This window comes from Zea mays, chromosome 2 (genome assembly GCF_902167145.1).
Source record: "Zea mays cultivar B73 chromosome 2, Zm-B73-REFERENCE-NAM-5.0, whole genome shotgun sequence".
NCBI lineage: Eukaryota > Viridiplantae > Streptophyta > Magnoliopsida > Poales > Poaceae > Zea > Zea mays.
Genome location: NC_050097.1, coordinates 189,505,401 through 189,577,015, shown reverse-complemented (window position 1 = coordinate 189,577,015; position 71,615 = coordinate 189,505,401). Strand labels below are relative to the sequence as shown.

General features: G+C 49.1%; 1 protein-coding gene and 1 pseudogene across 3 annotated transcripts; both read left to right on the top strand.

The window, feature by feature from the left end:
• The first annotated feature begins 20,172 nt into the window (after positions 1–20,172).
• LOC103647465 (cysteine proteinase 2-like) lies at positions 20,173–25,383 on the top strand (annotated as a pseudogene). Its single transcript, XR_562861.3, has 8 exons — positions 20,173–20,416; positions 20,546–20,675; positions 20,784–20,908; positions 21,610–21,683; positions 24,133–24,397; positions 24,492–24,623; positions 24,779–24,914; positions 25,028–25,383. The product of XR_562861.3 is annotated as a cysteine proteinase 2-like (transcript).
• A 23,448-nt stretch (positions 25,384–48,831) lies between these two features.
• LOC109944053 (probable GTP diphosphokinase RSH3, chloroplastic) lies at positions 48,832–52,744 on the top strand. Of its 2 annotated transcripts, XM_020548507.3 has the most exons (7): positions 48,950–49,081; positions 49,182–50,056; positions 50,154–50,339; positions 51,047–51,507; positions 51,588–51,746; positions 51,827–52,190; positions 52,290–52,744. In XM_020548507.3, exons 2-7 carry the CDS (start codon positions 49,370–49,372, stop codon positions 52,584–52,586), a joined length of 2,154 nt encoding a protein of 717 aa, XP_020404096.1. In that variant the 5' UTR covers positions 48,950–49,081; positions 49,182–49,369; the 3' UTR covers positions 52,587–52,744. The 2 variants fall into 2 exon arrangements, with proteins under 2 accessions (XP_023157442.1, XP_020404096.1); XM_023301674.2 differs by having other exon boundaries at positions 48,832–50,056.
• The last annotated feature ends 18,871 nt before the right edge of the window (positions 52,745–71,615 follow it).

The window sequence follows — 71,615 nt, the reverse complement described above, 5'->3', positions numbered from 1 at the left end:
TTGAGTCATAACCAAGTAAAAAGCCTTCTACTGTTTTAGGAGCAAATTTAGATTTTCTACCTCTTTTGACAAGAATAAAGCATTTGCTACCAAAAACTCTAAAGTATGAAATGTTGGGCTTTTTACCGGTTAGGAGTTCATAGGATGTCTTCTTGAGGATTCGGTGAAGATATAACCGATTGATGGCGTAGCAGGCGGTGTTGACCGCTTCGGCCCAAAACCGGTCCGGTGTCTTGTACTCATCAAGCATGGTTCTTGCCATGTCCAAAAGAGTTCGATTCTTCCTCTCCACTACACCATTTTGTTGAGGCGTGTAGGGAGAGAACTCATGCTTGATGCCCTCCTCCTCAAGGAAGCCTTCAATTTGAGAGTTCTTGAACTCCGTCCCGTTGTCGCTTCTTATTTTCTTGATCCTTAATCCGAACTCATTTTGAGCCCGTCTCAAGAATCCCTTTAAGTTCTCTTGGGTTTGAGATTTTTCCTGTAAAAAGAATACCCAAGTGAAGCGAGTATAATCATCCACTATTACAAGACAATACTTACTCCCGCCGATGCTTATGTAAGCAATCGGGCCGAATAGATCCATGTGGAGTAGCTCAAGCGGCCTGTCGGTCGTCATGATGTTCTTGTGTGGATGATGGACTCCAACTTGCTTCCCTGCCTGGCAAGCACTACAAATCCTGTCTTTCTCAAAATGAACATTTGTTAATCCTAAAATGTGTTCTCCCTTTAGAAGCTTATGAAGATTCTTCATCCCAACATGGGCTAGTCGGCGGTGCCAGAGCCAACCCAAGTTAGTCTTAGCAATTAAGCATGTGTCGAGTTCAGCTCTATCAAAATCTACCAAGTATAGCTGACCCTCTAACACACCCTTAAATGCTATTGAATCATCACTTCTTCTAAAGACAGTGACACCTACATCAGTAAAAAGACAGTTGTAGCCCATTTGACATAATTGAGAAACAGAAAGCAAGTTGTAGTCTAAAGAATCTACAAGAAAAACATTGGAAATAGAATGGTCAGGAGATATAGCAATTTTACCAAGTCCTTTGACCAAACCTTGATTTCCATCCCCGAATGTGATAGCTCGTTGGGGATCTTTGTTTTTCTCATATGAGGAGAACATCCTTTTCTCCCCGGTCATGTGGTTTGTGCACCCGCTGTCGAGTATCCAACTTGAGCCCCCGGATGCATAAACCTACAAAACAAATTTAGTTCTTGACTTTAGGTACCCAAACTGTTTTGGGTCCTTTGGCATTAGAAACAAGAACTTTGGGTACCCAAACACAAGTCTTGGAGCCCTTGTGTTTGCCCCCAACAAACTTGGCAACGACCTTGCCGGATTTGTTAGTCAAAACATATGATGCATCAAAAGTCTTAAATGAAATGCTATGTTCATTTGATGCATTTGGAATCTTCTTCTTAGGCAACTTGGCACGGGTTGGTTGCCTAGAACTAGATGTCTCACCCTTATACATAAAGGCATGATTAGGGCCAGAGTGAGACTTCCTAAAATGAATTTTCCTAATTTTGTCCTCGGGATAACCGGCAGGGTATAAAATGTAACCCTCGTTATCCTGAGGCATGAGAGCTTTGCCCTTAACAAAGTTGGACAATCTCTTAGGAGGGGCACTAATTTTGACATTGTCTCCCCTTTGGAAGCCAATGCCATCCTTAATGCCCGGGCGTCTCCCATTATAAAGCATGCTACGAGCAAATTTAAATTTCTCATTTTCTAAGTTGTGCTCGGCAATTTTAGCATCTAGTTTTGCTATATGATCATTTTGTTGTTTAATTAAAGTCATATGATCATGAATAGCATTAATATCAACATCTCTACATCTAGTACAAATGGTGACATGCTCAATGGTAGATGTAGATGGTTTGCAAGAATTAAGTTCCACAATCTTAGCACGAAGTATATCATTCTTATCTCTAAGATCGGCAATTGTAACTTTGCAAACATCAAAATCTTTAGCCTTAGCAATCAAATTTTCATTCTCTAACCTAAGGCTAGCAAGAGAAATGTTCAATTCTTCAATCCTAGCAAGCAAATCATCATTATTATCTCTAGGAGTGGGAATTGAAACATTACAAACATGAGAATCAACCTTAGCACTTAAACTAGCATTTTCATGTCTAAGGTTGTCAATCATCTCACGGCAAGTGCTTAGCTCACTAGATAATTTTTCACATTTCTCTATCTCAAGAGCATAAGCCTTTTTAACCTTAACATGTTTCTTGTTTTCTTTAATTAGACAATCCTCTTGAGAGTCCAAAAGATCATCCTTTTCATGAATAGCACTGACTAATTCATTTAACTTTTCCTTTTGAGCTATGTTAAGGTTGGCAAAGAGAGTACGCAAACTATCTTCCTCATCACTAGCATTATCATCACTAGAGGTTTCATATTTAGTGGAGGATCTTGATTTTACCTTCTTTTTGCCGTCCTTTGCCATGAGGCACTTGTGGCCGACGTTGGGGAAGAGGAGTCCCTTGGTGACGGCGATGTTGGCGGCGTCCTCGTCGTCGGAGGAGTCGCTTGAGCTTTCGTCGGAGTCCCATTCCCGACAAACATGGGCATCGCCGCCTGATAGTCGCCTAGAGGGGGGGTGAATAGGGCGAAACTGAAATTTACAAAAATAATCACAACTACAAGCCGGGGTTAGCGTTAGTAATAATAAATGAGTCCGCAATAGAGGGCGCAAAACAAATCGCAAGCAAATAAGGAGAGTGACACGTGGATGTGTTTTACCGAGGTTCGGTTCTTGCAAACCTACTCCCCGTTGAGGAGGCCACAAAGGCCGGGTCTCTTTCAACCCTTCCCTCTCTCAAACGGTCCCTCGGACCGAGCGAGCTTTCCTTCTTCTCAATCAACCGGGAACAAAACTTCCCCACAAGGGCCACCACACAATCGGTGCCTCTTGCCTCGGTTACAATTGAGTGTTGATCACAAGAGCAAAAGAGAAAGAAAGAATGCGATCCAAGCGCAAGAGCTCAAAAGAACACGGCAAATCTCTCTCGCTAGTCACTAAAGGCTTGAGTGGAATTGGAGAGGATTTGATCTCTTTGTATGTGTCTAGAATTGAATGCCTAGCTCTTGTAAGTGGTTAGAAGTTGGAAAACTTGGATGGCAATGAATGTGGGGTGGTTGGGGTATTTATAGCCCCAACCACCAAATGTGGCCGTTGGCTGGAGGCGTCTGCTCGATGGCGCACCGGACAGTCCGGTGCACACCGGACAGTCCGGTGCCCCTGCCACGTCATCACTGCCGTTGGATTCTAGCCGTTGGAGCTTCTGACTTGTGGGCCTGCCTGGGTGTCCGGTGCACACCGGACATGCACTGTTTGATGTCCGGTGCACCGGTATGGGCAGCCCTGACGTCTGCGCGCGCTGCGCGCGCATTTAATGCTGCGCAGGGAGCCATTGGCGCCGCAGAGAGCCGTTGCTCCGCTGGCACACCGGACAGTCCGGTGCACACCGGACAGTCCGGTGAATTATAGCGGAGCGGCTGCCACGCGAACCCGAGGCTGGCGAGTTCAGGAGGCCGAGCTTTCTTGGAGCACCGGACATGTCCGGTGCACACCGGACAGTCCGGTGAATTATAGCGCGCCGGCTTCCGAGAAATCCCGAGGGTGAAGAGTTTGAGTCTGAGTCCCCTGGTGCACCGGACAGGTACTGTTCACTGTCCGGTGGCACACCGGACAGTCCGGTGCGCCAGACCAGGGGTGCCCTCGGTTGCCCCTTTGCTCCTTTATTGAATCCAACACTTGATCTTTTTATTGGCTAGATGTGAACCTTTTGCACCTGTATAACTTATACACTAGAGCAAACTAGTCAGTCCAATATTTGTGTTGGGCAATTCAACCACCAAAATTATTTAGGAACTAGGTGTAAGCCTAATTCCCTTTCAATCTCCCCCTTTTTGGTGATTGATGCCAACACAAACCAAAGCAAATGTAGAAGTGCATAATTGAACTAGTTTGCATAATATAAGTGCAAAGGTTGCTTGGAATTTAGCCAATATAAATACTTGCAAGATATGCATGGATTGTTTCTTTCTTATATAACATTTTGGACCACGCTTGCACCACATGTTTTGTTTTTGCAAACACTTTTGTAAATCCTTTTCAAAGTTCTTTTGCAAATAGTCAAAGGCAAATGAGAAGTATTTTCAAGATTTGAAATTTTCTCCCCCTGTTTCAAATGCTTTTCCTTTGACTAAACAAAACTCCCCCTAAATGAAATTCTCCTCTTAGTGTTCAAGAGGGTTTTGATATATCATTTTGAAACACTACTTTCTCCCCCTTTTGAACACAATAGGATACCAAATGAAAAATATTCAACACTAAGTTTTTGAAATTTGTGGTGGTGCGGTCCTTTTGCTTTGGGCTCACTTCTCCCCCTTGTTGGCATGAATCGCCAAAAACGGAATCATTAGAGCCCTCTAAGTGCTATCTTCCCCTTTGGTCATAAAATAAATGAGTTAAGATTATACCAAAAAGCGAAGTTTTTTGAGCTTTTACTCTCTTCCCCAGGGATGAAGTTCTTTTCTTTGATGCTCATTTCTCCCCCAAAGAAGAGAGAGTTGCTCGGAGTGTTGGCGAAGTATGAGTTACGGAGTGGAAGCCTTTGTCTTCGCCGAAGACTCCAATTCCCTTTCAATATACCTATGACTTGGTTTGAAATAAACTTGAAAACACATTAGTCATAGCATATAAAAGAGATATGATCAAAGGTATTCAAACGAGCTATGTGTGCAAGCTTAGCAAAAGAAATTTCTAGAATCAAGAATATTGAGCTCATGCCTAAGTCTGGTAAAAGATTGTTCATCAAGTGGCTTGGTAAAGATATCGGCTAATTGATCTTTAGTATTAATGTAAGAAATCTCGATATCCCCCTTTTGTTGGTGATCCCTAAGAAAATGATACCGAATGGCTATGTGCTTAGTGCGGCTATGCTCGACGGGATTGTCGGCCATTTTAATTGCACTCTCATTATCACATAGCAAAGGGACTTTGGTTAATTTGTAACCGTAGTCCCGCAGGGTTTGCCTCATCCAAAGCAATTGCGCGCAACAATGTCCTGCGGCAATGTACTCGGCTTCGGCGGTGGAAAGAGCGACCGAATTTTGCTTCTTTGAAGCCCAAGACACCAAGGATCTTCCCAAGAACTGGCAAGTCCCCGATGTGCTCTTCCTATTGATTTTGCACCCCGCCCAATCGGCATCCGAATAACCAAGTAAATCAAATGTGGATCCCCGAGGGTACCAAAGCCCAAACTTAGGGGTATAAGCCAAATATCTCAAGATTCGTTTTACGGCCGTAAGGTGGGATTCCTTAGGGTCGGATTGGAATCTTGCACACATGCAAACGGAAAGCATAATGTCCGGTCGAGATGCACATAAATAAAGCAATGAACCAATCATCGACCGGTATACCTTTTGATCCACGGACTTACCTCCTGTGTCGAGGTCGAGATGCCCATTAGTTCCCATGGGTGTCTTGATGGGTTTGGCATCCTTCATCCCAAACTTAGCAAGAATGTCTTGAGTGTACTTCGTTTGGCTAATGAAGGTGCCCTCTTGGAGTTGCTTGACTTGGAATCCTAGAAAATACTTCAACTCCCCCATCATCGACATCTCGAATTTCTGTGTCATGATCCTACTAAACTCTTCACATGTAGACTCGTTAGTAGACCCAAATATAATATCATCAACATAAATTTGGCATACAAACAAGTCATTTTCAAGAGTTTTAGTAAAGAGTGTAGGATCGGCCTTGCCAACTTTGAAGCCATTAGCAATAAGGAAATCTCTTAGGCATTCATACCATGCTCTTGGGGCTTGCTTGAGCCCATAAAGCGCCTTAGAGAGCCTATAGACATGGTTAGGGTACTCACTGTCTTCAAAGCCGGGAGGTTGCTCAACATAGACCTCTTCCTTGATTGGTCCATTGAGGAAGGCACTCTTCACGTCCATTTGATAAAGCTTGAAGCCATGGTAAGTAGCATAGGCCAATAATATGCGAATTGACTCAAGCCTAGCTACGGGTGCATAGGTTTCACCGAAATCCAAACCCTCGACTTGTGAATACCCTTTGGCCACGAGTCGAGCTTTGTTCCTTGTCACCACACCATGCTCATCTTGCTTGTTGCGGAAGACCCATTTGGTTCCTACAACATTTTGGTTAGGACGTGGAACTAAATGCCATACCTCGTTCCTCGTGAAATTGTTGAGCTCCTCTTGCATCGCCACCACCCAATCCGAATCTTGGAGAGCTTCCTCTACCCTGTGTGGCTCAATAGAGGAAACAAACGAGTAATGTTCACAAAAATGTGCAACCCGAGATCGAGTAGTTACCCCCTTATGAATGTCGCCGAGGATGGTGTCGACGGGGTGATCTCGTTGGATTGCTTGGTGGACTCTTGGGTGTGGCGGTCTTGGTTCTTCCTCATCCTCCTTTTCTTGATCATTTGTATCTCCCCCTTGATCATTGCTATCATCTTGAGGTGGCTCGTCTTCTTGATTTTTCTCTTCATCATTTTGAGCCTCATCCTCATTTTGAGTTGGTGGAGATGCTTGCATGGAGGAGGATGGTTGATCTTGTGTACTTGGAGGCTCTTCGGATTCCTTAGGACACACATCCCCGATGGACATGTTCCTTAGCGCGATGCATGGAGCCTCTTCTTCACCTATCTCATCAAGATCAACTTGCTCTACTTGAGAGCCGTTAGTTTCATCAAACACAACGTCACATGAGACTTCAACTAGTCCAGTGGATTTGTTAAAGACCCTATATGCCCTTGTGTTTGAGTCATAACCAAGTAAAAAGCCTTCTACAGTTTTAGGAGCAAATTTAGATTTTCTACCTCTTTTAACAAGAATAAAGCATTTGCTACCAAAAACTCTAAAATATGAAATGTTGGGCTTTTTACCGGTTAGGAGTTCATATGATGTCTTCTTGAGGATTCGGTGAAGATATAACCGGTTGATGGCGTAGCAAGCGGTGTTGACCGCCTCCGCCCAAAACCGATCCGAAGTCTTGTATTCATCAAGCATGGTTCTTGCCATGTCCAATAGAGTTCGATTCTTCCTCTCTACTACACCATTTTGTTGTGGCGTGTAGGGAGAAGAGAACTCATGCTTGATGCCCTCCTCCTCAAGGAAGCCTTCAATTTGAGAGTTCTTGAACTCCGTTCCGTTGTCGCTTCTAATTTTCTTGATCCTTAAGCCGAATTCATTTTGAGCCCATCTCAAGAATCCCTTTAAGATTTCTTGGGTTTGAGATTTTTCCTGTAAAAAGAATACCCAAGTGAAGCGAGAATAATCATCCACAATAACTAGACAGTACTTACTCCCGCCGATGCTTATGTAAGCGATCGGGCCGAATAGATCCATGTGTAGGAGCTCCAGTGGCCTGTCGGTCGTCATTATGTTCTTATGCGGATGATGAGTGCCAACTTGCTTTCCTGCTTGGCATGCGCTACAAATCCTGTCTTTCTCAAAATGAACATTTGTTAGTCCTAAAATGTGTTCTCCCTTTAGAAGCTTATGAAGATTCTTCATCCCAACATGTGCTAGTCGGCGATGCCAGAGCCAACCCATGTTGGTCTTAGCAATTAAGCAAGTATCGAGTTCAGCTCTATCAAAATCTACCAAGTATAGCTGACCCTCTAATACTCCCTTAAATGCTATTGAATCATCACTTCTTCTAAAGACAGTAACACCAATATCAGTAAAAAGACAGTTGTAGCCCATTTGACATAATTGAGAAACAGAAAGCAAGTTGTAATCTAAAGAATCTACAAGAAAAACATTTGAAATGGAGTGGTCAGGAGATATAGCTATTTTACCCAAACCTTTGACCAAACCTTGATTTCCATCCCCGAATGTGATCGCTCTTTGGGGATCTTGGTTTTTCTCGTAGGAGGAGAACATTTTCTTCTCCCCTGTCATGTGGTTTGTGCACCCGCTGTCGAGTATCCAACTTGAGCCCCCGGATGCATAAACCTACAAAACAAGTTTAGTTCTTGACTTTAGGTACCCAAACGGTTTTGGGTCCTTTGGCATTAGAAACAAGAACTTTGGGTACCCAAACACAAGTCTTGGAACCCTTGTGCTTGCCCCCAACAAACTTGGCAACAACCTTGCCGGATTTGTTAGTCAAAACATAGGAAGCATCAAAAGTCTTAAATGAAATGCTATGTTCATTTGATGCATTAGAAATTTTCTTTCTAGGCAACTTGGCACGGGTTGGTTGCCTAGAGCTAGATGTCTCACCCTTATACATAAAAGCATGATTGGGGCCAGAGTGAGACTTCCTAGAATGAATTTTCCTAATTTTGCTCTCGGGATAACCGGCAGGATACAAAATGTAACCCTCGTTATCCTGAGGCATGGGAGCTTTGCCCTTAACAAAGTTAGACAAATTTTTAGGAGGGGCATTAAGTTTGACATTGTCTCCCCTTTGGAAGCCAATGCCATCCTTAATGCCAGGGCGTCTCCCATTATAAAGCATGCTACGAGCAAATTTAAATTTCTCATTCTCTAGGTTGTGCTCGGTAATTTTAGCATCAAGTTTAGCTATATGATCATTTTGTTGCTTAATTAAGATCATGTGATCATGAATAGCATTAACATCAATATCTCTACATCTAGCACAAATAGTGACATGCTCAACACTAGATGTAGAGGGTTTGCAAGATTTAAGTTCTACAACCTTAGCATGCAACATTTCATTCTTAGTTCTAAGGTCGGAAATGGTAGTATTGCAAACATCAAAATCTTTAGCCTTAGCAATTAAATTTTTATTCTCTAATCTAAGGCTAGCAAGAGATGCATTCAATTCATCAATTTTAGCAAGCAAGTCAATGTTATCATCTCTAAGATTGGGAATTGAAACATTACAAACATGTGAATCAACCTTAGCATTTAAAATAGCATTTTCATTTCTAAGGTTGTCAATCATCTCACGGCATGTGCTTAGCTCACTAGACAATTTTTCACATTTTTCTACTTCTAGAGCATAAGCCTTTTTAACCTTAACATGTTTCTTGTTTTCTTTAATTAGACAATCCTCTTGGGAGTCCAAAAGATCATCCTTTTCATGAATAGCACTAATCAATTCATTTAGTTTTTCTTTTTGCTCCATGTTAAGATTGGCAAAAAGAATGCGCAAGTTATCCTCCTCATTTTTATCATCCTCATCACTAGATGTTTCATATTTAGTGGAGGATCTTGATTTTACCTTCTTTTTGCCATCCTTGGCCATGAGACACTTGTGGCCGACGTTGGGGAAGAGAAGGCCCTTGGTGACGGCGATGTTGGCGGCGTCCTCGTCGTCGGAGGAGTCGCTTGAGCTTTCGTCGGAGTCCCACTCCCGACAAACATGGGCATCGCCGCCCTTCTTCTTGTAGTATTTCTTCTTCTCCTTTCTTCTTCCCTTCTTGTCGTCGCCCCTGTCACTGTCACTAGACATAGGACATTTTGCAATGAAGTGACCGGGCTTACCACACTTGTAGCAAACCTTCTTGGAACGAGGTTTGTAGTCCTTCCCCTTCCGTTGCTTGAGGATTTGCCTAAAGCTTTTGATGATTAGGGCCATCTCCTCATTGTCGAGCTTGGAGGCGTCAATTGGTTGTCTACTTGGTGTAGACTCCTCCTTCTTTTCCTCCGTTGCCTTGAAGGCCACCGGTTGCGCCTCGGAGGTGGAAGGCTCGTCAAGCTCGTTGATCTTCTTGGAGCCCTTAATCATGCATTCAAAACTCACAAAATTCCCGATAACTTCCTCGGGGGTCATTAGTGGATATCTAGGATTCCCACGAATTAATTGTACTTGAGTGGGGTTAAGGAAAATAAGAGCTCTTAGAATAACCTTAACCACTTCGTGGTCATCCCATTTTGTGCTCCCGAGGTTGCGCACTTGGTTCACCAAGGTCTTGAGCCGGTTGTACATGTCTTGTGGCTCCTCCCCTTGGCGAAGACGGAAGCGACCGAGCTCCCCCTCGATCGTTTCCCGCTTGGTGATCTTGGTGAGTTCATCACCCTCGTGCGCCGTCTTGAGTAGGTCCCAAATCTCCTTGGCGTTCTTCAATCCTTGTACTTTGTTGTATTCCTCCTTGCTTAGGGAGGCAAGGAGGATGGTTGCGGCTTGGGAGTTGAAGTGCTCGATTTGGGCCACTTCGTCCGTGTCATAGTCCTCATCCCCTATTGATGGTACCTGTACACCATACTCAACAACATCCCATATTCTTTTGTGGAGAGAGGTTAGATGAAATCGCATCAAATTACTCCACATAGCATAATCTTCACCATTAAAAGTTGGTGGTTTGCCTAATGGGACGGAAAGTAAAGGTGTATGTTTAGGAATGCGAGGGTAGCGTAGGGGGATCTTACTATACTTCTTGCGCTCTTGGCGCTTAGAAGTGACGGAGGGCGCATCGGAGTCAGAGGTCGATGTTGATGAAGTGTCGGTCTCGTAGTAGACCACCTTCCTCATCCTCTTGTGCTTGTCGCCTTTCCGATGCGGCTTGTGGGAAGAAGATTTTTCCTTCTTCTCTTTGTGATGAGAAGAAGATTTCTTCTCCTTCCCTTTGTTGGAGGAGCTCTTCTTCTTCTCCCTCCTTTTGGTGCGGGACTCTTCCGATGAAGTGCTCCCGTAGCTTGTAGTGGGCTTTTCGCCGGTCTCCATCTCCTTCTTGGCGTGATCTCCCGACATCACTTCGAGCGGTTAGGCTCTAATGAAGCACCGGGCTCTGATACCAATTGATAGTCGCCTAGAGGGGGGGTGAATAGGGCGAAACTGAAATTTACAAAAATAATCACAACTACAAGCCGGGGTTAGCGTTAGTAATAATAAATGAGTCCGCAATAGAGGGCGCAAAACAAATCGCAAGCAAATAAGGAGAGTGACACGTGGATGTGTTTTACCGAGGTTCGGTTCTTGCAAACCTACTCCCCGTTGAGGAGGCCACAAAGGCCGGGTCTCTTTCAACCCTTCCCTCTCTCAAACGGTCCCTCGGACCGAGCGAGCTTTCCTTCTTCTCAATCAACCGGGAACAAAACTTCCCCACAAGGGCCACCACACAATCGGTGCCTCTTGCCTCGGTTACAATTGAGTGTTGATCACAAGAGCAAAAGAGAAAGAAAGAATGCGATCCAAGCGCAAGAGCTCAAAAGAACACGGCAAATCTCTCTCGCTAGTCACTAAAGGCTTGAGTGGAATTGGAGAGGATTTGATCTCTTTGTATGTGTCTAGAATTGAATGCCTAGCTCTTGTAAGTGGTTAGAAGTTGGAAAACTTGGATGGCAATGAATGTGGGGTGGTTGGGGTATTTATAGCCCCAACCACCAAATGTGGCCGTTGGCTGGAGGCGTCTGCTCGATGGCGCACCGGACAGTCCGGTGCACACCGGACAGTCCGGTGCCCCTGCCACGTCATCACTGCCGTTGGATTCTAGCCGTTGGAGCTTCTGACTTGTGGGCCTGCCTGGGTGTCCGGTGCACACCGGACATGCACTGTTTGATGTCCGGTGCACCGGTATGGGCAGCCCTGACGTCTGCGCGCGCTGCGCGCGCATTTAATGCTGCGCAGGGAGCCGTTGGCGCCGCAGAGAGCCGTTGCTCCGCTGGCACACCGGACAGTCCGGTGCACACCGGACAGTCCGGTGAATTATAGCGGAGCGGCTGCCACGCGAACCCGAGGCTGGCGAGTTCAGGAGGCCGAGCTTTCTTGGAGCACCGGACATGTCCGGTGCACACCGGACAGTCCGGTGAATTATAGCGCGCCGGCTTCCGAGAAATCCCGAGGGTGAAGAGTTTGAGTCTGAGTCCCCTGGTGCACCGGACAGGTACTGTTCACTGTCCGGTGGCACACCGGACAGTCCGGTGCGCCAGACCAGGGGTGCCCTCGGTTGCCCCTTTGCTCCTTTATTGAATCCAACACTTGATCTTTTTATTGGCTAGATGTGAACCTTTTGCACCTGTATAACTTATACACTAGAGCAAACTAGTCAGTCCAATATTTGTGTTGGGCAATTCAACCACCAAAATTATTTAGGAACTAGGTGTAAGCCTAATTCCCTTTCACCGCCCTTCTTTTTGTGGTACCTCTTCTTTTCTCTCCTCTTGCCCTTCTTGTCGTTATCCCTGTCACTGTCACTTGATAATGGACATTTTACAATAAAGTGACCGGGCTTACCACACTTGTAGCAAACCTTCTTGGAGCGGGACTTGTAGTCTTTCCCTCTCCTTTGCTTGAGGATTTGGCGGAAGCTCTTGATGACGAGCGCCATTTCCTCATTGTCAAGCTTGGAGGCGTCTATTGGTTGTCGACTTGGGGTAGACTCCTCCTTCTTTTCTTCCGTCGCCTTGAATGCGACGGGTTGAGCCTCGGATGTAGATGGATCATCAAGCTCGTTGATCTTCCTCGAGCCTTCGATCATGCACTCAAAACTTACAAAATTCCCGATGACTTCCTCGGGGGTCATTTTAGTATATCTAGGATTACCACGAATTAATTGAACTTGAGTGGGGTTAAGGAAAATGAGAGATCTTAGAATAACCTTAACCATTTCGTGGTCGTCCCACTTTACGCTCCCGAGGTTGCGCACTTGGTTCACCAAGGTCTTGAGCCGGTTGTACATGTGTTGCGGCTCTTCCCCTTTGCGAAGCCGGAACCGACCGAGCTCCCCCTCGATCGTTTCCCGCTTGGTGATCTTGGTGAGCTCATCTCCTTCGTGCGCGGTTTTGAGCACATCCCAAACTTCCTTGGCGCTCTTCAACCCTTGCACTTTGTTATACTCCTCTCTACTTAAGGAGGCGAGGAGTATTGTTGTTGCTTGAGAGTTGAAGTGCTCGATTTGGGCCACCTCATCCTCATCATAGTTCTCATCCCCTACCGACGGTACCTGTGCACCAAACTCAACAACATCCCATATACTTTTGTGGAGCGAGGTTAGATGAAATCGCATTAAATCGCTCCACCTAGCGTAGTCTTCACCATCAAAAGTTGGTGGTTTGCCTAATGGGACGGAAAGTAAAGGTGTATGTTTGGAAATGCGAGGGTATCGTAGGGGGATCTTACTATACTTCTTGCGCTCTTGGCGCTTAGAAGTGACGGAGGGCGCATCGGAGTCGGAGGTTGATGTTGATGAAGTGTCGGTCTCGTAGTAGACCACCTTCCTCATCCTCTTGTGCTTGTCCCCACTCCGACGCGGCTTGTGGGAAGAAGATTTTTCCTTCTTCTCTTTGTGGTGAGAAGAAGATTTCTTCTCCTTTCCTTTGTTGGAGGAGCTCTTCTTCTTCTCCCTCCTTTTGGTGCGGGACTCTTCCGATGAAGTGCTCCCGTGGCTTGTAGTGGGCTTTTCGCCGGTCTCCATCTCCTTCTTGGCGTGATCTCCCGACATCACTTCGAGCGGTTAGGCTCTAATGAAGCACCGGGTTCTGATACCAATTGATAGTCGCCTAGAGGGGGGGTGAATAGGGCGAAACTGAAATTTACAAATATAAACACAACTACAAGCCGAGGTTAGCGTTAGTAATAAAGAAACGAGTCCGCGAGAGAGGACGGAAAACAAATCCCAAGCGAATAAGCAAGTGAGACATGGAGATTTGTTTTACCGAGGTTCGGTTCTTGCAAACCTACTCCCCGTTGAGGAGGCCACAAAGGCCGGGTCTCTTTCAACCCTTCCCTCTCTCAAACGATCCCTCGGACCGAGTGAGCTTTCTCTTCTCAATTACTTGGAACACAAAGTTCCCACAAGGACCACCACAAGTTTGGTGTCTCTTGCCTCAATTACAAGTGAGTTTGATTGCGATGAAAGAATCAAGAAAGCACAATTGCAAAAGCCAAGCGACAAGAGCGACAAATAACACACGGATCACTTTCTCTCTCAAGCCACTAATCACTAATGATCTCTTTTCTCAATTGTGAAACTTGGAGAGATGGAGGCTTTGAATGTGTCTTGGAATGGATTGCTAGCTCTTGTATTGAATGTTGAAGGTTGGAATGCTTGGATGATAGTGAATGGAGGTGGTTGGGGTTGTATTTATAGCCACCAACCACTTCCTAGCCGTTGGGCCATTCTGCTGAGCGCGGACGGTCCGCCCTCCTGGTGCGGACGGTCCGCCCCTGTAGATCAACGGCTGAAAATGCAACGGTCAGCAGTAACGGCTATATCAACGGCTATATTGCATTTAATGCGACGTCAGATGTCAGACAGAGCCAGTCGCGGACGGTCCGGTCGTGCACCCCGGATGGTCCGCGAGGCCCCCTATAATTCATTTCTCCGAACCCGTCACCTTCGGGTTTTTCGGTTTCTTACCGACCGGACGGTCCGCGCCTGAGGCCGGACGGTCCGCGTGAGGGCTCAGACGGTCTTCGCTTTTCCTCCGGACAGTCTGTAGTGGAAACTTGTGTTTTTGCATTGGTTCTGTCCGAGGGGTATCCCGATGTCGCGGACGGTCCGCCGCAAGAGCCCGGACGGTCCGCGCTTGGCCTGTTTTTCCAAAAAGCTTCTCCTGTCCGAAATAATCTACGGTATTCCGGACAGTCGAATTAGTATAGTTGTAGATGAACCTTTGGCACCTGTAGAACGTATAATCTAGAGCAAACTAGTTAGTTTATCAATTTGTGTTGGGCAATTCAACCACCAAAATAATTTAGGAACTAGGTGTAAGCCTAATTCCCTTTCAATTTTCAATTGGTATCCTATTGTGTTCAAAAAAAAGGGGAAGAAAGTAGCATTTCAAAAAGGCATATCAAAACCCTCTTGAACACTAAGAGGAGGATTTCATTTAGGGGGAGTTTTGTTCGTCAAAGGAAAAGCATTTGAAACAGGGGGAGAAAATTTCAAATCTTGAAAATGTTTCTCAAAATCTTATTCATTTACCTTTGACTATTTGCAAAAAGAACTTTGAAAAGGATTTACAAAAGAGTTTGCAAAAACATGTGGTGCAAGCGTGGTCCAAAATGTTATATAAGGAAGAAACAATTCATGCATATTTTGTAAGTATTTATATTGACTCAATTCCAAGCAACCTTTGCACTTACATTATGCAAACTAGTTCAATTATGCACTTTTATATTTGCTTTGGTTTGTGTTGGCATCAATCACCAAAAAGGGGGAGATTGAAAGGGAATTAGGCTTACACCTAGTTCCTAAATTATTTTGGTGGTTGAATTGCCCAACACAAATTGATGAACTAACTAGTTTGCTCTAGATTATACGTTCTACAGGTGCCAAAGGTTCATCTACAACTATACTAATTCGACTGTCCGGAATACCGTAGATTATTCCGGACAGGAGAAGCTTTTTGGAAAAACAGGCCAAGCGCGGACCGTCCGGGCCCCTGTGGCGGACCGTCCGTGACAGAAGAATGACCCTCGGACAGAACCAATGCAAAAACACAAGTTTCCACTACAGACTGTCCGGAGGAAAAGCGAAGACCGTCCGAGCCCTCGCGCGGACCGTCCGGCCTCAGGCGCGGACCGTCCGGTCGGTAAGAAACCGAAAAACCCGAAGGTGACGGGTTCGGAGAAATGAATTATAGGGGGCCTCGCGGACCGTCCGGGGTGCACGACCGGACCGTCCGCGACTGGCTCTGTCTGACATCTGACGACGCATTAAATGCAATATAGCCGTTGATATAGCCGTTACTGCTGACCGTTGCATTTTCAGCCGTTGATCTACAGGGGCAGACCGTCCGCACCAGGAGGGCGGACCGTCCGCGCTCAGCAGAATGGCCCAACGGCTAGGAAGTGGTTGGTGGCTATAAATACAACCCCAACCACCTCCATTCACTTCACCCAAGCATTCCAACCTTCAACATTCAATACAAGAGCTAGCAATCTATTCCAAGACACATTCAAAGCCTCCATCTCTCCAAGTTTCACAATTGAGAAAAGAGATCATTAGTGATTAGTGACTTGAGAGAGAAAGTGATCCGTGTGTTATTTGTCGCTCTTGTCGCTTGGCTTTTTAATCGTGCTTTCTTGACTCCTTCATTGCGATCAAACTCACTTGTAATTGAGGCAAGAGACACCAATCTTGTGGTGATCCTTGTAGGAACTTTGTGTTCCAAGTGATTAAGAAGAGAAAGCTCACTCGGTCCGAGAGACCGTTTGAGAGAGGGAAGGGTTGAAAGAGACCCGGCCTTTGTGGCCTCCTCAACGGGGAGTAGGTTTGCGAGAACCGAACCTCGGTAAAACAAATCCACGTGTCTCACTCTTCATTTGCTTGCGATTTGTTTTACGCCCTCTCTCGCGGACTCGTTTCTTTATTTCTAACGCTAACCCCGGCTTGTAGTTGTGTTTATATTTGTAAATTTCAGTTTCGCCCTATTCACCCCCCCTCTAGGCGACTTTCACTATCTGAGCTATCAAATTTCATTCCATTCTCTACAATCTCCCATATGCTTGGATGGAGAGAGAATAAGTGACTACGCATTTTGTGACTCCAAAATCCGTAGTCCTCCCCATCGAAGTGTGGAGGTTTGCCAAGAGGAATGGAAAGCAAATGCGAATTCGAACTATGTGGAATACGAGAATAATCAAATGAAAAGTTCGAATTGACCGTCTTCCTGTAGTCGTTGTCGTCGTCCTTTTGGGAAGAAGTAGACTCATCGCTGTCGTCGTAGTAGACGATCTCCTTGATGTGCCTTGTCTTCTTCTTCTTCCCTTCCTTTCGTCTGTGACCTGAGCCGGAGTCGGTAGGCTTGTCATCTTTGGGCTCGTTGACGAAGGACTCCTTCTCCTTATCGTTGATCACTATCCCCTTGCCCTTAGGATCCATCTCTTCGGGCGGTTAGTCCCTCTTCTTGAAGAGAACGGCTCTGATACCAATTGAGAGCACCTAGAGGGGGGGGGGTGAATAGGTGATCCTGTGAAACTTAAACTTATAGCCACAAAACTTGTTAAGTGTTAGCACAATCACCGTCAAGTGGCTAGAGAGAAGTCTCAACAAAACACAATACCGCAAGAGATCAAACACAGAGATGACACAGTGGTTTATCCCGTGGTTCGGCCAAGACCAACGCTTGCCTACTCCACGTTGTGGCGTCCCAACGGACGAGGGTTGCAATCAACTCCTCTCAAGTGGTCCAAAGACCAACTTGAATACCACGGTGTTTTGCTTTGCCTTTCAATATCTCGTTTGCGAGGAATCTCCACAACTTGGAGCCTCTCGCCCTTACACTTGAGATTCACAAAGAAATACGGAGTAATGGAGGAACTAGCAACGCACACAAGACTCAAAATCAGAGCAACAGCACGCACACAAGTTGCAACAAGAGCTCGCAACACAACTCAATGAGTTCACAACTCAACAAGAGCTCTAGATGCTATCACAATGAACCAAATGCGCGGAATCGATGTCTTGGTGCTTAGGAATGTTGTAGGAATGCTTGGTTCTCTCCTCCATGCGCCTAGGGGTCCCTTTTATAGCCCCAAGGCAGCTAGGAGCCGTTGAGAGCAAATCTGGAAGGCTGATCTTGCCTTCTGTCGACTGGTGCACCGGACAGTCCGGTGCACACCGGACACTGTCCGGTGCCCGATTTCTTCCCTTAAACGGCGCAGCCGACCGTTGGCCGCCAGAGAGCCGTTGGCGCACCGGACATGTCCGGTGCACACCGGACAGTCCGGTGCCCCCTTCTAGCCGTTGGCTCGGCCACGTGTCCCGCGCAGATCGCGCGGCCGATCGTTGGCCCGGCCGACCGTTGGCTCACCGGACAGTCCGGTGTACACCGAACAGTCCGGTGAATTTTAGCCGTACGCCGTCGGCGAATTCACGAGAGCGGCTACTTCACGCCGAGTCAGCCTGGCGCACCGGACACTGTCCGGTGCACCACCGGACAGTCCGGTGTTCCAGACTGAGCTGAGTCTTGGCTGTACACAGCTAAGCCTTTTTTAACCTCTTTTCTTTTCTTCTTCTTTCTGTTTCTAACACTTAGACGAGTATATTAGTACACAAAACTAATGTACTAAGGCTTAGAAACATACCTTTACTCTTGATTTGCACTTTGTCCATCCATGAGCATAAATTCACATTTAAGCACTTGTGTTGGTACTCAATCACCAAAATACTTAGAAATGGCCCAAGGGCACATTTCCCTTTCAAAAACGATTCGCTCCTCCTCACACATTGATTTGTGGCCGCTCGATTCCTTCGGCGCGCCTCCTCCTCCCACCGCACCGGGCGATAGTTGTGCCTCCTCCTCCCTACACCGCCTGCCATGCTTCTGTTCCCTCTATCTATCTCACCTCCTCCTCCCTCCATTGGTCGTTGTACCTCGTCGTCCCTCTATTGGTTGTCGCATGCAAGGATATACTTTCACTTCTGAAAACCTTGTTCATAACTACTTAAACACCACTAAAACATTACAATATAGTTGCTACATCCTAGAGTTTTGGAGCAGTGCTCTAAGGTAGAGTAGAGTCATACCAAATAGACCTAAAAGTCAGTGGCGGAACTTTGCTCACGACACGACTAGGGCCACTAACTCTAGTCGAAAAAAATTTAGCACAGACTAATTGACAGACAAGAATAAGTACCTAAGCTAATCGATGAAGAATTATTGTATTTGTTCCACTTAGCTTCTTGTTTCTGCATCAACAATCGCATCAGACCGCAGACCTACATAAAAATGAACACAAGTTATATATAACAATTTTAAGACCGTGTCAAACTTCAATTATTTAATAAACTGAACATACCATTAACACTAGTAGTCCGAGGTTGTTTAGGCAACATTTTCATGCGAGACTTCATTTCTTGAAACTGGTATAAAATCTGATCATTTGGAATACTTGAAAAAATGACTCGTTCAATATAGCATACCATCCTATGATTGAGCCAGTCACTCCCCATCTTATTGCTCAAATCAATCTTTACAATTTTCACCGCTGAGAAAGCTCTTTCAACTGTGGCAGTAGCAACCGGCAAAATCAAAGCCAACTCAACAAGACGATAGACCAAAGGAAATGTTGTATGTCTATTTCAACTGGATTGTATTATCGGAGTGATCGGTTGAGTAAAATATGATGCAATTGTTCTACTTCTCTTCATTTTCTACAACTACAACAAATAAATAAAATGAGTGTAGAATTGAGAGACAATAAAATAAACCAACTTTGCTTGATCGGTTGATCCGAACCTGAATGGCGTGCAACAACAGGTGGCCTCTTGCCTCTTGGAGTCGGTGGATGAGTGGATCTCTGGTCGCTGGGAACTGGCCACCAGCCGATGGGCAGGCTGGCAGCAACTCGTTTCATCTTCTGGTTCGTCGTTTGCTTTACAATGCGGCGGCGTCGCCGGCAAGCGACAACTAATCACGATCAGTAGGGCAGGGCAAACAACGCGGTAGAATAATGGGCCGAAATAATTAAGTAGGGTACTAATATTTTTTTCCTCACGAGTAGGGCCATGGCCCCAGCGGCCCATAACAGAGATCCACCTCTGCTAAGAGTCGTAAGGCTCTCTCCAACAATGAACCCTAAAGGGTTTTGTACCCTATATATAGGGGAGATTCTGGCCTCATATCCGTCAAACATCGTCCTCTAAATAATACTCTAAATATAAAGGATGCTGCTAGATCCTCTATACATAGAGTTTCACTCTCGTCTCCTCCATCCATTATAATACTTTAAACAACAAATTTAGCAAAACTAAAATTTATGCATTTGAGAGTATGACAAATACATGGTACAAAAATCAAAAGTAAAATATGTCTCTAATATAGGTATTTACGTAATAGAGGACAAGATATAGAGGGTGCTGCCGGAAGAAGAGATAGATGAGACAATCTTTTAAAAAAGACTATAAATGATGAACATAGAGGATGAATATAGAAAATGTTATTTGAGAAAACATAAGCACATCTCTAAACACTAGCTAAATCGTTTTTTGTTATTATTAAAAGAAAAATGACTCCAATAATTCTTCAAATTTAATATCTCCATTCATCCATGTTCGATCTTTATTTTTGTATAGTATATTTCACTCGCCATTGAGTCTGTTGGTTTACAGAATCTATTGGATTAATCTTTTTTTGAAATCTATTTTAAAGAGTAGTAAATAATTAAATTTGGTCGATTTTTAGCTATTTTTTTTAGAGTTGCTCTAAACAAATTTATAAAAAAATGCGAGGCCAACGCAGTATATAGCAGCCGCAGCCGGAATGCAGGCCATTGTCGCACTAAAATATTGCCAGTCCCGCAGTCGAGATGGCCCTACGCCGCCAGCTCGCCCTCGCCGTCCTCGCCCTGGCGGCAACCACTGCCGCGGCCAACTCCGGCTTCGCGGACTCCAACCCGATCCGTCCCGTCACCGACCGCGCGGCCTCCGCGCTCGAGTCCACCGTCTTCGCCGCGCTCGGCCGCACCCGCGACGCGCTTCGCTTCGCACGCTTCGCCATCAGGTGAGCGCCCTGTCACCTAATCCAGCGAGCAGCGGTCCAAACCCCGCCCGCCGTCCTCCCTCCCGTTTTTATTCTCCTCGATGGCCTCACCTCACGATTCGGACCGCCGCCGCCGGCCGCGCGATGCAGGTATGGCAAGAATTACAAGAGCGCGGCGGAGGTCCAGAAGCGGTTCAGGATCTTCTCCGAGAGCCTCCAGCTCGTCCGCTCTACCAACCGGAAAGGCCTCTACGGCTCTACTACCGCCTCGGCATCAACCGTATGGCCTTGACCGCTTCAGTCCTCCTCGCCCCAATCCGTATTCTGTAACGTGCGCTTCAGCGCGTCCCTGATTCTCATATGTTCGTTATGTGTGGCTGGTGTACAGGCTTCGCGGACATGAGCTGGGAGGAGTTCCGTGCGACCCGGCTCGGCGCAGCGCAGAACTGCTCCGCCACGCTCGCCGGCAACCACCAGATGCGCGCCGCCGCCGCTGCCGCGATGCCGGAGACGGTAAGTTACCTCGTCGGTCGTCACAGTCACAGATAATCCTCTATGTCTTGTAAACGTCGTGTTTTGACTCCCAAACGGGCAGACGAGTAGGTTGCAGCCACGTTGGTACTTTGATTCCATTTGTAACAGCATCAATCACATGAGAGTTGAGTCAGTCCTGTGTGTGTTAGTTTATTGGGAGTTTATTTGGGCTTTACAGGAGGAGTTTCTGGTATTAAGAATTTAAGATTGCGAGTGGCTGCAGTATTTTCTCATTGCTTCCAGGCTTTGTGGTCTCTAGCTTTTGCCTATTTTGCGCAGCCCGCTCCACCACGAGTCCACGACAAGCAATGTTGTTCAGCTACTTTCTTCCTTGGCCCCGGCACAACACATGAGGCAGTTACTGTTCAGATGACCCCTCTTTCTATGCAATGCCATACCAGTAGAAGTGTAGAACTTCCCACAACTAGTTTATGCTTCCAACAATACTGCAGAACTTAACCCGTTCACAACTATATGTTTAAAGATAGCAGTTCTGGGATACATCATGCATGTTCAGTAGTGATTCTCGCGGTTTTGCACTACGGTGCTGTGTTACTAGTTCTGAATCATATAAGGTGGTTGGTTACGGATTGAACAATTTCAACTAGTCTTGGATGCTATCATTATTCTTTTGGACACTATTTTGAAATGTGTGTGTGATGTTGTTCCCGCTACTGCAGAAAGACTGGAGGGAGGATGGGATCGTGAGCCCAGTGAAAAACCAGGGCCACTGTGGATCATGCTGGACCTTCAGGTAACTACTGAAAAATCAGCATCCTCTTTCCGGTTCTCTCGTTTCTTATATATATCACTCTTAGAGAATGCTGGATGCAGCATATTTTTTTACTGCTTTACCCTGTTCCCTAATGTCCTAAAAGGAAATAATATATGGGAATCATGTCAATGGTAGTTGTGTTTGGTGCATGCTTACTTTACCAGTAAAAAGTGCATATGATATCCTACAGGAAGTGCGGATTGGAGTCTGCATGCAAATTACTTGCATGGCCTTCAAATCAGTCATGGACTCATGGTCTTGAAACTAATCAGGGTGGGCACTATCAAACCTTGCTGGTAAATAACTTAAAACTACTTTAGGTGGGGTCCAGGATGGGTTATGATAGATATGTGTTGGTGAAGCTAATTTTTGCTAGCAAGAGTAGTAGTTCAGATCTTCCTTTTAAAAAAAACCAATCAAGCAGGAGAGCTGCCAGTTATATTAAAAATAAAAAAACCAGACTGGATAATACAACGAAATAACAAGACCTCAAAGGGTCTAGCAACAACACAACTGAGCCAACCAAAACTACAAAAGCAACTAGCAACAAAAGTGGATTGGATTAGACATCAACACACGCTAAAGACATATCTACTTGCACACACACCACTGTTATACACCAAAGACCTGATCCTCCATAAGTTCATAATAGCCAACCGATTGCCATGATCGCCTGGATGACAGAGTCATCATGTCGAAACACCAAAGTCACCACTAGTGCCATCGTTTTCGATGCTGAAAAGCACCGAATTAGCCACTGACATGCAGAGGTAGTCGCTGCAATCCGCTTGTGCCATCTCACGATGATGTCCTACACCGGACTAGACCCTTCCATGTGGGGCTATCCGCCATAGTCCGCTGCAAGCCACCAATCCAAAGCGTGATCTTTTGTCTCTGGTCTTCTTCATGCCAACCACGTCCACAAAGATCCGGTAGCACTCAGCAACCCTGTCACTTCATCAAAGACAGCAAAAATGCACGCTAGGGCACTAGCTGTCAATAGAAGGCCTCCTTGCACTGGGATGGCCGCCGCAACACGTGACTGCCCGCCGTCACTCCACGCAGGTCACATGAGCAATACAACTCTATTAAGCAAATGAAAAAGGTCCCAGCACTTGTGAGACATGCAAGCAATTAAATAATTGGATCACGATCAACCAACCACCCTTAGCTCTTGGGCTATGCGTTGCTTTGTAATCTGTCCCAATTAGTTGACCTATAATCATTTTTTGGAGCCATTCATGTTTCCTGCCAACTAAATTTACTTTCAAATAATAGTTTCCATATCATATTACATATTAATGCATTATGAAGCTTTATATGCGCACAAGCTAATATATTATATGAATATGACACACATTACTATCCAATAGTGTAAATGCAGATCTCTGTGGAAAACTTTCACATGAATTTGAAAAAAAATCAATTAACATGTAAAGCAATGCAAGTCTAATTTCCCAATCGGTCCAAGTAACACATTAATATATCAGCGAGAGCCATGATAGTGACCAAAATCTCTAATAAAAGGTGTCACTCTGATCCCTTGTAAAAGTTGGTTATTTTTATATCCTTGAGATAGTGTTTGTTCATAGTGAAAAGTTAAGTTAATATCAATCTAATTTTGTTCTTTCAAATGTTTTGTGCCTGCTATCCTTTTGGGCCCAACATAAAAAAATCACAGTGCAAATATGGGAGAAGCAAATTTGATATGTAGATAGAGAAACAAAAGTCACTACAAGTTACTCGAGAGATAAGAAGCCAAATCATATTCTTAATTGTCAGAGCATTGCAAACTTCACTGTTACTTCCTTTATTCATGTCAATGTATATGACAACGAATTCAGGCTGCAGGGCTAATGAAGTTTTATTCAGAGAGGTCACATGTAGTTTGGCTGTATTTCCCTTCTGCTATTCTGGAATCAGTGAATCTGAATAAATATATCCAGTTCCAAACTGTAGGCTGTAGCCAAAATGAGGGCAAGAGTTTCGTGGTGAAAAGGAAATGATCCTAAGAAGCGTTAGTTCTGAAGTAGTGCACATTTGTATTATCAGATATGCCTCACAAACAAAGAGGCGTGTTGTAGAATTTTCATGGAATATTGAAGTGCAGAACTTCTTAAGTTAGAGGTGGATTGAACGGGATTGGAGGGGATTAAATCCCTTGCTATTCAAATTTGAACAGGAGGGGATTTAATCCCTCTCAATCCCTTCCGATCCGAATACAACCTTAAGCAGTTAAGCATCTTAATATAATTCAGATACTTTTTTGGCAACCAGCTGTTAGCCGTTCTTATATCTCCTGTTATATGCTATTTCCACTCCTTTTTTCCATTGTGCATAGAAATGACCATCTTAGCATGTTCTGAAAGTAGAAAAAGGGGATCGTGCAGAAAAAATAATTAAATTCCCTTGATGCTTACTATGGCAGCACTACTGGTGCGCTTGAGGCTGCATATACCCAGGCAACTGGCAAGGCCATCTCTCTCTCTGAGCAACAGCTTGTTGACTGCGGTTTTGCATTCAACAATTTCGGATGTAAGGGGGGCCTTCCATCCCAGGCCTTTGAATACATCAAATACAATGGTGGTCTTGACACCGAGGAGTCCTACCCTTACCAAGGTGTCAACGGAATCTGCCAGTTCAAGGCTGAGAATGTTGGAGTCAAGGTTTTGGACTCGGTTAACATCACCCTGGTGAGGATAAACCCATCCTAAGTTTCGACAGAGTGTTATCTACATTTAACTACTCTAAGTCAATAGTTTATACTATTTCTGTTGGTGTGGTTAGGGTGCTGAGGATGAACTGAAGGATGCTGTTGGTCTGGTTCGCCCGGTTAGTGTTGCCTTCGAGGTGATCAGTGGTTTCAGACTGTACAAGACCGGAGTCTACACTAGTGACCACTGCGGAACTACACCGATGGTCAGTTACAGTAGCTTTTGTGTCATCAGCCTACGATTCATCTATGGTCTGCCTATGTAGAGTTTCACTACGAATTGCTCCTATCTCATCAATGCTAGGATTCTTTGTTATTCTGTTGTCATGATCTGAAATTATGAATCCTTTTGCATTGCTAGGATGTGAACCACGCTGTTCTGGCTGTTGGCTATGGTGTCGAGAACGGTGTCCCCTACTGGCTCATCAAGAACTCATGGGGCGCTGACTGGGGTGATGAGGGTTACTTCAAGATGGAAATGGGCAAAAACATGTGCGGTGAGTATTCCATACATTTCATCACTACGAAAGAACGAGAAGAGATCTCGTGTTTCAGGTTATATAGCGCACTAGCACTAACACGATACTGACTTGGACTCTAAACGATGCAGGTGTTGCTACGTGTGCATCCTACCCTGTTGTTGCATGAGGCACTTCCGGATTGTCACATGGTCTGTTTGGCATCAATATTGCATGTTTGGCCTAAGCTTGGTGGATGGGTTATACAGAACGGGAACTCCGTTGTGAATAGAAACCCGTTGTGAATAGAAACCGTGAAGGGAAAGAATTACTTAGCCCCTGCGTGTACGTCTCCCCCGTATGGCTGTGTAGGTAGATTGTCGGTTCGGGATCCGAATTACTCGTACCGTCATACGTGTCTATGGCATTTTATTTGTGAAACAAAATACCCATAAATCATGAAATAATGTACCATACGCAGATTATATATTGTCATGTAATTTACTCATGTTCATGTCTCCGATAAGCGGCTATACCCTAGCTGGAGCGGCAGGCGTGGTGTTTGGATGTTCGGCCGGGCCGTAAGCTAATCCCATTCCCAGCAAGACTGCTGCACACCTAAAACCTGTCTCCACTCCACTGCGGCCTGCGGGGGTGTTCAAGTTTGCTGTCCCTGGCTCCCTGCTGCAGAGCCAGTCCCAGGCAGGCTAGCAGCTAGCTCGGGCCCACGGGCGGAGTTGATTCAATGATTCCCATTCACCCTCACGTGTATCAAATCCATATGATAAATCTTGTGCACATATACATATATGAAATCTAGATCTCTCATCTAGTAATCAATTTCTAGCATAGTTAAAAAAATCCAAATCCTTCGATTGTCTTCGTCATGTTCGTACTCCCTCTGTTTTAAAATACAATTCGTTTAACTTCTTTGTCACTTGTCTTATTCAAAAAATTTATAAGAAAATAGAAAAAATTAAGCCATATATATAAAACATATTTGATAATAAACAAAACCACAATAAATTTTTTGTTTTTTCATAATTTTTTTATAAGACGAGTAGATTGAAAAGTTCAAACGAATTATAAATTTAGACGGAGGGAATATTTAGAAAAATACTCATACATTAAACAAACCGCTTGATTGTTAGAGGGTGTTTGAATGGCTTTGAGCTAATATTTAGTTGACTAAAAATTGCTAGTAAAATTAGCTAACTAACAAATATCTAGCTAACTATTAGCTAATATATTAATAATATTAGTTATACTGTTTGGATGTATTCAACTAATTTTAGTAGCTCAATATTAGAACCTCTATATATAGGCAGAGTTGAGAATATATATATACTAGGTGGGTGCCCGTGCGTTGCAACGGTAAAAAATAGTGCAACAATAACATAAATATGGCCATGTGTTGTGTTGTTAATCAAAGTTAAGTTGCCTATAGAACTTTGGTAGAGACAATTGGTTGTAACCTTGAAGACTGGAAATTGATATGTTCTTGATCCTAACCGCGCTCCAGACTTGCTTGTCCGGTTCATCTATATAGTCAAAATTATAGACCAAACGACCAGTTGAATGGAAATTTTCTTTTCCCGGTAAACTGCATATTTGCCATAGCCTTTAACTATTCATTGGTTTAATCTCTATATATGTAAGAATAGTCATACAAAGTTTGTTTATTAAAAACCGTTGCTATAATAACAATACTTTTTTGCTGCTTTAGCATTCTTGACCATCAATCTTTCAATCCAGTGTTGTATCTTGATGTCTGAGAGCAGTAAGAATAATCTTTATTGCACCCAGTAGTCTTGATTGAAAGAAGTGTATACAACTACACTTCTCTAAATTTGTGGACATTTCTCTAAACCTAAAATACATAGTTGATATCCAACCCTTTTTTATAGTTCACTCGGTCGCTTGTCCTCTTTTAGACTGTGAGGTGGTACTATGTGGGAGCGTTTCGTTGCGTGTGGTTTCCTATCGTGTTGGGGGTTAGGTGGTTTCCCACGATCCATAGATAAGGGTCCAATGGTAGGCGAGAAGTAGCGGAGATGAACAAACCTATACGCTTCGCGCACGATACACATGTTTGGACCGTGGGTTAGATTAGAAAGAAGTATAATGACTTTTTTTGCAAAAGGGACAACGGTGGAAACAAAAAAACAGATGCTTTATAGGGGTAGAAAAGTGTAGAGAGATAGTGAGCCTTCAAAGATTTTTTTATCAAAGAATTATATGCCATATCGTATCTAGTAGTAATGTGTGTCGATCTTGCTTGGATGCACTTATATACACGGTAGGAGACATGTTTGGAATGCAGAAATTTATTAGAACTTGCACAAATTTTACCGGAATTAGTTCAATTTTACAAGGAAAATTCCCTTATTCCAAAAAGGCTCCTATAAGGTTAGGATGAATTAGGATACAAAATTAACTAATTTATATCATAATCCACTTCACCACAGATGAATTGAGGTGAACATAAATAAATAGATACTCTTGTCATTGCCCGTGTGTTGCGACGACACACAATCACAATAATGGAGAGCTATATTTTTAGAAACCGCAAGAAAACATTTGGTCTTTCATGGTCACGACATACAAAATCGAGATGGAAATGAGAAAACCATGTGAGTTTCAGCTACAAAACAAACATCAGGAATAAAGGACAGTAATTATAACACTATATACAATAGTTAACAACACACGTTTGTCGAGCGAGCGTATGCACGGAGCTAGCACTCTTCTAGCAGGCGCATCCACTCCCCGCCTACTGCTGCTAGTTGGATTGGCTGGAAGTCAGCTTTAGCTTCATGTTCACGTCCACCATGTCCTCCTGCTTTGCTAAGAGCATCTCCGTTCTCGATAGGGCCACGACGATCTTGCGAAATAGCGACTGTAGCAACATAAATGAGAAAAGAATCGATGAGATGCAGTATGTGCAACAGGGTACATCAAAGACATTAACAAAATAAATACATTAAATGTTAACCGAAAAAGAATAACGAGTATAAGATCAGATTATTGTCTTGTTGAAGAACATAAGAAAATTCCTACTCAAATAACTATTTTTTAGTTAGACCATCTCGCTCCTTCTAATGAGTACATTTACTACGGAAAAATGAAAACAAAAACAAAGTACCTTGTGGATAGGTGGCTCCAGTATCATCTCTCTCTCTCTCTGAGTTCGATACTCTCTCTAGAAACCTCCCTTGTTCTTCTTGATCCAAAATTCCTACTCAAATATGAAAGCAAAACTCTCCAAATATGAGACCATGATGCTCCTAAATATCCATAGAATGCAGTCACTCCAAAAAAAGGACAGCGATGCAATATGCAAAAGCAAGCAGAATATGAATAGTTTAACACTACAGTCTGCAATCACAATCTCACATGTTGAAAAGCAATAAACTGAACCATCAATTATGACACCCACAATGAACTATTAGCAACATGAATATGTTTTAAATGTGCTCGTGCGTTTTGAAGGCGTACAAATTATTCGATAATTCAGTGCATAATGATTACATAAAATCATCATCAATCCATCACCTAATGATTGTGAGGGTCGTGGTCTCTCGAGCTCAGACGCTTATACTCGTGCACCGCCAGTCCTATCACTCGTGCAGACGCTAGCACTTGCAATGAGCCTGTGCTAATGGTAGAAAGGTTATATAAGCCATGTATTCTCAATAAACAGGTTCTTATATTTGTGATGTCTCTGTCCAAATAATTTTTAGTTATTTCCTAGTTCATCAAACAACAAACAGGTTCTTATTTATGTCAAGGCATGTATTCTCAATTCCAATTTCCATCAACACAACCATTTACTATTCCTTCAAGAACTGATATAGATTGAGATGGTGTCGGGGACCATAATTAGGGGTACCCTCAAGACGTCTAATTCTCAGCTGGTAACCCCCATCAGCATAAAGCTGTAGAGGCCTGATGGGTGCGATTAAGTCAGGGATCAGTCCATACGAGTGACTCGATCACGCCTCGCCCGAGCCTAGCCTCGGGCAAGGGCAGCCGACCCCGAGGGGTTTCCGTCTCGCCCGAGGCCCCCCCTTTTAATGGCGGACACATCTCCGGCTCGCCCGAGGCCTTGCCTTCGCTAAGAAGCAGCCCTGACTAAATCGCCGCGCCGACCGACCGAGTCGCAGGAGCATTTAACGCAAAGGTGGCCTGGCACCTTTATCCTGACACGCGCCCTCCGGCAGAGCCGAAGTGACCACCGTCACTTCGCCGCTCCACTGACTGGTCTAACAGAAGGACAGCGCCGCCTGCGCCACTCCGACTGCAGTGCCACTTGACAGAGTGAGACTGACAGGCAGTCAGGCCTTGCCAAAGGCACCATAGGAAGCTCCGCCCGACCCAGGGCTCGGACTCGGGCTCAGCCCCGGAAGACGGCGAACTCCGCTCCGCCCGACCCAGGGCTCGGACTCGGGCTAAGGCCCCGGAAGACGGCGAACTCCGCTCCGCCCGACCCAGGGCTCGGACTCGGGCTAAGGCCCCGGAAGACGGCGAACTCCGCTCCGCCCGACCCAGGGCTCGGACTCGGGCTAAAGCCCCGGAAGACGGCGAACTCCGCTCCGCCCGACCCAGGGCTCGGACACGGGCTAAGGCCCCAGAAGACGGCGAACTCCGCTCCGCCCGACCCAGGGCTCGGACTCGGGCTCAGCCCCAGAAGACGACGAACTTCGCTTCGCCCGACCCCAGGGCTCGGACTCCGCCCTGGCCTCTGCCGAACAACCTCCGCCTCGCCCGACCCAGGAGCTCAGGCTCGGCCTCGGCCATGGAAGACAGACTCGACCTCGGCTTCGGAGGAGCCTCCACGTCGCCCGACCTAAGGCACAGGCCCGCCACGTCCACAGGAAGCGCCATCATCACTCTACCCCGAGCCGACTCGGGCCACAGAGAACAAGACCGGTGTCCCATCTGGCTAGCTCCGCCAGATAGGCAATGATGGCGCCCCGCTAGCCCTGTGACGACGGCGGCTCTCAGCTCCCTTACGGAAGCAGAGGGACGTCAGCAAGGACTCAACCGCTCCGACAGCTGTCCCTCCGCCAGGCTCCATTGCTCCTCCGACAGCCACGACATCACACCAGCAGGGTGCCAAGATCTCTCCGGCTGCCACATTGGCATGTACTTAGGGCGCTAGCTCTCCCCCGCTAGACACGTAGCACTCTGCTACACCCCCATTGTACACCTGGATCCTCTCCTTACGCCTATAAAAGGAAGGACCAGGGCCTTCTTAGAGAAGGTTGGCCGCGCGGGGACGAGGACGGGGCAGGCGCTCTCTTGGGGCCGCTCGCTTCCCTCACCCGCGTGGACGCTTGTAACCCCCTACTGCAAGCGCACCCGACCTGGGCGCGGGACGAACACGAAGGCCGCGGGATTTCCACCTCTCTCACGCCCGTCTCCGGCCACCTCGCTTCCCCCCTTCGCGCTCGCCCACGCGCTCGACCCATCTGGGCTGGGGCACGCGGCACACTCACTCGTCGGCCTTAGGGACCCCCCGGTCTCGAGACGCCGACAGTTGGCGCGCCAGGTAGGGGCACGCTGCGTGTTGACGAGCAGTTTCCCGTCAAGCTCCAGATGGGCAGTCTCCAACAACCTCTCCAACCCGGGACGGTGCTCCGTTTCGGGAGTCTTGAGTTCATGTCCCTCGACGGCAGCTACGACATGATACTCCTTCCACCGCCGCATGACGACGACAATGGCGGCCGACAACCCGCCCGCCGGCGGCGGAATCGACGACATCTTCCCCGCATGGTGGAAGAACAACATTCGAGCTCGCCCCGTCCTCTCCCCCGCCAACGAAGGAGGAGGCGGGGCAACCAAGGCCGAGCGGGAGGCAGCGCTTCGTCGGCTGTCGAGCGAATCGACGTCCCCAGCGCCCCAACGGGGGGCGCGTCGGGCGTCGACTTCGCGTCTGAGACGAAGGCGAGAGCCGTCCCCCCGCGACACGCCAATCCCGAGCAAGTGGACGACGCCTGCGCGCTCGCGGAGGGCCTGCAGGACGTCACCCTCGTACCTAAGACGACGGCGCAATCAGTCCCCGACGTGACTATGTCGCTCCTCGTCGATCAAAAGGTACTGACTGATTCCCATCCTACGTCATTTCGACTCGGCCTCAACCCGCCTAGCGACCTCGCTTTGGCGGGCGCTCTCGTTGAGGCGAGTGCAACCCCGCTGGGGTTTCGTATGCGGTCGCCTTGGGACCGATTGACGGACGTCTCGACCTACGGACCCTCTGGGTTCGAGGAAGATGACGATCCCAACATCTGTCGGGATTTCTCTGGGTTTGGCAACCCTAGTGCCATGCGGGACTTTATGACCGCATGGGACTACTGCCTCTCCGACTGTTCCGACGGTAGCCGCAGTCTTGACGACGAGGACTGCGGCCCGAGCCGCGAATGTTTCCACGTCGAGCTAGGGGATCCCTCCAAAGGCAACCACCTCGGCATGCCGGAGGACGGTGATCTCCCTAGGCCGGTGCCTCGCGCCGACATCCCGCGGGAGCTAGCTGTGGTCCCCGTTCCGGCGGGGGGTCACGACCCACAGCTCGAGCAAGTCCACGGGGCGCAGGCCAGGCTCGACGAGGGAGCAGGAGCACTCGAGTCGATCCGCCGGGACGTCGGGCAGGTATGGGCGGGCCAGCCCCCGGCCGGAGAAATACGTCACCTGCCCCAAGGTTTCCAGCACCGCGTCGCCAACGACGTCAGGGTGAGGCCGCCACCCGCATCCAGCGAGGTCGGTCAGAACCTGGCAGCCGCGGCGATGCTCCTCCGCGCGATGCCGGAGCCGTCAACCACCGAGGGTCGGCGAATCCAGGGAGAGCTCAAGAATCTTCTGGAAGGCGCTGCGGCCCGACGGGCCGAGAGCTCTGCCTCCCGAAGGCAGGGATACCCCTCGGAACCTCATGCCGCGACTTCCCGATTCATGCGGGAAGCCTCGGTCTACACCGGGCGCACGCGCAACACCGCTCCTGCGGCCCCGGGCCACCTCGGCAACGAGCACCATCGTCACGACCGTCGGGCTCACCTCGATGAAAGGGTGCGCCGAGGCTACCACCCTAGGCGTGGGGGACGCTACGACAGCGGGGAGGATCGGAGTCCCTCGCCCGAACCACCCGGTCCGCAGGCCTTCAGTCGGGCCATCCGACGGGCGCCGTTCCCGACCCGGTTCCGACCCCCGACTACTATTACGAAGTACTCGGGGGAAACGAGACCGGAACTGTGGCTCGCAGACTACCGCCTGGCCTGCCAACTGGGTGGAACGGACGACGACAACCTCATCATCCGCAACCTCCCCCTGTTCCTCTCCGACACTGCTCGCGCCTGGTTGGAGCACCTGCCTCCGGGGCAGATCTCCAACTGGGATGATTTGGTCCAAGCCTTCGCCGGCAATTTCCAGGGCACGTACGTGCGCCCCGGGAATTCCTGGGACCTCCGGAGCTGCCGGCAACAGCCGGGAGAGTCTCTTCGGGACTACATCCGGCGATTCTCGAAGCAGCGCACCGAGCTGCCCAACATCACCGACTCAGATGTCATCGGCGCGTTCCTTGCCGGCACCACCTGCCGCGACCTGGTGAGCAAGTTGGGTCGCAAGACCCCCACCAGGGCGAGCGAGCTGATGGACATCGCCACCAAGTTCGCCTCTGGCCAGGAGGCGGTCGAGGCCATCTTCCGAAAGGACAAGCAGCCCCAGGGCCGCCCGTCGGAAGAGGCCCCCGAGGCGTCTACTCCACGCGGCGCCAAAAAGAAAGGCAAGAAGAAGTCGCAAGCGAAACGCGACGCCGCCGACGCAGACCTTGTCGCCGCCGCCGAGTACAAGAACCCTCGGAAGCCCCCCGGAGGTGATAACCTCTTCGACAAGATGCTCAAGGAGTCGTGCCCCTACCATCAGGGGCCCGTCAAGCACACCCTCGAGGAGTGCGTCATGCTTCGGCGCCACTTCCACAAGGCCGGGCCACCTGCAGAGGGTGGCAGGGCCCGCGACGACGCCAAAAGGGAAGATCACCAAGCAGGAGAGTTCCCCGAGGTCCACGACTGCTTCATGATCTACGGAGGGCATGCGGCGAATGCCTCGGCTCGGCATCGCAAGCAAGAGCGCCGGGAGGTCTGCTCGGTGAAGGTGGCGGCGCCAGTCTACCTGGACTGGTCCGACAAGCCCATCACCTTCGACCAAGCTGACCACCCCGATCACGTGCCGAGCCCGGGGAAATACCCGCTCGTCGTCGACCCCATCGTCGGCGACGTCAGGCTCACCAAGGTCCTGATGGATGGGGGCAGCTGCCTCAACATCATCTACGCCGAGACCCTCAGGCTCCTGCGCGTCGATCTGTCCTTCGTCCGAGCAGGCGCTGCGCCCTTCCACGGGATCATTCCTGGGAAGCGCGTCCAGCCCCTCGGACGGCTCAACCTTCCCGTCTGCTTCGGAACGCCCTCCAACTTCCGAAGGGAGATTTTGACGTTCGAGGTGGTCGGGTTCCGAGGAACCTACCACGCGGTGCTGGGGAGGCCATGCTACGCGAAGTTCATGGCCGTCCCCAACTACACCTACCTGAAGCTCAAGATGCCGGGCCCCAACGGGGTCATCACCGTCGGCCCCACGTACAAACACGCGTTCGAATGCGACGTGGAGTGCGTGGAGTACGCTGAGGCCCTCGCCGAGTCCGAGGCCCTCATCGCCGACCTGGAGAACCTCTCCAAAGAGGTGCCGGACGTGAAGCGACATACCGGCAACTTCGAGCCAGCGGAGACGGTTAAGGCCGTCCCTCTCGACCCCGGTGGCGACACCTCCAAGCAGATCCGGATCGGTTCCGAGCTCGACCCCAAGTAAGAAGCAGTGCTCGGCAACTTTCTCCGCGCGAACGCCGACGTTTTCGCGAGGAGTCCCTCGGGCATGCCCGGCTTACCAAGGGATGTCGCCGAGCACTCGCCGGATATTCGGGCAGGAGCCCGACCCGTCAAATGGCCTCTGCGCGGATGACACCCGGGGGCTGCGCACACCCCCGGGAAAGGCCGCTTGTCATCGTCGACGTTCTGGAGCCCGGAACGCACAAGTTGGCCGGCGGTCAAGGCGAGGTCTACAGCAACGCTCGGAACGTCCGACAACTACGTCGTGTCTACCCTTAAGACGTTTTCAAGCTGTTCGTACACCTCGCTCCCGCGCAAGTCTCAGTCATCAAGGAAGGGCCGGCCTCGCCTCGGTAGAGCCCGACCCTCCCTCGGGGGCTAAAAAGGGGGAACCTCCCTGCGTCAAGACTGGGTGTACCTCTCCGCGTCCAAAATTTTCGATCAAAAAAGGCTTTTTTGCGTTCTCCCGGCTATATCAGAAGCAGGGCCCCAAGGAGCAAACATGGGTGCATGTAAGTGGCAAGGCCGACTGGGCCGAGGGATTCCTATACCTCCGGGTTAAGGACACCCTCACTCGTCACCCGCCACGAAAAATGACCCCTGCTCGGGAAGCCACCCTGTTATTGACAAACAAAGTCGGACACGCAAAATAAAAGGAAGAGTACGACTCCATGCAATAGAAGCAAAGTGTTCAGGCCTCGGCGGCCACAGGAGGACGCGCGCACATCCAACAGAAACTGGTCCAACAAGAGTTAGGCGTCGCCTTGGGAAGGAGCCGCGCCTTCAGCTCCGTCTCCTCCTTCGGTGAGGTCCATCTCGGCTTCCGGCGACGGCGCAGGGGGGAGGATTTCCGCCTCAAAGGTGGTCGCCAGCACTGCGCTCGGACCCGCGGCGACCGCGTCGACTCGCTGGATTTCCGCCAGGGAAGCTTCGTCTTCATTAGGAAGACAATACCCCTCGCTAACCCGCTCCAGGTCCACGACGTAGTGGGAAGCGAGCACGGCGAAGGCCCGCCTGACGCCGTGGTGTAGCGCCTCGCGGAGCCTGCCGCGCGCGTGATCGCCCAAGGCTTGAAGGCGGCTTTGAGGGGAGCTTCCTGAGGGGACGTCACCGGAGCCAAGGGCCCGATAAACGTCCGAGATGGCTTCGGACATGGCCGTGAAGTCGGCTTCCCTCTGCTCGGCCGCCCCGGCAAGCGCCTCGGCAAGCGCCTTGGCGGACTCCTCGAGGGCGGACTCGAGCTCTGCGAACAACCAGAAGAAAAACCTCAAACACAAGCAGAGGAAACAAACAAGAGCAAGAACCAAGGATGGTCAAGGCTTACCCTCGGCCCGGGCGCGCTGCTCCGAGGTCGCGGCCTGGGCCGCGGCTAAGTCGGCCGCGAGGGCGTCGGCCCGGCTTTCGGCCTCAGCAGCCCGGCCCCGAGATCGGACCCGCTCCTCGACGACCTGGACGAGCTCCGACCGCTGCCGTTGCACCTCTGCGCGCGCCGCGGTCGCCTCCGTGCGCGCCGCTGCCGCCTCGGCTCTCAGGTCAGCGCAGAGCAACTAGAGGTCCGCTACCTCGGCACCCTGCTGGGAAAGGCGTGCAGTGGCCCTGGCAAGCGAGGTCCTCAGGGACCGCAGCGAGCCCCAGACATCGACTTCGCGGCGGATGAACGACGACTTGGCGGCGCTCCGACCCGATAGATCCTGAGGGAAGGAAGCGGGGCGTCACGAAAAACGCCTTAGTCACAGAAGAAAAACAAAGGTATGCCCGAAACCGTTACCTGGAGGATCTTGGGGACGTCCCCGCAGAAAGCCTCCAGCAACGACCGGAGCGACCCCACCGTTGCTTCGGCACGCTCGCGGAGCTCGTCCCAGGACTGGTCCTCCCGTTCATCATCGAGAACGAAGACGGGGTCCGAGGCCTCACGGGTCCGGAACCGGAGCAACTGGCGCTGGACCTCGGGGCTCCGCCGCACAGCGACGAGGCCGTCGCCCGGCAGGACGAATCGAGCCTCCCCACCCGCCTCTTCCGAGGCACCAGGCGCCGACACATCAACCAACTCAGCATCGACAGCCACCGGACGCTCCTCAACCGGGACGGCGGCGACTTCGGTAGCGACAGGCGCCGACATGGCCGGCACCACCGGTGGACTCAGGATCACGTCGGCGTCAGCCGCCTCTCCTATCGCGATGGCCGCCTCGGCAGAGGAGCCGGCCTCGGGAACCTGCTCCACGGCGACCGGCGCCGTCTGAGCCCCCTGAGGTGGAACGCCGTGCGAGAGGGTCGGTTGAACGGCAAGGCCCGAAGCGGCGCTGGCCGCACAAGCCGGCGTCTTCTTAAGTGCCTTCCGGGGTGCCAGGTCGGTCAGCCCATGGCTTCGCTTACTGAGGAGAAAAGAAAAATCACGGCCGAGACCTATGAATAGGAAGCCAAGACGAAGACATTCCGAGGTGCTTACCCACTTCGGGCCATGATCCACCGCGCCTGGGGGGAGGTTTCTTGGATCCCGGCTCCCGAAACAGCTGCCGAGGTCCGCCTCGCCGGCAATTTCGGCGCCACCTTTGCTTTGGACGCCCGGGGAGCAGATGGCCCGGGCACGGTCGCGATGACTCGAGGGTCACCCCCATGCGCTGCCGGTACGAGCGGCGGCCCCTGGGGAGCAGACGCCCTGACCTGGCCCTCCGCAGCCACCTCAGCTCCTCCAGCCGAGGGGTCAGGTGACCTCTCGGGTCGTCCCCGTGCCTCGGGCCGGGACCCCGACGCCGCAACTCCGGGGACTGACGGTATCGGTCCGCTCGGGGGCTGGCTCGACGGCTCCTGGCCACACCCCAGGCCGGGGCTGAGGCCGAGACGGGCGGCCATGTCGTCCTCCTCCTCATCATCGTCGTCATCATCGTCGTCGGGTGTCTCCGGCGATGGCTCCCTTGGGAGTCCTTCCCTCTCCTGCTGGCGACGGCGTTTCTCCAAGGCGTCCCGAGCCCACCTCCGCTCGCGGGCCCGGGTCTTCTCCGCATCCTTCTTCTTCTTCTTCTCCTCCGCGGCGACCCGCCGCGCTGCTCGGTCCACCGCGTCCTCCGGGACCCGTGGCAGGGAGGGCTTGTGCCACCCCACCTCCTAAAGAAGGGGGGAAAGAAACCCAATCGTAAGAGCCAGGAGCAACCCGATGTATGAAGAAGGAAGGAGCGAACACTCACCAGAGTCACGCACCCCTGGTCGGGGCGCATCCGAAGCTGGGAGAAGGCGTGGGAGTCCGGCTTCCCCATCGCAGCCGACACCCGCCATTGGAGGGCGTCGAAGGGAAGAGGATCAGGGGACATCCGCGAGCCCTCCCAGTCGGCCTCTGGGGTCATCTCCCAAAGCGACAGACGCCGCTCCGCCAAGGGAAGCACCCTCCGACGGTGGATGGTGACAATCACTCCCGCAACGGTGAGTCCCCCTTCCCGCAACGCCTCCAAGGTCTGGAGGAGTGGCTCGAGGTTCTTCTGCCTCTCGTGCGGGGTCCCGTGGCGCCAGGCGTCGGTGGCAGCGGAGATTACTCGCTGGGAGAACGGCGGGAGCAACTCGCCGTCGTTCCGGAGGTAGAACCACCGGCGCTGCCACCCCTTGTTCGAGGACGCAAGGATGGCGGGAATATACAGCGACGCCCGCGACTGCCTCAGCAGAAGGGTACAGCCGCCGGCCCGCACCGCTGCACGGACTTTCCTCTCCCCCGTCGGCGAGGCGAAAAGCTCCGCGCAAAAGAAATGGGTCCACAAATCCCAATGGGGGGCGATCCCCAAGTACCCCTCACACACCGCAACGAAGATGGCGGCCTACGAGATGGAGTTGGGGGTGAGATTATGCAACTCCACCCCATAGTGGTACAGGATCGCCCGCATGAAGCGGCCCGCCGGCGCGCCGAATCCCCGCTCGTGGAAGGAGACAAAGCTCACGATGTACCCCGGCGGTGGGGACGGAGCGGCTTCACCCGCGGGAGGAATCCATTCCGGTCGCTGCTTATCGGTGAGGGGACGGAGCAAACCCTCGCCGACCAGATCTTCTAGGTCGCTCGCCGTCACCGTGGAAAGGGGCCATGGATCACGCGGCGGAATGATGGTCACCCGCTCAGCCATCACCAAGCTAAAGGGGATGGCAGCGCGAAGGGCAGGAAGGGCGGTTCTCTCTTCTCTGGCTAGATCTCTCGGGTTGCGAAAACCTAAGGGGCAGGCAGGAAGCGGAGCAAAGAACCGTCACCGGACCCTCTCCGGGGTATATAAAGACCAAGGCGAAGACGGTTCCAACGTTCCGCCCGGACCGGACGCGGGATTCAAAAACGCGAAGTGAAACGGTCGCTCCTCGAACGGCTCGCGCACGCGCAACGGCAACCCCGCCAACTACTCGCCCCGTCGCATTAACTCCGCGACTGGACAAGCGGCACTTCTGGCAGGAGCAACGGGCGACGCTTCGCCTTCGCCGAAACAACCGCGCCGGAAAAGGTACGCCGCGTCGTTCGGTTTCGTATCCTTTTCCCTTTTTCCTCTTTTCTCTATCTCTTGCGACAGGGACCGGGAAAGGGGGATACCCTGAAAGGGATCCTTCCCCGTGAAGGAACCAGGCTCCGAGCCTCCTTACTGATCAGAGGTTCGAAGGCTAGCCCCCCGAAGGGTTCAACAGCTGCCTCAGATCGCGTGGGCCCGACACCCACTACTGGTCAGAGGTTCGAAGGCCGGCCCCCCGAAGGGTTCCACGGCCGCCTCAGGCTACTCGGGCTCCGCGCCCATTACTGATCAGGGGTTCGAAGGCTGGCCCCCGAAGGGTTCACAGTCGCCTCAAACGCCGAGCGAGGGATGACCAGGGGTACGTTCGATACATAACCAAGGCTCGGGCTGCGCTCCCGAGGTACCCTAGGACATTTCTGAGACCAGCGGGAACGATCTTGTAACGAAATCCCATCGGAGGGAGGCATCGAGCCCTCGGACCCCGTCGCCAGGGGACTGGGTCCGGCAGATCACCCGCAGGTACTTTTAGGCGTGCCTCTGGGCCCCTAGCCGACCCCCAACGAACGGGGCACGGACGTCCATTCGGATTACCCGCTTGCAGCTCACCGGAGACACCATGTTCGGTGCCCATCGAGGGTAACATGGCGCTCTCCCCCCTCCTCCTTGCGGAAAGGCGACGTAGGGGCGTATGTAAAAAAGCCGAGTCTGTCCCTGATCGCCCTCTCGCTCTGTGCAGAGGCTCGGGGGCTGCTCTCGCAAACCCGGCTCCGGCCAAACCGTTGACAGCGTCAACATACCAGCCCGAGAACTTGGGCCCCGACCGTGCACCCGGGCTACGGCCTGCTCGCATGAGGGAACAACCAGACCGGCCGAAGCATTACGCAAGGCATTAAGACCTCGAAGGAGTGAAACCACTCCTCCGAGGCCTCGGGGGCTACACCCAGCGGGTGCGCTCGCGCGCACCCACCGGAACAAAATGCAACCGAGAAAGGCTGGTCCCCTTGCAAAAAAAGTGCGACGAAAGCCTCCAAGCGAGTGCTAACACTCCTTTCGAGGCTCGGGGGCTACTGTCGGGGACCATAATTAGGGGTACCCTCAAGACGCCTAATTCTCAGCTGGTAACCCCCATCAGCATAAAGTTGCAGAGGCCTGATGGGTGCGATTAAGTCAGGGATCAGTCCATACGAGCGACTCGATCACGCCTCGCCCGAGCCTAGCCTCGGGCAAGGGCAGCCGACCCCGAGGGGTTTCCGTCTCACCCGAGGCCCCCCTTTTAATGGCGGACACATCTCCGGCTCACCCGAGGCCTTGCCTTCGCTAAGAAGCAGCCCTGACTAAATCGCTGCGCCGACCGACCGAGTCGCAGGAGCATTTAACGCAAAGGTGGCCTGACACCTTTATCCTGACACGCGCCCTCCGGCAGAGCCGAAGTGACCACCGTCACTTCGCCGCTCCACTGTCTGGTCTGACAGAAGGACAGCGCCGCCTGCGCCACTCCGACTGCAGTGCCACTTGACAGAGTGAGACTGACAGGCAGTCAGGCCTTGCCAAAGGCGCCATAGGAAGCTCCGCCCGACCCAGGGCTCAGACTCGGGCTCAGCCCCGGAAGACGGCGAACTCCGCTCCGCCCGACCCAGGGCTCGGACTCGGGCTAAGGCCCTGGAAGACGGTGAACTCCGCTCCGCCCGACCCATGGCTCGGACTCGGGCTAAGGCCCCGGAAGACGGCGAACTCCGCTCCACCCGACCCAGGGCTCGGACTCGGGCTAAAGCCCCGGAAGACGGCGAACTCCGCTCCGCCCGACCCAGGGCTCGGACACGGGCTAAGGCCCCGGAAGACGGCGAACTCCGCTCCGCCCGACCCAAAGCTCGGACTCGGGCTCAGCCCCAGAAGACGACGAACTCCGCTTCGCCCGACCCCAGGGCTCGGACTCCGCCCTGGCCTCTGCCGAACAACCTCCGCCTCGCCCGACCCAGGAGCTCAGGCTCGGCCTCGGCCATGGAAGACAGACTCGACCTCGGCTTCGGAGGAGCCTCCACGTCGCCCGACCTAAGGCACAGGCCCGCCACGTCCATAGGAAGCGCCATCATCACTCTACCCCGAGCCGACTCGGGCCACAGAGAACAAGACCGGTGTCCCATCTGGCTAGCTCCGCCAGATAGGCAATGATGGCGCCCCGCTAGCCCTGTGACGACGGCGGCTCTCAGCTCCCTTACGGAAGCAGGGGGACGTCAGCAAGGACTCAACCGCTCCGACAGTTGTCCCTCCGCCAGGCTCCATTGCTCCTCCGACAGCCACGACATCACACCAGCAGGGTGCCAAGATCTCTCCGGCTGCCACATTGGCATGTACTTAGGGCGCTAGCTCTCCCCCGCTAGACACGTAGCACTCTGCTACACCCCCATTGTACACCTGGATCCTCTCCTTACGCCTATAAAAGGAAGGACCAGGGCCTTCTTAGAGAAGGTTGGCCGCGCGGGGACGAGGACGGGGCAGACGCTCTCTTGGGGCCGCTCGCTTCCCTCACCCGCGTGGACGCTTGTAACCCCCTACTGCAAGCGCACCCGACCTGGGCGCGGGACAAACACGAACGCCGCGGGATTTCCACCTCTCTCACGCCCGTCTCCGGCCACCTCGCTTCCCCCCTTCGCGCTCGCCCATGCGCTCGACCCATCTGGGCTGGGGCACGCGACACACTCACTCGTCGGCCTTAGGGACCCCCCGGTCTCGAGACGCCGACAGATGGACTAATAGTTTGAAACAGGTAGAATAATAAAGATATAAACACAGATACAAGTAGTGAGACAAAAACTACAGAATGGTTCAAGAAACCAAAGTCTTTGGGATAGCATTATTTTGAGGCATTAGGTATGAATAAATGTTGTAAGGAAACAAACAATCGAAGTGATTATGACTACACCAAGAGGGAAAATGATAGTCCTTGTACATGACCGCTGGTACAAAAACACACACATGGGCAGGAACCAGGCAAGCTGTGTCCAAGGGAATGACATTTAAACTTTTTTACTGGATGATCAGCAGGAGCACTCACAGGGCATGATTGCTGAAGACTACATGACAGAGGTGGAAGGGAAGTGAGGGATGGTGGAGCTGATTGCAAGATCTTCCAAGCAACCTGAAAAGGCAAAAGGTGCAGCGTTAGAGCGAAGCAGAAATGAAAGAGTTTCTTGCAGATAAAGGCTCATGGTGTTAAGAGTGAAATAGAAACAAAAAAAATGTTCTTGCTGATAAAGGATCCAACAAGATGGCACAATATGCAGGGTGGCACGAAACTAATCTTTAGCAAGACAGATAAAGTGCTGCTGATCTCTTATTCTATAGAAACATGGGTATCGATTATTGCCGGTTCAGTAAAGAAAAGCAAATTTTTGCATAGAGAAGGCTTTGCAATGTTATCAACACAAGACATGATATATTTAGAGTTATGAAGTTATCCACGAATTTAGGGTGAGAGAATCTCTTTGTGGCGAACAATATGTTAGAATGATTTCATCTTTACCAATGGAGATCATGTGCGTTTAGAATTTCTTTACACTACATGTTATGCGCCTAAAGATAATAATATATTAGATGTTTATAAACACCTCAGGCTGAACACCAAATAAATTTGTACATCACCCATTCAATCAAGTAGTGAGAATATAAAAAAGCATTATACAATTTACTACATAGTTCATATTTCCTATCTTTAAATTGTACTAACAATGAATTGTAGTCTGGTACAAACCAATTCTGCTTAAATTTAGTTTAAGTCCACCTCAAAAAGGAATCTACATTCAGATACTACCTAGGTCGAAGTCCCTCGAACAGATCATGTCGTTATGAAAAATTGTACAGCCTATACAGTCACCCATAAAGCTATTTACATAGCAGTGACCGGACACATAGTTGCTCCTTTGAATGCACAATAGAAATGCAAAAACGTTCAGATATCAAAGGATGTGAATTTAATCGGTAAGTACTGATAACATCTATTGGTGATAAAAGTGGAACAGAATCAAGCTTGTGCTGGGGATTGGGGACTCAAGGGTAGTGCGTATATTGGCGGTAGAATATGCTGCTAATCTGTAATCGGCAATAATGCATTCTATTGTGTTTATCCTCTGCAAGATTGTCCAGTCTCTTTTAACCTTTGGTTATGCAGTTTTTATTCACCACTTGTCAGCACTGTGGTCTAGAGCTTCGATCCTGATGTCTGGTACCTTTTCTCCTAAGATTCTAGTCCTGATAGAAGGTAGGGTGTACCTTTACCTGAAATTCCAGATCATATTCTAGTCAAGTGCTCTCTTGGATTTATGAACCAAAGTACACATAAGAAAATCTCCTTAACTACTTTTCCAGAAAATAAAAGTTCTAAACCTATCTATAATTAGGAAACATCATTCTCCTCAATTTTGCATGAGAGACACAAATCAACCTATCAAGAAGGGGTCCAAAACCGTAGCAACACCACACATACAAACTTGCACCCACCAACGCCTCCACACGATCTAGGTCACAAACGACATGAGAACGAACCTAGGAAGACACCCAACGTGAGTGAATAAAACAGATCTAATCGTCTGTGGACAGCACCCGACATGAGTGAGGAAATTGGATCTGTAGGAAAGAGGAAGACAAAGAAAGACGAACCATAGACGGATGTCTTGGAACGCTAGGCGGAGAGGAGGTAGAGGAGAGGGAGGAGGTAAAAAGGGAGCTCGGTACTAACCTTATGGCTGTCTAGATGAGAACCGCACCGACGCCCATGCAAGGTACTGCTACCGTGACGTGCCTTCGTTGTGGAGGCGATGTTCCTGCGGACTCGACGAAAAAACAAATCAAGGCTAAATCACAAAATGGCATGCTTGTTGCACTAAGGAATCTAGTTTAGTGAATCTTTATTAAATCTAGTACATTTTCTTGCAACCGGTTCATGAAAGATGCTTTCAACAAAATCCATCTAAATTAGACACAGATTGGTGATGAGGTAGTTATGGGCTTAAGGCCGTACAAACAACACAATGGTGCACTCAATCTAACACAGTGGTTAAAACTCAGTAGCTATTCAGACAAGATAAAATGGTTTATGAGCCTTCAATGTAATAAAGACAGGTCCCACTACCCGTGCAGAACATAATATACATCAACCACCCTTCAACTAAAAGTACCTAATGAAGAAACAATGCAAACTGTATTAACACCTTGACAACATATCTGCATATAAGTTAGTCATATTAATCAGACCTAGGCAGTACAGAGCATAGCAGCAACAACAAAGAGATCCAGCCATGTACACTACCAAAAAACATATTCGAATCTATGCCCATATGACACTACCACATTTACATATTCCAGCCATATTATGACAGCTCTACATCTATGCATCATAAACAACCAGTATAGACTCTAGTCCAGATAAGGGAACCTGTTTTCTTTGTCATGATGATGATATTATCTTTATTATGGATTTGATATGTTATACTGTAATGTTAGCAGCAGGTAACATATGAAAACTCAAAGGCAGGTATCACACACCAAGATCATTGTCTTCACTTGACCAAAACTGAGGCACATGAGTTCGGGCGCGGGCTGGCGGGCGGAATTCCCGGCGGCGATGGCTGGCGCGTGCGGTATGTCGGATGCGGGGAAGGAAGACGCGCGCGAGGGCACGGTGATGCCTGTGGACGCCCTCGTTGTGCCCTTAAGGTGTAGTAGAGATAAAAATGCAAATGCAAATCTAAGTTTGTTGATACTTCATAAATGAAAAATCTGAAATAACAAGTGATATGTATTAATAATATAACTTGGAGTTAGAATCTTACCCCTTCAAAATAGCTCCAAGTTCTTTCAGAGCCAGAAGAGCTGGACAAGAGAATGGGATGCATCTGTCATCCCCATACTCGACTGGGCAACATGAGGCACACTACAGAACCTGCAAGCATTTGGCACAAGACAACATGTATATTTATAGTTTATATAAAATGAACCTCATTTAACTTGTCTAGAGTGATCAAGGCATTGGAGTTGGGCTGCTCCTTGGGCTTCCTGAAGATCCTGTTGAACTTGGACAATTGGACATGGGTGCACTGGCAATAGAAACTCAAAGAGCCTGCTAAAATCAACAGCTGAAACAACGTCATTTCACAAGCTAATTCAAGAAACTCGTCGGATAGCAACTGCAAGCATTACCCCAAAAATAACTAAAGAGGGAAAGGATAGCTTTTCTATGGTGGAGCCCCCACCTATGCAACTCGGACATACAAGGAAGGAGAAGGGAGAGAGGGGAGGGAGAAGAGCCATGGATCCGGCGCGAGAGGGGGGCTGGAAACAGGCAGATCTAGCGCCACTGACCTCTCCGCCGATTTAGTGCCTCATATCTTGAATCCTCGAGAGGTGATGACACCTTCAAGCCATGGATCCATTGGAGACCGGCCCTCCATGGGATGCGACCGGGCTCCATGTCGCGGCTGCACCCTTTCTGCCTTTGTTTGAGGTCGTGGAGAGCGGGTGAAGGGAGGGAGGGGGATGGAGGCGCTGGTGTCTTCTGACGGCAGCGGCGTGGAGACCCGGGTGGAGGCAGGGAAACGGAGGCGCTGGTTGGCTAGCAGCCAAGCACGGCGTCACATCGCTCTGCTCCCACCACCTTCGACATCGGCGCATAGCCGGTGGCGCGCGCGCTGCGGACGGAGGAGCAGGGGGGTTGCACGAGCGGTGAGGGGCCGGCTACGGCTCGTGCGGAAGGGGGTGAGGCAGGGCGGCGACAGCTACAGAGGGAGGAGCGAGACCTAGGGTTGCTCTCGCGAGCGTAGTGGACGACCAGAATGCACACGGGCGTGCAGCCCACGCCCACTATAGATCGCGCGAAACCGAGCAGCGGGATCTAGGCGCAAGCGATGCGGGCGGGAGAGGAAGGGGGAGGCGCGGACCTTGCGGACATAGCCGTACTCGCTCTCCTTCTCGGAGTCCTCAAAGGTGGTGACGTGGTCGCCGTACGCCATGGTCGCCGGCGGCGAGAAGGCCCCGAACACGCAGATCTGTGCGGTGGAAGTGAAGTTGTGTGCGACGGAGGCGAAGCTGTGTGCGGCGGGGTTTGCGGCGTGGTTTGAGGAGGCGGTTGGAAGCGCGGCGGGGTTTCCGGAGGTCGGTCGGGCGGGCGGGCGGAGGTGGGGAGCGGCTCCGCAGGCGGGGTGCGCCATGGTCGTCGGCGGCGAGAAGGCCCCGAACACGCAGATCTGTGCGGTGGAAGTGAAGCTGTGTGCGGCGGAGGCGAAGCTGTGTGCGGCGGGGTTTGCGGCGTGGTTTGAGGAGGCGGTTGGAAGCGCGGCGGGGTTTCCGGAGGTCGGGCGGGCGGGCGGGCGGAGGTGGGGAGCGGCTCCGCAGGCGGGGTGCGGGTGGAGGCGGGTTCCGCGGCGGGGGAGACGCGGGATTCGTGGTGCTTGAGGTGCGGGCGGGCATGCGGGTGGGATTGGTCGCGGCGGGGTTGGCGGCGTGCGGGGTTGCGGGCGGGCGCGGCGGGATTGCGGGCGGGAGGGCGGTTCGCGGGATTGCGGGCGGGCGGGTGTAGAGGCGGGGGCAGTCTACAATAGGTTCTTAATAGTTGTAGAGATATAGAGAGAGAGGTCATATGCATAATATACTTTTTTCTCAAGAGGTATATGAAGCATGCCGAGCTGTCTTTTCCTGTAGCGGTCTACTACTGATACGGTGGGGCCATCAGTAATTCAGTAGTATACGTCTATGCCATCGTAATCGAGTAAACACAAACAAAATTCAACGGAAATGGTAAAAAAAGTTGATCACGCGTACACAGACGCACGGCAAGCTAAACTGAAACTGAGCCATCACAGTACTCCCCCCCACCCCACCCCCACCCCCCCCCCCCCCCCCCCCCCCCCCCCCCCCCCCCCCCCCCTCCACACACACACATCGTGCACGGGTATTTCGCACACGTTTTCCCCGTATACGTGGTACGTGCACGTTTTGTGCTAGCTGCTGGCGCGAGGCGAGACGACACGGCACGGCACTCGGCAGCAGCCACCTGGCGCCTGGTCCCTTGGACACGTGGTGCCACCGGACGTGTCCGGTCCTGGAGCGCGCGCAACGCGCTACGGTTCTCGTACTGTCGTATACAAAGTTGGTAACTACTCTCTTTTTAAATGAAGTTTTATCTCATTTCTTCTCTCGTTTTAAATATAGGCCCTGTTTGGGAGAGCTTCACTTCAAAAACTTTAGCTTTCGTTTTCCAGTTTCACTATAAAACAGTTCCAACAAATTGTTAAGGTGAGTTCCAGGAGCGTTTGGTTTATATATGGACTCCAACTTCTATAGTACAATTGATTTGTGTGGGTTTCCTTGATTACCCTTGATAATTAGTGGGTTGTCGCTAGAGAGAACGGAAGTTGTATTATGTGTAACCAGTGGCATGGTGGGTAATTTTCGTACAGTTTCATGAGGAAATATATAAACAGTGTTTTTGAAGCACCCTCTAAGGAGCTTCATGAATTTCATGAAACGGGCCTCTAGTTTCGATTTTTTTTAAAACTAAAGCTCGTGGAGCTGGACCTGTTTGTGTTGAAGAAGTTCGAACAAAATTGAAATTCTTGAAGTGAAGCTCTCCCAAACAGGGCCATAGTCATATCATAAAAATGTTTCAATAAGAAGTATTTTATATGGTTATGTATATAGTCGGTAATTTTTTTATTTACCTCCTTCCGCTCTGCTTTAATATTATAGATAGAAGGTAAGTGAAAAAAACTAGCGGTATCGTTATATTGCTCACGAACGTACAAAGTGCACGTGTGAGCAATGGGCATAATTAAGGACATGTTTGGTTTCAATTAGTCTTACGACTAAACTTTAGTCATAGAATTAAACTTTAGTCCCTACTTGTTTGGTTATAGGGACTAAATAGATTCTAAAGTCATTAAATACATTGTCCACAAGACCCAAATGCCCTTGAAATACACTCATGTGGGCTTTTAGTCTCTTTTAGCACCTATGTGAAGGACTAAAGACTAAATCATTTTAGTCCATATTTTAGTCCTAGTGTTTGGCAAAAAAGGGACTAAATGAGACTAAAAATTAGAGACTAATCTTTAGTCCCTCTAACCAAACACCCCCTAAGATAATACGTTGCCTCGAAAATTTTGCCGGCCGAATCTCCAGGGCTTTTTATAGGAGCTTGTCGGGAGTGTGCAGGAAGAAGAACTGATTAGAAAAATGGCCGCCACGCCACTCCACTCCACGCCACTCCACTCCACAATATCTAGAGCTAGTCGGGCAGCTGTAGCACCTTCTAGAAAGTTTTTTAATTATTATTGTAGGAGCATTTTGCTTTTGTATTGCTTTTATCGGTATGATAATGGCGTATTGACATCATATCGAGGGTGATTAGCTGTGGCCAGAGGGACGTGAATGAATAAGGTTTTGCATACGGCAAATTTTATTTAGAAAGGACATGTCTCGGTTTGTCCAATGACTTTAGGCGTAAAGTAGTCACAGTAATCTGTAAAAGTAGTCGCAGTAAGACCACCATAGATGTCATTACCCAAATCTGTAAAAAATTGTTTAGCCGATTGGGCGTCTAGCTGACAATGCTAATAGAAGTTTCACCATTGATTGGGCCACAGCGACGGACGCTAAACGGTATAGATGATTAAATGGATCGTGCTAAACGGATCGGTACATTTTTTTGAAACATCCAACAATTTACATATTTACAATATCTATTGGCTATTGGATACACACAAACAAGAGCCCAACTGTAGCCGATCGTAGCCAGTGGACGTTCGCCTCTAGTACGAGGCCGCGTGAGTTTGATTCCCCCTCTCCAATGTATATTTTAGCTGTTTTTTTATCTAACAGAAACATGTGAGTCTGATGTATCATGTTGGATCGGACCACCTGTTGGAGCGTCTATACTGAGTGAGAATGCAAAAGGATGGCACAAAACCACATCGGCGGGTACATGGCCGGGAGTGAGGAAGGAGCCGCCAGAGCCATTTTTTGGCACTAGCTTCTTCCAAGTGGTTTCGACTTCTAAGTACTCTTCGTTGGGAGTTGTTTTTTGGCACCATATAGAAGGCTCTTGCACGAAGTCAAAACCGGTTTGGGAGCCCTCCTAAACAAACTTTGAGAGTAATTTCATATATGCTCCAAGCATTCACTCGTGAGGCTAGTTTTAAAACTTGTTTGGATCTCATGCGCTAAACTTTAGCTCTGCTAAAATTTAACACATGCATATGGATAGTGTCAAAATTTATCACGTGATATCCCTAATTAATATAGGATGGGAGAAAGAGAGAGTGTGGGGTGAGGATGGTAGGAGATGTTTTTTCTTACCTTGGCTCGCTTTAACACATCTTGATGGAGCTAAACCATTAATAACTACCACTTCACTTTTAGCACTCTCGTTTGGATCTTTTCGGTGCTAAAGTTTATAATCTTCTATAGAATAAAACGCGTCATCAGCCGTTACGATATCCCGTCTGTTATTGCTAATACAATAGATAAAAACAGTAGAACATATATATACACATATAAGATAGAAGTCTAAGATTATGATATATAGAGCTTTCACGGGCTTAGAATTTAATAAGAGTATAAATGATTAAGATTAGGATTCTTCGTTTCCATACAACACTCTCACCACCAATACTTGAATCTTTCGCTAAAGCTGACAGGACCAGCAAAAACAAAACTAGTTAACGGCCAAAACTCCGGCAACACGATAGAAGATTCCGGGCGGTTTCGAGATATTGGATGCCAGCCGCTTTCCCATAATTAGCGCGGAGGGTCCCAAATTCGTTCTCTTCACGCACACGCAGTAGCAGACTGGACGCAACCTAATTTAATTCGCGAGGGAAAACAGGTTTCCCCATTTCCCAGCTTTCTCCTCGCCCTCCCCACCAAATTCCTCCTGCTTGATCGCACCGAGCTCACTTTCGGCATTGAATTCGTGTAATCTGCAGATTTGATTTCAGCTGTTTCCACCGCCTAATTACTACACATTTTTTTGTCCGATTAATTCGTCGACTCCACCTACTGAGATCAAATCTGGGCATCAGATTCTGTGCTGCCTTCGACGTCAATCCCGTCTGGTTTCGCCGCGGAATTCAGTTTCAGTTCGAGCGCGTCAGAGGCATCCCCGATTCCGGCGATGTCGTTGCCCGCAATTTCCCTGTACACCAGTCCGCCGGGCGCGGTCTACTCTTCGGAGTTCGACCCGACCTCCCGCGGCTCGTCGCCGTGCACCACCGCTGCGCTCCTGCCGCCCGCTGCCTCGCACCGCTTGCCCTCCGGCGGCGGCGGCGGCGGCCTGTCTTGCCTCTTCTCCTCGCCGGCAGCTGCGGCCGCACCACCCCGCAACCCGGCTCATGACGACCTCGGCGCGCTGTGGCACGATAGATCCGACGACCTGAGCGCCGCCGCCGGCGGGGGCGGGTACCCCTACTCGCACTCGCACTCGTCTTCACCGCTCAAGTGGCGGGACCCGCACCACCACCACAGCCCCGTGTCGGTGTTCCAGGGGCTGTCCTCCTCTTCACCATCCCGGAGCCCGCCGGCTTCTTGGCTCGCCGCCCGAGACCGCGAACGCCTCTTCGCTGGTTTCGTGCGCAACGCGCTCGGCTCCTGCGTTGACTACGCGCCGCCCACCAGCCCTCGCCCGGAGGTCGGTGCGGGCGAGCTCGCGTTCGAGCTCGACGAGAACCTCTTGGAGGCTGGCCCTGCCTGCGAGCCATATGCTCGAGAGCTGCTCACCAGTGCCCAGGATTGCCACCGCATCTTCCACGAGGAGCTGGTCGTGAGGGCCTTCTTGGAGGCCGAGAAGGCTCACCGTGGCCAGGTAAATAAAAAATTCCAACCTCTAGCTGAATCGCTCGTTCCTGAATAGTCTGTGCATTAGTTACTGAATCTTGTTTCTGCTTTTGTTCTGTGATTAGATGCGGGCGAGTGGTGATCCATACCTGCAACATTGTGTGGAGACAGCTGTGCTACTCGCCAAGATTGGCGCAAATGCAACAGTTGTCTCGGCTGGGCTTCTGCACGACTCCATTGATGATTCATTCATTGACTATGATCACATATTCCATATTTTTGGTGCTGGGGTTGCCGATCTCGTGGAAGGGGTATGCGTTCCTTTTTCCTTAGATCTTGAGTGTTTTTAGTGGGATTGGAAAATACTGTTATTTCCTCTGTGTATTATCTAGTTGTTGGCTGAATCAACTGCCGTTATTTGAGGAGATTGGAGGGGATTAAATCCGCTTCTATTTAAATTTGAATAGGAGGGGATTAAATCCCCTCCAATCTCTCTCAATCAACTTCAAACCTAACAAGGTCCAAGGGGGTGTTTGGTTTCTAAGGACTACTTTCTAGTCCCTCCATTTTATTCATTTTAGTTCTTAAATTGACAAATACAGAAACTAAAACAGACGTATTTAGCAATTTAGGGACTAAAATGGAATAAAATTGAGGGACTAAAAATTAGTCCCTAGAAATCAAACACCCCATAAGTCAATGATCATGTGGTGCTTTCATTTAACTTGTACTAATGAAAAATTATCCATTTGGATCAACCCAATGTGTGACTTATGCAATATAGTATGAGTTGACAATTGTGTCACATTGTGTATTCTTAATAGTTCTTTGTTTCTCTCCACAACCACAACTTGTAATATACTTTATAAATATGTTTTCGGTTGCCTGCATTCTTCTGTTTGACATGTCTATTTTGGAAATTCACTTCTATTTGGTGTTATCCATAATAATGATTCTAAAGCTGTCCCATTCTCTTGCTAGCTCCATTGCCCTTATGGTTTTTGTCTGACCTGTTCAGGTTTCCAAGCTGAGCCACCTCAGCAAACTTGCCCGCGATAACGACACAGCAAGCAGGACGGTTGAAGCGGATCGCTTGCATACAATGCTACTTGCAATGGCAGATGCACGTGCCGTTCTAATAAAGCTTGCAGATCGCCTGCATAACATGAAGACCTTAGAAGCTTTGCCTTGGGTCAAACAGCAAAGATTCGCTAAGGAGACAAGGGAGATTTTCGTGCCTTTAGCTAACCGACTAGGGATTGCTAGCTGGAAAGAGCAGCTGGAGAATCTTTGTTTCAAGTATTTGAATCCGGAAGAGCACAGGGAGCTGTCATCCAAACTTACAGAATCCTTCGACGAAGAGCTAATCACATCTGCTGTGGATAAACTGGATAAAGGTCTGAGGGACGCTGGTGTCTCGTACCACAACCTTTCCGGGAGGCACAAGAGCGTGTACAGTATCCACTCCAAGATGCTGAAGTATGCCATAACCATCCTTTTTGCAATGATCGGTAGTTAAAACATTCTTCTATGCTAACTCAATCTGGTAAAATCGTCAGGAAGAACTTGGCAATGGAGGAGATCCACGATATACATGGCCTGCGTCTTGTGGTTGACAACGAAGAAGATTGCTACGAAGCCCTCTGTGTCGTCCATAGACTGTGGCCTCGAGTTACTGGTCGGTTCAAGGACTACATATCACGTCCAAAACTAAATGGGTAAGCCAAGAAGCAATTCAAGTAGACCCCCATTCATCATCGCTCCTGCAGGACCTCGTGCACTCATTTGCTCGCTGTAGGTACCGGTCGCTGCACACCGTCGTCATGGGCGAAGGTGTCCACCCGTTGGAGGTCCAGATCCGCACGAAGGAGATGCACCTGCAGGCCGAGTACGGATTCGCCGCGCACTGGAGGTACAAGGAAGGCCGCACCTGCAGGCACTCGTTCGTGCTCCAGATGGTGGAATGGGCGAGGTGGGTCCTCACATGGCAATGCGAAGCGATGGACAAAGAACGGACCGCCTCCTCCCTAGGCAGTGGCGACGCCGCGAGCGCGAGGCCACCGTGCCCGTTCCCCCTGCACTCAGAGGACTGCCCTTACTCGTATACCCGCCAGTGCAACCACGACGGACCGCTGTTCGTCATCCTCCTGGAGCACGACAAGGTTTAGCCCCAGCTCTGACTGGTTGCACACATGGCTCGCCCATCGCGTGTTTATGTTCGGTTCCAGCCATATCTGATAAGGTCTGTGGTGCCGTTTCAGATGTCTGTCCAAGAATTCCCGGCAGACTCAACGGTAATGGATCTCATGGACCGTGTCGGCGCCAACAGCTCGAGATGGAGCCCCTACAGCATCCCCGTGAAGGAGGATCTGCGGCCGCGGGTGAACCGCGAGCCTATATGCGACCCGAACCGGAAGCTGAGCATGGGGGACGTGGTGGAGCTGACGCCGGCCCTGCCTCGCAGGTCCCTCAGCGGGTACCGGGAAGAGATCCAGCGCATGTACGACCGTGGCGGCTTCGCGCTCTCAGCTCAAGGCGGTGGCTCGAGACGCTGCTGACAGTAGCAATACGATGATGTTAACCTTTCCTACCATTGTATTGTACCATTCAATTCGTTGTAAGTATAAGCTAGCTAGGTCTTGCAGCCTGAAGCTGCAAATGTGTAAAGGTAGAACGCTGTGTATATATAAGCTGTTCAGGTTCGTTTCAGCTGCTCCCAAGTGTTGTTGTTGTTGTTGTTGTTGTTGTTGTTGTTGTTGTGGAGAGAGCTGTAGCTGCATCTGCAATTCTGCATCGCCTTTTGGATGACTAGATCTTGTGATGCTACGCCAAATGGGCGGCTTCTTTGAGCGAAGCCGTGACATCAGGGTTGCTCGTGGTGTCCGTGTCTCCAGGGCGGCCAGGCATGCCTGGCTATGTGGACAAGAAACTAGCGGTGTCCGCTTCAGGTGGGATATAGTCTAGAATCACTCGGAACACTTTTAAATGGTTAAAAACAACTGATAATTCTAGGTAAAGACGAATCGGAACCTAAGCATTTCGACAAGAATTGTGGTGGTCCAGTGCACGAGTCTCCGGCCGTGGGAGGCACCGCTGTACGCGCGGTTCTGCAGCGAATGGGGTTGGTAGCGTGGACTCGCGCCATGACGTTCTGGAAATAATAGTGACTGTCTACAATGTTCTTAAAGGTATCGAAATTACAGAAACGGTTGTATAAAACTCACCTTGTAAATGGCCTAACTGAACACAAGCACTCCATCTACAATCCAGTTTCACTAAAATTACGAGCTTGAGCGATCCTATTTCTCTTTTAATCTTTTCGTCGGTGCGATGGCGGCGCCAAACCCAAACGTACGGGATGACCTGCTCCAAAAGTATCCTCCGAAAAGATGAATTACAGGTCAGCGGATACGAGCGGCAACAACAGGCTACAGAACGTCGTCTAGCTCCTACGCTCGACTACGTCTCCTACACGTGGGGTGCAGAGAACTCGGCGCGCGATACCGGCACGTGCGAACTCGGCGCACGATCGTGGCCACATTCGTCGGCCCGCAAGAGCGCTGGTGGCCGAAGAGGATGTGCGGGTCTGTCGACTGTCGCGTCGCGTGCCGGTAGAGGTAAGGAAATTCGTGGGAAAGCCGCACGCCGGTGGACCAACCGCCAAGTGCCAAGCTTGCCGTCTCGATCGGCTGTTCCGCTTTGCAGCTCCGAATGTTCAATGGGCTTCGTACTTCACGGAATCACGGTGCAGAATGCCAGAATCGTACATGGAAGTTTAAGTTAGGTTGGGGAAGGCTCACCTTGCTCACATAAAATGTGGACCATCCACTACAGATTCAGATGCATCTTTTATGTGGGAGGGGCAACAAAATTGCACCGGAGATCTAGTGGAGGAGGGGGGGGGGGGGGGGGGGGGGGGGGGGGGGGGGGGCTGATCCACGTTATGTGAACACATGAGCACTATTATCCTATTATTATTTGACTAGATGAGTACCCGTGCGTTGCAACGGGAACGTATAATAATACGATAACTTATGTACAAATGTGTGTTATATTGTTATGAGAAAATATTTCGGAATCCATTGTGATCCTACCCATATATAAATTTTGTTATTTTAATCTAGCTATTTCACCATTACATTGCAACCATTACGAGCGCCAGCAGCCGGAGCGAGTGCCGCCGCAGCGGCGTCCTGTCGGTTGCGGAGGTGGTTGGAAGCGCGGCGGGGTTTGCGGGAGGGCGTGCGGGCAGAGGCGGGTGCGGTTTACACTGCTAACTTAATAGTTAGTAGAGATAATCTCCCAAAAAGAACCAGAGGGTGGTGCAGCAGAAGCAACAAGCCCCAAAGTGGATAGCGGCCAAAGCAACCAGCGGAAGCTTCTTAATTACGGCTAGGCTTCTTAATTAAGTGCCCATCAAATCAAACTGCCAACGCAGGCAGCCAGCCACTCTCCAGAAGCGTATCCGGGGCCCACCAGGTGGAATCAACGTTCACCCTGCCGTGACGCCTTCTCCCCAGCTACCCCCGCCGCCTGCCTACCCCATTCACCGCACCTCCATGGCCCACGCGTCAGTGGTCCTGTGACTGGGTGGGCAGGTGAGCGTGAGTCCGTGAGAAGGAAGCAAGCCCCGTTCCGCCGTTCGCTCGTCCCATCCGATAACTTTACCGTGTGTACTGTGATTGTCGCTCTGACCCGCGGGACCCGTGCTGAAGCCTCCCACGACCCTCGCGGCACGGTGGGACATAGCGACAGGCGCATCAGACTGACCGCAGCGGTCTACCCTACCGCTCCCCCTCCCCTTGCATGTCGGCTGTAGGGGCACCCTATGGCCGCAGCGGTGCCCCCTACAGCGCCCCCTACGTGTCGGTCCCCTTCTCTCTCCCCCAGATCTAGCGTGTCACTGTTCATCACCCTAAACACTGTGCTGTGGGTCCACGAGTAATTGTTAATAGATAAAAAATTGATAGTTGGTATAGAAAATGATATTTTATAGTGGTAGTGGGGTATAGGGGGAGTATTTAGGGGGAACCGCTGCGGGAGATGAAAAAATAGGGGGAAAAATAGGGGGGAAAAGTGATATAGGCTATCCGCAACCGTTACCTCTAAAATTTTCCCCCTATATCACTTCCCCCCCTATTTTTCCCCCTATTTTTTCATCTCCCGCAGCGGTTCCCCCTAAATACTCCCCCTATACCCCACTACCACTATAAAATATCATTTTCTATACCAACTATCAATTTTTTATCTATTAACAATTACTCGTGGACCCACAGCACAGTGTTTAGGGTGATGAACAGTGACACGCTAGATCTGGGGGGAGAGAGAAGGGGACCGACACGTAGGGGCGCTGTAGGGGGCACCGCTGCGGCCATAGGGTGCCCCTACAGCCGACATGCAAGGGGAGGGGGAGCGGTAGGGTAGACCGCTGCGGTCAGTCAAGCTCCTCCCCCCTCCCCTCCCTTCCCCCCTGCCAGATAAGAGAGAAGAAACGCACGCGAGCCGCAAGCAGAATACAGCAGCACGGACGCCAGCGCCATCCTGATCTTGTTATCTCCCTTCTATTCTCCCCCGATGCGATCTCGCCAAACCCTAATCCCGCCGCATGCCGCGCGGCCGTCGCCGAAGCCCTAGCCTCGAATGTGGCGGTGACGCCCGTGCTGCTGTATTCTGCTCGCACTGGTCCTGCTCGTGGAGCACGGCGTTGGTGAGCAGGGCCAGCGCCGCGGGCGGTGCGCGCACGGAGGAGTCCGCCGGAGGCTGCCGAGGCAGCGTCAATGAGGGAGATGAGCGCGGGCTTGGCCTTGAACGCCGCGACGCGGAGGAGCTTGTAGAGGCGCGGGAGGAGCCCCCGGAGGTACACGGCGAGGTCGTCGGTGGGCTCCGAGGCCTCGACGGCGGCGGCGGCAGCGAGCGCGGCGGCCAGCTGCGCGCACTGGTCCTGCTCGTGGAGCACGGCGTCGGTGAGCGGGACCAGCACCGCGGGCGGTGCGCGCACGGATGTAGCATCCCAAAAATTCAAATCCTGAAATTTTCTCAAACTCGCTCTAAATTCAAAATGAATTTCAAATTTCATTTCAAAATGTTTGTTTGCGAGTTGATATCAGCAAATAAAATATAGTGGTCTATATTCTCTCCAAAATCCTCCTCAAAATATTCTACAAATATTTCCCAAGTGATCACCCTCAATTTCTTTTCAAAAATACTGCCCAGATATTTCCCCAGTGACCCCCTCAAATTCTTTCCAGAAATATTGCCCAAATATTCCACCAATATATCTCCAAGTATTTTCTTCCTAAGAAATATCTTTATAATCATTTTTCAAGCCCCTACAAATATTGCTTCGTAACTTTTCTCATGCTCATACGTATACGTATGCCTCCAGTGTCATACGGTGAGCTCTACAAGCTAATCTCACTTATACAAGACAAATACATGCTAATCTCCCACTAATCCTCTCATCCTCCCACTAATCCTCTCATCCCTCCTCCTAATCCCCCCACCATGGCTATAAATAGAGGGGCAAGGGCCTCCTCTCTTCCCACCCCAAGCCATTTCATGGCAACTCTCTCCCCCCACACACACCCACTCCATGTTCCACACAAGCACACACTAGCACAAGGATCGTTCGATCGTTCTTCGATCGTTCGTCCCCTGTTCTTAGTTTGTTTGTTCGTTCGTCCGATCGTTCATGGTTCGTTCGTCCGTTCGTCCGATCGTTCGATCGTTCGTCCGTTCGTTCGTCCAAATAATCTTTTTCCTACCGTTATGCTGCCGAAATTCCGATCGTTCGTTCATTCGATCATTCGATCGTTCATCGTTCGTTCATAGTTCCTATTCATCGTTCATCGTTCGTTCATAGTTCCTATTCATCGTTCATCGTTCGTTCATAGTCCCTATTCATCGTTCATCGTTCGTTCATAGTCCCTATTCATCGTTCTTCCAGATAATCTTTGTCCTGCCGTTATGCTGCCGAAATTCCGATCGTTCGTTCGTCCGATCATTCGATCGTTCGTCCGTTCGTTCGTCCAAATAATCTTTTCCTGCCGTTATGCTGTCGAAATTCCGATCGTTCGTTCGTCCGATCATTCGATCGTTCGTCCGTTCGTTCATAGTTCCTATTCATCGTTCATCGTTCGTTCATACGAACTATTCACTATCACTATTCACCATTACTATCCACCATTACTATTCATCGTTACTATTCACATACACTATTCATCATCGTTACTATTTACATTACTATTCATCATCGTTACTATTCATCATTGTTACTATTCATCGATGATATCTATAATTTCTTTTCCATCGCCACTATTCATCGTTACTAATCATCGTTACTATTCATCGGTCATCTAGTCATCCCAAATTTCAACTACTCATACATCATGCTGTCCAGTCCACCTAAGACCAGCCAGACCCATATTCCAGTCATACGAACTCCGGTGACTGTGATTTTCCTTCCAGTAGGAAACTTCCCATCTGGTCACCCATCCCAGGTTTCTCCGAGTTGAGCACGCTTAACTTTGAGATTCCTTCGAACCAGGCTCCCAAACTCAGATTCCAATAATTCTCGTTTCTAAATTTTTATCAAACTATTCCCTATCCAGCCATGTCACCCCTTAAGCATGGTTCATGTTCCAGAAAACTCCCAAAATACTCCTGTCCCATATTCTGCCTATAACTCTCATGTTCATACCAAGTCAGACGATTCATTCGTCACTATTCTCACCAACAGTGAACTTCACTGTGCTACACCACCTACACTCAGCTATAAATACACCCAGCTACCCTCTCCCTCTCCACACACACTCAACACCCTCAGCCAAGGCAAACACCCCACCCACTCAGTTACTCCGCTCTGCCGGCTACACGCATAGTGTCGCTTTGCCTCCAGTCCACCCTCCTGGTAAGCACCTCCGCTCCACCACCAGTAATATCACAACACCACATGACATAGATTCTACTCAAGACTCTACCCATCCATATATCGCTTTTCTGACCACTATACTAAATATTTGTTGGTATACTTGCTGGTTTGTATGTTTGCTTGTTCATGTTGCATAGTTATCGGAGCGTTCGTGCCATCTCGTGGAGGCCAGATCTGCAAGTCTACGCCAGGCGGTGGAGCCAGAAGCCAGTTCCGCGAGCTCTCCTTCCCCCTTCGCCGAATAAGCACGACAAGCTCACTGGATCCCTTTGATGCATAAATTACCTATGTTTTACAACCACAACCCTCAGCCTGTTATTTTATGCATGATATGATTTTAAGACAAGTTATTATGGCCACCCAGCCGCTTGCCGCAATCAATCCTGATATATTTGTTACAAATGATTTGAGGAAAGGTGTGAGTTTTCAAAAGAAAATGTTTTTCAAAATGTGTATGATGAAGGGTTTTCACCCTTATCACCTTTGAGTAGGGATAATCAGGGACTCCCTGGTTTAGGGGAGGGCCTAAGGTGATGGCTCAGCTGGTTTAGGCGTGAGCAGAAGGATTGTCCCCTCGTATAAGGACCGGTTTGTCATCTTTCACTACCTGTACTCATGATAAGTACAACCACTCGAGACTGTGTGGGCAGTCACTCAATCTGAACTCGTACGGTCCAACCCCAGGGTTATGAAGGCTGGGGAGCACCGGGAGGATAAGGAGGGGGAAAGTTTTGTCCGGTTTGGACATGGTGGTGGCCTGACTCCTTCCGGATAACCGTTAAGGTTAGGACGTGCGGGGAAAGAAAGAGATTCGGATTCGGATCTCATTGATCATGAGATCGCAGAGCCGGACTAGTGGGTAAAGTGTACACCTCTGCGCAAAGTTTGAAAACCTATTCGAATAGTCTGTGTCCACAGGAATGGACGAGTCTGGTATGGTATGGCAATTAATGTTTTGTTTTCCAAAAAAAAGAGATGCTTTTGAAAAGTGGTTTTTACAAGGTTCGGCGGTTGAGCCGTGAGCTATGGTGGACGGGAAGTCCAGTAGCTGTTTTTGAAAATGAAAACCAGTGGGAATTGCTGAGATACTTGGGTGGTGTTTGGTTCAAGAAATGTAACGCAAATGGTAATGGTAATGGTTTATGTTCGATTACTGGCGGTAACAAATTTGAATAGGCTGGTATCAAATTTTAGTGTGGTATCTGATTATGGTTGGACTAAAACAAACATGATTTAACGTTATCAGTTACCCATTACGTTACAAATATTTGAACCAAACGACACCCTGGATGGTTTAGTCCAGGGGATTTTGTTATAATACTGAAAAACTTCCTGCTCCTTTTGGAGAGGATGCGCTTTGCAAAAATACAAAATGTTTTTCAAAACAACTCTGCATAAAATATTGCTGTTTCTGCAAAATATCTTGAGCTCCACATATTCCATGCATTATATCTGATTTCCCCATTCCGCGGGTGAAGGTGGGCTGCTGAGTACGTTTGTACTCACCCTTGCTTATTTGTTGTTTTTCAGAAAAAGGAGATCGGGTAAGAGTTACGACTGTTCCCAACCTTGCCTGTGGCTGTTGGACCGCTGATTTGCTTCGCTGCGTATATCGGGCTGCTTCAGCCCCACTCTGATGATATGTCCCGAGTTGTGGACCAACTCTTAAAGTTGATCGCCACCTTTATAGGTTTGTCTCGTTTAAGCAGATTTGGTATCATCTAATGTATAAATATGTTTACTAGCCTCCTGGGACTAGTAATCGTATCACATTTGAGTCTCAGAGGATTGGGGACGCTTCAGGTGGTATCAGAGCTGTTAGGTTGGCCGCAGGACGTAACCCTTAGCCTGATCAAAAGTTTTTGAGTCCAAACTATTTTCTTAAAAAATTTTCTTGCTCTCATCCCTTCATTTCAAAAATGTTTTTCCCCTTTCCTTCTCTCAGAAGTCAGATGGAGGTTCAGTGCCAAACCAGCTTCTGCCAGAATGAAGATGGTTTCCCCAAGTTGCTGAGAGCATGCACAGTCCGCCTCAGAATCAGGAGCCAGCCAGAGTATGATGGTCGTGAGTTCGTCGAGCATGGCACAGAGAAGTGTGTCGTGACTGTATACATTGGATCCAATCCACACCATGTGGAATGGAGTGTCACTACTGCTGGGCACAGATTCAAAGACACCTGCCAAGTCGTCGCTCGCAAGGCATTGAGGGCCCTGTGTCAGATCTATGAAGAAGAAGTGGTCGACACCCCGCTCAGATTCTTTCCGCCCTTTCAGAGAGACCGTCCCGCTTGGATGGCCAGGATGCGTGCATTGGAAGAGCAGTAGCTGCTTGAGGACGACCCCTCAGTCGCGTACCTCACTGCATACCTGCTCACCCTGGATGCACAGTATGATTTCTTGGCTCGGCACCACCGTCAGATGATTGCCCGAGCAGAAGATGCAGAGAAGCGCAACCGTCAGCTCCATGTGGATCTCACCACAGCTCAAGCCCGTGCAACTGCCTTGGAGAGTCGTGAAGTCATTGCTGTTGAAGCCCTGAAGCAAGCCAAGGATGAGCACGTCCAGAAGTTGATGGAGGCCTACTTGGTAACCCATAACCAACGTAGAGCCCTGCGGATCCAAGAGCCCGCTCCATCCAACCCTGTTCAACCAATCAAAGCTGAAGACCCCCAGATTCTTGAAGGTCACCCGGTCTCTACCAGAGGAGAAAAGAAGGCTTGGGAACTACCGGAAGGAGCCATAGTCTTGGAAGGAATCCCAGTCTCCCCTAAGGCTATGGATAAGCAAGAGCACCCCGAGTCCTCCCAAGATCCCCCGCCGGAGTTGTTTGAGCCCCTCGCCATGAAGAAGATTCCAACACAATCCCTTGAGGTCAAGGAAGAAGCTGCAAGCACCCCGCCAGCACCGCCGCCCTCAGAGGAGCTAGAAGAGCCAGTCCAGCTTGAAGAAGAGTTCGACTCCGTCTTGCCATCTCAGTTGCCGCCAGAAGAAGTCATCAACATCAGCTCCCTCTTAACCCATCCAGGAGATGTCTCAGATTGAAGTTGTGCGTCAGCCTTGCCAGAAGAGAAGCTGCCAGATCTGAGTTAGTATGCCCAGTCCTCTACGTGCATTGGGTAGTGAAGTTTTTCTTCACTTTGGCCAAAGCCCTGCATGTATGAGAGGTAATCGTGTAGACTCGTGTTTTGAAAAACTCTATTTGTGTTGCCCCCTAGGGCATTTCAAAATGAATTTCGCTTGATGTTTTTGAAAGTCGCCTAGAGGGGGGGTGAATAGGGCGAAACTGAAATTTACAAATATAAACACAACTACAAGCCGGGTTAGCGTTAGAAATATAAATGAGTCCGCGAGAGAGGGCGCAAAACAAATCGCAAGCAAATGAAGAGTGTGACACGCGGATTTGTTTTACCGAGGTTCGGTTCTCGCAAACCTACTCCCCGTTGAGGAGGCCACAAAGGCCGGGTCTCTTTCAACCCTTCCCTCTCTCAAACGGTCCCTTGGACCGAGTGAGCTTCTCTTCTCAAATCACTTGGGAAACAAACTTCCCGCAAGGGCCACCACACAATTGGTGCCTCTTGCCTCAATTACAAGTGAGTGTTTGATCACAAGAAAGAATCAAGAAGGAAGGAAGCAATCCAAGCGCAAGAGCTCGAAAGAACACAAGCAAATCACTCTCTCTAATCACTAGGGCGTTGTGTGGAATTTTGAGAGGATTTGATCTCTTTGGTGTGTCTAGAATTGAATGCTAGAGCTCTTGTAGTAGTTGGGAAGTAGAAAACTTGGATGCAATGAATGGTGGGGTGGTTGGGGTATTTATAGCCCCAACCACCAACTTGACCGTTGGTGGAGGCCGTCTGTTCGATGGCGCACCGGACAGTCCGGTGCACACCGGACATGTCCGGTGCCCCCTCCATGTCATCAGTGCCGTTGGATTCTGACCGTTGGAGTTCTGACTTCTGGGCCCGTCGTGATGTCCGGTGGCGCACCGGACATGCACCGTTCACTGTCCGGTGCGCCGTTATGGGCGACTCTGACTCTGCGCGCGCTGCGCGCGCATTAAATGCTGTTGCAGGTAGCCGTTGGCGCGATTTAGCCGTTGCTCCGGAGTTGCACCGGACAGTCCGGTGCACACCGGACAGTCCGGTGAATTATAATGGACTAGCCGTTGGCGATTCCCGAAGCTGGCGAGTTCCTGAGGCCGCTCTTCCTTGGCGCACCGGACACTGTCCGGTGTACACCAGACAGTCCGGTGAATTATAGCGGAGTTGCCTCTGGAAAATCCCGAAGGTGACGAGTTGGAGCTGGAGTCCTCTGGTGCACCGGACATGTACTGTTCATTGTCCGGTGGCACACCGGACAGTCCGGTGCGCCAGACCAGAGGGGCCTTCGGTTGCCTCTTTGCCCTTTTGTTGAACCCAACACTTGGTCCTTTTTATTGACTATGTGTGAACCTTGGCACCTGTATAACTTGTAAACTAGAGCAAACTAGTTAGTCCAATATTAGTGTTGGGCAATTCAACCACCAAAATTATTTAGGAACTAGGTGTAAGCCTAATTCCCTTTCAATCTCCCCCTTTTTGGTGATTGATGCCAACACAAACCAAAGCAAATATGGAAGTGCATAATTGAACTAGTTTGCATAGTGTAAGTGCAAAGGTTGCTTTGAATTGAGCCAATAAATACTTACAAGATATGCATGGATTGTTTCTTTCATTTTTAACATTTTGGACCACGTTTGCACCACACGTTTTGTTTTTCCAAACTCTTTTGTAAATCTTTTTCAAAGTTCTTTTGCAAATAGTCAAGGGTAAATGAGTAAGATTTTACAAAGCATTTTCAAAATTTGAAATTTTCTCCCCTTGTTTCAAATGCTTTTCCTTTGACCAAACAAAACTCCCCCTAAAGGAGATCCTCCTCTTAGTGTTCAAGAGGGTTTTGATATATCATTTTTGAAATACTACTTTCTCCTCTTTTTGAACACAATAGGATACCAATTGATAAATACTTCTTGGAAAACACTAAGTTTTTGAAGTTGGTGGTGGTGCGGTCCTTTTGCTTTGGGCTCATATTCTCTCCCCCTTTGGCATGAATCGCCAAAAACGGAATTATTAGAGCCCTCGAAGTGCTTTTCTTCCCCTTTGGTCATAAATAAGTGAGTTAAGAGTATACCAAAGACGAAGTCCTTTTGCTTTGGGCTGACTCTCTCCCCAAAGACGAAGTCCTTTTGCTTTGAATTCTCCCCCTAGAGATGGAGAGAAGCTTGGAGTGACGGCGAAGGATGAGTTACGGAGTGGAAGCCTTTGTATTCGCCGAAGACTTCAATTCCCTTTCAATATACCTATGACTTGGTTTGAAATAGACTTGAAAACACATTAGTCATAGTATATATGATCAAAAGTATATAAATGAGCTATGTGTGCAATCTAGCAAAAGAAGTTGCGAGAATCAAGAATATTGAGCTCATGCCTAAGTTTGGTAAAAGTTTGTTCATCAAGAGGCTTGGTAAAAATATCGGCCAATTGATCTTTAGTGTTAATATAAGAAATCTTGATATCCCCCTTTTGTTGGTGATCCCTAAGAAAATGATACCGGATGGCTATGTGCTTAGTGCGGCTATGCTCGACGGGATTGTCGGCCATTTTGATTGCACTCTCATTATCACATAGCAAAGGGACTTTGGTTAATTTGTAACCGTAGTCCCGCAGGGTTTGCCTCATCCAAAGCAATTGCGCGCAACAATGGCCTGCGGCAATGTACTCGGCTTCGGCGGTGGACAGAGCGACCGAATTTTGCTTCTTTGAAGCTCAAGACACCAAGGATCTTCCCAAGAACTGGCAAGTCCCCGATGTGCTCTTCCTATTAATTTTGCACCCCGCCCAATCGGCATCCGAATAACCAATCAAATCAAATGTGGATCCCCGAGGGTACCAAAGCCCAAACTTAGGAGTATAAGCCAAATATCTCAAGATTCGTTTTACGGCCGTAAGGTGGGATTCCTTAGGGTCGGATTGGAATCTTGCACACATGCAAACGGAAAGCATAATGTCCGGTCGAGATGCACATAAGTAAAGCAATGAACCAATCATCGACCGGTATACCTTTTGATCCACGGACTTACCTCCCGTGTCGAGGTCGAGATGCCCATTGGTTCCCATGGGTGTCTTGATGGGCTTGGCATCCTTCATTCCAAACTTGGTTAGAATGTCTTGAGTGTACTTCGTTTGGCTAATGAAGGTGCCCTCTTGGAGTTGCTTGACTTGGAATCCTAGAAAATACTTCAACTCCCCCATCATAGACATCTCGAACTTTTGTGTCATGATCCTACTAAATTCCTCACATGTAGATTCGTTAGTAGACCCAAATATAATATCATCAACATAAATTTGGCATACGAACAAATCATTTTCAAGAGTTTTAGTGAACAAGGTAGGATCGGCTTTTCCGACTTTGAAGCCATTAGCAATAAGGAAATCTCTAAGGCATTCATACCATGCTCTTGGGGCTTGCTTGAGCCCATAAAGCGCCTTAGAGAGCCTATAGACATGGTTAGGATACTTACTATCTTCAAAGCCGGGAGGTTGCTCAACATAGACCTCTTCCTTGATTGGTCCGTTGAGGAAGGCACTTTTCACGTCCATTTGATAAAGCTTAAAGCCATGGTAAGTAGCATAGGCCAATAATATGCGAATTGACTCAAGCCTAGCTACGGGTGCATAGGTTTCACCGAAATCCAAACCTTCGACTTGGGAGTATCCCTTGGCCACAAGTCGAGCTTTGTTCCTTGTCACCACACCATGCTCATCTTGCTTGTTGCGGAAGACCCATTTGGTTCCTACAACATTTTGATTAGGACGTGGAACCAAATGCCATACCTCATTTCTAGTGAAGTTGTTGAGCTCCTCTTGCATCGCCACCACCCAATCCGAATCTTGAAGTGCTTCCTCTACCCTGTGTGGCTCAATAGAGGAAACAAAAGAGTAATGCTCACAAAAATGTGCAACACGAGATCTAGTGGTTACCCCCTTTTGAATGTCGCCTAGAATGGTATCGACGGGGTGATCTCGTTGAATTGCTTGGTGGACTCTTGGGTGTGGCGGCCTTTGCTCTTCATCCTCCTTGTCTTGATCATTTACATCTCCCCCTTGATCATTGCCGTCATCTTGAGGTGGCTCATTTGCTTGATCTTCTACTTCATCAACTTGAGCTTCATCCTCATTTTGAGTTGGTGGAGATGCTTGCGTGGAGGAGGATGGTTGATCTTGTGTTTTTTGGAGGCTCTTCGGATTCCTTAGGACACACATCCCCGATGGACATGTTCCTTAGTGCGATGCACGGAGCCTCTTCATCACCTATCTCATCAAGATCAACTTGCTCTACTTGAGAGCCGTTAGTCTCATCAAACACAACGTCACATGAGACTTCAACTAGTCCAGTGGACTTGTTAAAGACCCTATATGCCCTTGTGTTTGAGTCATAACCAAGTAAAAAACCTTCTACAGTTTTAGGAGCAAATTTAGATTTTCTACCTCTTTTAACAAGAATAAAGCATTTGCTACCAAAAACTCTAAAATATGAAATGTTGGGCTTTTTACCGGTTAGGAGTTCATAGGATGTCTTCTTGAGGATTCGGTGAAGATACAACCGATTGATGGCGTAGCAAGCGGTGTTGACCGCCTCGGCCCAAAACCGATCCGAAGTCTTGTACTCATCAAGCATGGTCCTTGCCATGTCCAATAGAGTTCGATTCTTCCTCTCCACTACACCATTTTGTTGAGGGGTGTAGGGAGAAGAGAACTCATGCTTGATGCCCTCCTCCTCAAGAAAGCCTTCAATTTGAGAGTTCTTGAACTCCGTCCCGTTATCGCTTCTTATTTTCTTGATCCTTAAGCCGAACTCATTTTGAGCCCGTCTCAAGAATCCTTTTAAGGTCTCTTGGGTTTGAGATTTTTCCTGTAAAAAGAATACCCAAGTGAAGCGAGAATAATCATCCACAATAACTAGACAGTACTTACTCCCGCCGATGCTTATGTAAGTAATCGGGCCGAATAGATCCATGTGTAGGAGCTCCAGTGGTCTGTCGGTCGTCATGATGTTCTTGTGTGGATGATGGGTGCCAACTTGCTTCCCGGCCTGGCATGCGCTACAAATCCTGTCTTTCTCAAAATGAACATTTGTTAATCCTAAAATGTGTTCTCCCTTTAGAAGCTTATGAAGATTCTTCATTCCAACATGGGCTAGTCGGCGGTGCCAGAGCAAACCCATGTTAGTCTTAGCAATTAAGCAAGTGTCGAGTTTAGCTCTATCAAAATCTACCAAGTATAGCTGACCCTCTAACACTCCCTTAAATGCTATTGAATCATCACTTCTTCTAAAGACAGTGACACCTACATCAGTGAATAGACAGTTGTAGCCCATTTGACATAATTGTGAAACGGAAAGCAAATTGTAATCTAAAGAATCTACAAGAAAAACATTGGAAATAGAATGGTCAGGAGATATAGCAATTTTACCAAGACCTTTGACCAAACCTTGATTTCCATCCCCGAATGTGATAGCTCGTTGGAGATCTTGATTTTTCTCGTAGGAGGAGAACATCCTTTTCTCCCCTGTCATATGGTTTGTGCACCCGCTGTCGAGTATCCAACTTGAGCCCCCGGATGCATAAACCTACAAAACAATTTTAGTTCTTGACTTTAGGTACCCAAATGGTTTTGGGTCCTTTGGCATTAGAAATAAGAACTTTGGGTACCCAAACACAAGTCTTGGAGCCCTTGTGTTTGCCCCCAACAAACTTGGCAACTACCTTGCCGGATTTGTTAGTCAAAACATAAGATGCATCAAAAGTCTTAAATGAAATGGCATGTTCATTTGATGCATTAGAAGTTTTCTTTCTAGGCAACTTGGCATGGGTTGGTTGCCTAGAGCTAGATGTCTCACCCTTATACATAAAAGCATGGTTAGGGCCAGAGTGAGACTTCCTAGAATGAGTTCTCCTAATTTTGCTCTCGGGATAACCGGCAGGGTACAAAATGTAACCCTCGTTATCCTGAGGCATGGGAGCCTTGCCCTTAACAAAGTTAGACAAGTTCTTAGGAGGGGCATTAAGTTTGACATTGTCTCCCCTTTGGAAGCCAATGCCATCCTTGATGCCAGGGCGTCTCCCATTATAAAGCATGCTACGAGCAAATTTAAATTTCTCATTTTCTAAGTTGTGCTCGACAATTTTAGCATCTAGTTTAGCTATATGATCATTTTGTTGCTTAATTAAGATCATGTGATCATGTATAGCATTGATATCAACATCTCTACATCTAGTACAAATAGAAACATGCTCACCATTAGATGTAGAGGGTTTGCAAGATTTTAATTCAACAACCTTAGCATGTAATATATCATTCTCACTTCTAAGGTTGGAAAGAGTAACATTGCAAACATCAAAATCCTTAGCCTTAGCAATCAAATTTTCATTTTCTATTCTAAGGCTATCAAGAGAAATGTTTAATTCTTCAATCCTAGCAAGCAAATCATCATTATTATCTCTAAGATTGGGAATTGAAACATTACAAACATGAGAATCAACCTTAGCTAATAAATTAGCATTTTCATTTCTAAGGTTGTCTATTGTCTCATGGCAAGTGCTTAGCTCACTAGATAATTTTTCACATTTCTCAATTTCTAGAGCATAAGCATTTTTAACCTTAACATGTTTCTTGTTTTCTTTAATTAGAAAATCCTCTTGGGAATCCAAAAGGTCATCTTTTTCATGAATAGCACTAATCAATTCATTCAATTTTTCTTTTTGTTCTACGTTAAGATTTGCAAAAAGAGAACGCAAGTTATCTTCCTCATCACTAACATTATCATCACTAGAGGATTCATATTTAGTGGAGGATCTTGATTTTACCTTCTTTTTGCCGTCCTTTGCCATGAGGCACTTGTGGCCGACGTTGGGGAAGAGGAGTCCCTTGGTGACGGCGATGTTGGCGGCGTCCTCGTCGTCGGAGGAGTCGCTTGAGCTTCCGTCGGAGTCCCACTCCCGACAAACATGGGCATCGCCGCCCTTCTTCTTGTAGTACCTCTTCTTCTCCTTTCTCCTCCCCTTCTTGTCGTCGCCTATGTCACTATCACTTGATAATGGACATTTAGCAATAAAGTGACCGGGCTTACCACACTTGTAGCAAACCTTCTTGGAGCGGGACTTGTAGTCTTTCCCTCTCCTTTGCTTGAGGATTTGGCGGAAGCTCTTGATGACGAGCGCCATTTCCTCATTGTCGAGCTTGGAGGCGTCTATTGGTTGTCGACTTGGTGTAGCCTCCTCCTTCTTTTCCTCCGTTGCTTTGAATGCGACGGGTTGAGCTTCGGATGTGGTGGAATCATCAAGCTCGTTGATCTTCCTTGAGCCTTCGATCATGCACTCAAAACTTACAAAATTCCCGATAACTTCCTCGGGGGTCATTTTAGTATATCTAGGATTACCACGAATTAATTGAACTTGAGTGGGGTTAAGGAAAATAAGAGATCTTAGAATAACCTTAACCACCTCGTGGTCATCCCACTTTACGCTCCCGAGGTTGCGCACTTGATTCACCAAGGTCTTGAGCCGGTTGTACATGTGTTGTGGCTCCTCCCCTTTGCGAAGCCGGAACCGACCGAGCTCCCCCTCGATCGTTTCCCGCTTGGTGATCTTGGTGAGCTCGTCTCCCTCGTGCGCGGTCTTGAGCACATCCCAAACCTCCTTGGCGCTCTTCAACCCTTGTACTTTGTTATACTCCTCTCTACTTAGAGAGGCGAGAAGTATTGTTGTCGCTTGAGAGTTGAAGTGCTCGATTTGGGCCACCTCATCCTCATCATAGCCTTTATCCCCTACGGATGGTACCTGTGCACCAAACTCAACAACATCCCATATACTTTTGTGGAGTGAGGTTAGATGAAATCGCATTAAATCACTCCACCTAGCATAATCTTCACCATCAAAGGTTGGTGGTTTGCCTAATGGGACGGAAAGTAAAGGTGCATTTTTAGAAATGCGAGGGTAATGTAGTGGGATCTTACTAAACTTCTTACGCTCTTGGCGTTTAGAAGTTACGGAGGGCGCATCGGAGCCGGAGGTCGATGTTGATGAAGTGTCGGTCTCGTAGTAGACCACTTTCCTCATCCTTTTGTGCTTGTCCCCTCTCCGATGTGGCTTGTGGGAGGAAGATCTCTCCTTCTTCTCTTTGTGGTGCGAAGAAGATTTCTTCTCCTTTCCTTTGTTGGAGGAGCTCTTCTTCTTCTCCCTCCTCTTGGTGCGGGATTCTTCCGATGAAGTGCTCCCGTGACTTGTAGTGGGCTTTTCGCCGGTCTCCATCTCCTTCTTGGCGTGATCTCCCGACATCACTTCGAGCGGTTAGGCTCTAATGAAGCACCAGACTTTGATACCAATTGAAAGTCGCCTAGAGGGGGGGGGGTGAATAGGGCGAAACTGAAATTTACAAATATAAACACAACTACAAGCCGGGTTAGCGTTAGAAATATAAATGAGTCCGCGAGAGAGGGCGCAAAACAAATCGCAAGCAAATGAAGAGTGTGACACGCGGATTTGTTTTACCGAGGTTCGGTTCTCGCAAACCTACTCCCCGTTGAGGAGGCCACAAAGGCCGGGTCTCTTTCAACCCTTCCCTCTCTCAAACGGTCCCTTGGACCGAGTGAGCTTCTCTTCTCAAATCACTTGGGAAACAAACTTCCCGCAAGGGCCACCACACAATTGGTGCCTCTTGCCTCAATTACAAGTGAGTGTTTGATCACAAGAAAGAATCAAGAAGGAAGGAAGCAATCCAAGCGCAAGAGCTCGAAAGAACACAAGCAAATCACTCTCTCTAATCACTAGGGCGTTGTGTGGAATTTTGAGAGGATTTGATCTCTTTGGTGTGTCTAGAATTGAATGCTAGAGCTCTTGTAGTAGTTGGGAAGTAGAAAACTTGGATGCAATGAATGGTGGGGTGGTTGGGGTATTTATAGCCCCAACCACCAACTTGACCGTTGGTGGAGGCCGTCTGTTCGATGGCGCACCGGACAGTCCGGTGCACACCAGACATGTCCGGTGCCCCCTCCACGTCATCAGTGCCGTTGGATTCTGACCGTTGGAGTTCTGACTTCTGGGCCCGCCGTGATGTCCGGTGGCGCACCGGACATGCACCGTTCACTGTCCGGTGCGCCGTTATGGGCGACTCTGACTCTGCGCGCGCTGCGCGCGCATTAAATGCTGTTGCAGGTAGTACACCGGACAGTCCGGTGAATTATAGCGGAGTTGCCTCTGGAAAATCCCAAAGGTGACGAGTTGGAGCTGGAGTCCTCTAGTGCACCGGACATGTACTGTTCACTGTCCGGTGGCACACCGGACAGTCCGGTGCGCCAGACCAGAGGGGCCTTCGGTTGCCTCTTTGCCCTTTTGTTGAACCCAACACTTGGTCCTTTTTATTGACTATGTGTGAACCTTGGCACCTGTATAACTTGTAAACTAGAGCAAACTAGTTAGTCCAATATTAGTGTTGGGCAATTCAACCACCAAAATTATTTAGGAACTAGGTGTAAGCCTAATTCCCTTTCAGTTTTCTCCCCTTTTGAGTGCATATGTGATGCTTTAACGTTAGTGCTCATAAGTTGCATTTAGCATAGTTCTCAATTCAGGAGTCAAGCAATAGTAGTTATGCTTAGCCCCCGAATCTGAGTAGCCCGTGCTTTGGAAAAACTCTATTCTTCCCTTATTCAAAACATTTGATTTGTTTGTGCTTATCATTGCTGAGCTTGTGTGTTTTCTTTTCGTTTTTCTTAAAAAGGTTTTCTCTAAAAACATAGATCACAAATTAGAGCTAATCCTTACCTTATGCTTCCATTCTCATCTTAACCCATCTGAAGAGAAAAGTGCCTTACCCAAGAAGATACCGGGAAGCTTACCCTTGAAGCATAAAATAAGCTACAGAGGAACCTGTCCAGTCGCTCAGTCAAAAGGACCGACCGTGAGAATCAAAGCACTGCCCCTGAGTCAAGGTAAACAGGAAAAGAGGACAGAAGGAGTTATTACCATACAGAGAGGCAAAGATTCTTGCAACCAGAGACCACAAACATCAGGGTCATTGACCCCACCACTCACCCGTGCCCCTCGCACGCGTGCCCGCCTCCATGCGCACTACCACCGCCCCACGCCCCCCTTTGCAGTGCACTACCGCCGCCCACGCCACCTTTGCAGCGCACCCACCGCCATCGTCGCCGGCAACAGGCCCCCCCTTCACCTTGTCGCACCTGCTGCCTCGTGTCAGCTACTCCATCACCGCCACTCCGCACCCAAGCACCCCCGCTCGCCTATAAATCCCCCCCCCCACCGGCTCCCTCAACTCCCATCTCGCTCAAAGCAAAGCACACTCCAGATAAACCTCCCTGCCAAATAGCAAGCAACTCCATTTTCCACTCCCTCGCCCCTAAGATCACAATGCTCGGTGATTCTTGGGTTGAAGACTGTTGTACATGGTTTATAGTCTTTGGTTTCCTCCTCTGTATGATGGTAATACTCATCGATAGAATCCTCCAGTGGGAAGAGCAAAGAGAAAGAAAGAGGCAGTGAAAAGTGAAAAGTGAGAAGAGAAAAGAAGATAGTGAAGAGAAGATAAGAAGAAGGTTCTCCC

What these genes read in the sequence shown, in the direction of transcription:
- LOC109944053 (XM_023301674.2), top strand. Translation starts at nt 49,370, where the DNA reads ATGTCGTTGCCCGCAATTTCCCTGTACACCAGTCCGCCGGGCGCGGTC. An exon ending in TCACGTCCAAAACTAAATGG is followed by an intron (nt 51,747 to 51,826) that starts GTAAGCCAAGAA and finishes TGCTCGCTGTAG; the next exon opens with GTACCGGTCGCTGCACACCG. An exon ending in TCCTCCTGGAGCACGACAAG is followed by an intron (nt 52,191 to 52,289) that starts GTTTAGCCCCAG and finishes GTGCCGTTTCAG; the next exon opens with ATGTCTGTCCAAGAATTCCC.